The sequence below is a fragment of the Aquarana catesbeiana genome, linkage group LG11 (assembly GCF_042186555.1).
Source record: "Aquarana catesbeiana isolate 2022-GZ linkage group LG11, ASM4218655v1, whole genome shotgun sequence".
Classification (NCBI taxonomy): Eukaryota; Metazoa; Chordata; class Amphibia; order Anura; family Ranidae; genus Aquarana; species Aquarana catesbeiana.
In genome coordinates this window covers 108,855,720-108,927,808 of record NC_133334.1, presented here as the reverse complement: position 1 = coordinate 108,927,808, position 72,089 = coordinate 108,855,720, and the positions used below count along the sequence as shown (strand labels likewise).

The 72,089-nt window shown below is 42.2% G+C and overlaps 3 protein-coding genes across 3 annotated transcripts in view; 2 read left to right on the top strand and 1 right to left on the bottom strand.

The window, feature by feature from the left end:
- LOC141112238 (toll-like receptor 5) overlaps positions 1-1,828 on the top strand; it is a 5,579-nt gene extending 3,751 nt beyond the window's left edge. Inside the window, exon 2 of the mRNA XM_073604866.1 lies at positions 1-1,828. This exon is cut by the window's left edge and continues 176 nt beyond it. Within this exon, the coding sequence (XP_073460967.1) occupies positions 1-1,773 (1,773 nt within the window). The 3' untranslated portion in view covers positions 1,774-1,828.
- Positions 1,829-42,039: 40,211 nt separating this feature from the next.
- TM7SF2 (transmembrane 7 superfamily member 2) lies at positions 42,040-55,742 on the top strand. Its single transcript, XM_073604865.1, has 11 exons — positions 42,040-42,171; positions 43,221-43,315; positions 43,396-43,592; positions 46,160-46,214; positions 49,053-49,247; positions 49,501-49,604; positions 49,779-49,898; positions 51,048-51,216; positions 53,332-53,412; positions 54,426-54,548; positions 54,814-55,742. Exons 2-11 carry the CDS (start codon positions 43,258-43,260, stop codon positions 54,972-54,974), a joined length of 1,263 nt encoding a protein of 420 aa, XP_073460966.1. The 5' UTR covers positions 42,040-42,171; positions 43,221-43,257; the 3' UTR covers positions 54,975-55,742.
- Positions 55,743-69,555: 13,813 nt separating this feature from the next.
- Positions 69,556-71,329, bottom strand: ZNHIT2 (zinc finger HIT-type containing 2). The gene has a single exon (XM_073604863.1). It carries the CDS (start codon positions 71,215-71,217, stop codon positions 69,916-69,918), a length of 1,302 nt encoding a protein of 433 aa, XP_073460964.1. The 5' UTR covers positions 71,218-71,329; the 3' UTR covers positions 69,556-69,915.
- Positions 71,330-72,089: the final 760 nt, after the last annotated feature.

The window sequence follows — 72,089 nt, the reverse complement described above, 5'->3', positions numbered from 1 at the left end:
CTTAATTTTAACCATATCTCATCCATTTCAAATGACTCTTTCCCGACCCTCCCAAAGCTACAAGGCCTATTGTTGGGTGGCCAGAGCATAAAAGGGCCTTTTCACATAGGAAAGGGTGCTTTCTACAACCTGCCTAACCTTACATTCCTTGACCTTGGAGACAACCGCAACCTCAACCTGCACCCAGAGGCCTTCAAGGGTCTTTTTAAACTTGAAGTTCTTATTCTAGACTCTAATGGACTTGATGAATCTGTTTTGGAATCCAGTTTGTTTGGTGAACTGTTCTCTCTGAGGAAGCTTGATCTTTCTTATAACAACATACACAGGCTACAACCTGATCCTAGTTTTCTAAGGCTGAAGTCATTTTCTACCATTAGTTTAAAATCCAACAAAATCAGCCACTTGTGTGAAAATGATCTTAAATACTGGAGAGGAAGAAGGCTGGAGCTCCTTGATCTCTCAATGAATCCACTACAAGTGTCTAATACATCCCGGTGTGCTAATCCTTTTGTGAACATAACCTTGGGCACCCTAGATATATCATTCATGGCCTGGAATGCAGACACATTTGGAAAATATTTCAGGACGATTTCAGGTACCCAGGTGAAGCATATTAAGATGAGTCATAGTCCAGTGTTGGGAAGTGGATTTGGATTCAGTAATCTGAAAAACCCAGACGAAAATACTTTTGCAGGTCTCAGCTCAAGTAATGTTTCTATTCTTGATTTGTCCCATAGTTTTGTTTCACAACTTACCCCTGGTGTCTTTTCTGCTTTTACCAAGCTATTGTCCCTTGATCTGTCTTCCAGCAAAATCAGTAACATTAACAAAGGAGTATTTGCAGGTCTAACAGAAATGGTGAGCCTAAATATTTCTGGAAATCTCCTTGGAGATATTACATTTAAAAGTTTTGAAAGCCTGTGGGCTTCCCCCCTTAAAACCTTGGATCTTAGTGTAAATAATATTGGAGCCATCCAGTTTGGAGCAATGGATGGTCTTGTTCTGCTGTCATCACTGAACTTAAGGGACAATGCTCTGAAGCATATACCTCAAGTTAAACTCCCAGCTTTAACTCTGGTACTGTTAAAACAAAACCGCATCTCAGACACTTATGGCTTAGCGTCTTTCTGCCCTAACTGCACTTTCCTGGATCTTTCAAGCAACCGACTAACTGACCTGAGGTCCTTGTGGGATATTCTGCAGCTGAAATCTCTGAAAAAACTGCTATTGAGCAGTAATAAACTCTCCCGTTGTTACTCTGCTAGCAAACCCATAATCAAGTCTGAATTGCATTATTTGGATCTGTCTGATAACGATTTGGGACAGATTTGGAACTCTGGACAATGTTCAGACATCTTTACGAATCTGGAATTACTTGAAATTCTTAACCTTTCAAAGAATTACATCTACTCCTTCCCCGAAGATTTATTCAGTGATTTAAAGAGCCTTCGTTTTTTAGATCTGTCAAGAAATAACCTTAGACTCATCCCAGAACAACTCTTCACTGGCCTTAAAGCACTGAAAACCCTAAACATAGGGAGCAATAATCTTATTACCCTCTCATCTTCCAGTTTTAAATCTCTGGCTTCCTTGCAGACCCTTGATCTGTCACCAATGACACTTGCATGTAACTGTGGTCTCATTGACTTTTCAAACTGGATGGAGTCAACTAATGTCACAGTGAATGTCAGCCAAAGTGGAGAGGTAACATGTTTTAGGTTATCCTCACCTAGCCAGGAGATGCCATTGGTGGCCTATTTTAATGAATGTTAGTAATATGTATTTACTGTATATAACTCTGTAAATAAAAAAACATATTCAAACTGTACCCCCCTCTCTCTTCTGAAGCTGAATAAGAATATAGTTTGTTTAGAGGATGATGTAATTCACAGGAATAAAATTACCTAATTTAAAGGTTATATTTTGTATTACAGGTAATTATATAGCTCCTTGAGTCCATGTCCTCAGAGCTTACAATCTAAGGTCCCTACCTCACATGCATACCTACACGAATTAGGGCCAATTTAGATAGGAGACAGTTACATTTATGTTCCAACAGTGTTCTTCCCTGAAGATTCAGATTGCGACAACCAGACCACTGAAAACCAATCTGACCAACGCTGCCAGCGGACTGTGGCGTAAGATAAGTATCCCTCTATATTAGATCATTCACTAAAAGGAGGGAGGAGCCTGGTAATGGCTCTGCGCACGGCGTGAGGATCCTGAGAACCCTCTCCCTGCAGCTGAGAGGAATGATCGGCCTGATGAGAAGGTGTAGGTAGCTTCCCTCCCCGCCCCCCCTGCTCATCACTCACTGAGCTGTCTTGTGGTGTAAGCCAGAGGAAGTTTGTACCTGCGTCTGACTGCATCCCCCCCCCCACCCCTCCGGAGTCGGATGGGCTAGAAGGCTCATCGAGGACGGGGGGTTAGGAGAACTGGAAAACCGCGGAGATCGGAGCGCTTCGGAAGCGACGGCAGCAGGGAAAACGGTGCGCTGCTGGGGGCTGTTTCAAGTCCCCAGCGGTGTTGCCGGCCGCGGAGAGCGGAGGAACCAGCTGAAGTGCACCGGGGAATTTCGGAGGAGAGAGCCAGGAAGGTGGGTGAGTGGAGCAAGGAGCAGCGGCAGCGGACACTGAAGAGCTGAGAGCAGAGAACAGCTGAGACTTCAGCGGGTCAGACAGACCTGGGCAGATTGATAACATCAGAGACAGCACCTGAACGTTCGCAGCATCAGAGAGCAGCAACAAGCAGTAGTGAGCGTCCCTTTTTGTCCCAACTTCAACAACAACTAAAAGATAAGTACCGTATTTTTTTTTTTTTTTTTTCCCTCTTTTGGCTGTTTTCTATTGCAATTGTCTTGAAGTGAACAGGCAAAGGAAAAGTAATAGAACAAAAGAAAGGGAAAGGGAAAGAACACATTGAAATAAAATGAAATAAAATGGAATGAAAAGCGAAAGTAAATGAAAGTAAATGAAGGCGAAAGAGCTGAAAAAGTAGAATCAAGTGAGCTAAGAAAAACAATAAAAACAGGGGGGGGAACAAGGTGAAAGAGAGACAAGCCAGCGGAAGAGTTGTCTCCCAGCCCCCACCTGCTTGCTGCTGCTGCTGCTGCTGCTGCAGTATCTCCCTTTCTTGTGATTTTTTTTTTTTTTGTTTTTGTTTTTTGCAAATGGTATTAACTATAGGCTCGATAGTACAAACTATAGAATAAGAAGAAATTTCATAGTAACAAAATGTGGAACATATAAGCTCATACTGGAACTATACTACTGAATATATAAATCATCTTGCTGAATACTTGAATTAGATTGCATTATATCGCTAAAACATTTGAATTATTTTGCTGAGCACCTGGGCCCTCATGCACATGGGCTGTTGGGAGAACGTTGTGAAAACGCCAGTGTCTTTGCAGTGACTTTTTTTTTTTTAACTTTTTTCAGCGTTTTTGCAATAGCGTTTTTTAACGTTTTTGAGCGTTTTTTTTTTTTTTTTTTGCTCTTTTCTATTGCAATTGTCTTGAAGTGAACAAGCAAAGGAAAAGTAATAGAACAAAAGAAAGGGAAAGGGAAAGATCACATTGAAATAAAATGAAATAAATGGAATGAAAAGTGAAAGTAAATGAAGGCGAAAGAGCTGAAAAAGTAGAATCAAGTGAGCTAAGAAAAACAATAAAAACAGGGGGGGGGGGGGGAACAGGGGAGAAGAGAAGGAGAAGGTGAAAGAAAGACAAGCCAATGGAAGAGTTGTCTCCCAGCCCCCACCTGCTTGCTGCTGCTGCTGCTGCAGTATCTCCCTTTCTTGTGAATTTTTTTTGTTTTTTTTTTGTTTTTGTTTTTGTTTTTTGCAAATGGTACTAACTATAGGCTTGATAGTACAAACTATAGAATAAGAAGAAATTTCATAGTAACAAAAATGTGGAACATATAAGCTCATACTGGAACTATACTGCTGAATATATAAATCATCTTGCTGAATACTTGAATTAGATTGCATTATATCGCTAAAACATTTGAATTATTTTGCTGAGCACCTGGGCCCTCATGCACACGGGCGGTTAGAAAAGCGCTGTGAAGACGCCGGTGTCTTTGCAGTGACTTTTTTTAACTTTTTTCAGCTTTTTTCAGCATTTTTGCAATAGCGTTTTTGAGCGTTTTTTTTCTTGCAGCTTAGGAACGCCTATGCCACTTGCGGCTCAGAGACGCCTAGGTGGGCGTGAGGCCATGGACTAACATAGACAGGCCTTTTTGAGCTGCAGAAAGGGCTCAGAAAGGCAGCTGTGGAGACGTCCGTGTGCATGGGGACTTAATACTATGGTTTAAACAATTGAACAGCACCAAGGAATGCTTAATGTACTTAAGGTAGTAACATAACCTCTGGAAAACGGGGACTACTTATATCTCATTAATTATTTCTATTATTGGATTGTGGGGAGGATGCCGGGTATGAGAACGGAACAAAAGAAATATTAGTAAAAATAAGTCAATTTAAGAAGGCTGGGAGATTTTTTCATCATTAAGAGACCCCAATCAAGGGGTATTCTGGAAGGCAGCTTCGAAGATCTTATAAATCCAGCCATAGAAACAAACATGAAGGGGAAAACAACAAGAAGTGCGGGAGCAATACCGAAATCACCTAGGACCAGCCTAGGCCCAAGTCCAGGCCCTATGAACAGGTATATACAGCAAGGAATCGGAGAAGGAGAGAAACAAGTGGGTTCAAAGGGCAGACAAATAGATACAAAAGAGAAGGACAACAAGGATAAAAAAGGCCAGTATAAAGTACAAACAGAAACCAGCCACCTCTCAGAACCCAGAATGGAGCCAGAAATGGGAGAGGAAGACAGAGGAAAGGAGGAAGGACAACAAGGGCCACAGTTGCCAACAAAACAGGATATGGAAAAAATGTTCGCGGCACTAGAGAATTCCCTAAAAGCAGAGATGTCAACACTCCATAAAGATATGGGATATATGTTAAACAGAGTGGAAGAAGTAGAGATCAAAGTAGACCTACATCAAAAAAACATAAAGGAACTGGAAGACGAAATAAAGAAATTAAAACGGGAACAACAGGAACAATCATATAAAATAGAAGAGCAAGAAAATAGAGATAAAAAGAAAAACTTGAGAATACGTGGGTTACCGGAAACAGAACAAGCAGAAAATCTAATAGAAAAAATGAACAATCTCTTCAACCAAATCTTGGGAAAGGAAACAACTAACACAATAGGAATAGAAAGTGTCTTTCGAGTAAAAAAACCTCAAAGGTTCGCAAGGGAAACATCTAGAGATGTAATCGTACGCTTTGAAAAATGGGAAGAAAAAAAACAGATCTGGATAAACCTAAAGAGGAAAACACAAATAGAGTTTGCGGGAGGTAAATTACAAATATTTCAAGATTTATCTCAAGAAACGTTGAAAAGACGACGGATACTAAAGCCATTATTAGAAATCCTCCGGGAGCAAGAAATTCAATACAACTGGGGTTTTCCAGCATGTCTAATAGCAAGGAAAAACGGAATAAGTGCGAGGCTAAGACATGTGGAGGAGATTCCGGACTTTTGCAACAAACTAGAAATCCCCTCCCCAGAACTGGAAAAATACGCAAATAGTCAGGAGCGAATAACGGCAGGAGATGACCTGCAGTGGTAAGTAAATTCAAGGATCAGATATCAAGATGTGGACTCTCGAGGAAATTAATATCTGAGAAAATACCACACAACGGTGCAAGGGGCCTTAGAGTGGAAAGGGGGGGGGGGGGGCTGGGGTTGATGGGATGGGAAAAAAGGAAAGTGAAAGGATTGGTAAAACACAACAAAAATGCAGGGAGAGGGAAACAGGGACTCACGGAGTGGACAGGGGGTTGCCCTATTAGTGCTTAGGCAGGGGGGGAATAGGGTGTCTTACAGAGCTCCGCCTCACAATAAATAGAGCAGAGGGGGCAGAGCGTGCCCCACAAAACAAAGTAAAACGCTCTCAGCTCTAGAGAATATGGGGGTAAAAAACCCATATCAGAAAAAAGGGAGGGGGAGGGTGGGAGGAGGGAAAAGGGAGGGAAGGAGGGTGGGGAGGGAAAGGTCTGAGTCACATGAGTGGTTACATAGGCGCACCTATTTTGAGACAAGACATGAGGAGACCCCGTGCGTCCGCTGGGTGTCCCCTCCATCCGGTCACCTGGGGGGACCGCGTGGGGGGGAGGGCCGGAGGACGGGCGGGGAAGAAAAGGCATAAGAATGGAAAACGTAAACAGCTTAAAAATAATCTCTTACAATGTCCGAGGACTAAATTCCCCAGGGAAGAGAAACATCATTCTCCGAGAACTAGAAAAAAGTAAAGCAGAAATAATTTTCCTACAGGAGACGCATATAACCCAAAACTCAAAAGCCAAAATTTATTCAAGAAACATACCAACATGGTATAAAGGAGACTCGCCAATAAGAAGGGCCAAAGGAGTAGCCATCGGTATAGGGAAAAATGTACGTTTTCTAATAGATCAAAGGAAAATAGACCCGGAGGGTCGATATCTTTTTATTACAGGAACTATACACGGGGTAAAATATACATTGGCCAATGTCTACTGTCCTAATAAGAACCCTAAAAAATATTTGATAGATATAATTAAAATACTAATGGAATTCAAGCAAGGAAAATTAATACTAGCTGGAGACTTCAACTTCAGCATGGATAATAAAATGGACAGTACCTCAAGAGTAAGGGACAAAGAGGTAAATCAACTAAAGAAATTAAAAAGAACATTATATGAACAGCAACTAATAGACCCTTGGAGAATTCAGCACCCCAGCACAAAGGACTACACATTCTACTCAACAGTACACAAAATTTACTCTAGATTGGATTACATCATGGTCGAACATAGAAACTTGGAAGAAATAGAAGAAACAAAAATAGGCATAATAACCGCCTCAGATCACAGCCCAGTAACCTTGAGAATGAAAATAAAAAGAGAAGTCCTTGAAAGGGGTCCATGGAGAATCAACGAAACTTTATTAGAAGACAGTGAGACCGAAAAAAGCATCATAGAAGAAATTAAAAGATATTTTTAGGAAAACGATACACCAGAGGTATCGAAAGCAACAATATGGGAGGCGCATAAATCTGTTATTAGGGGCAAGTTAATAGCCATAGGGGCAAGAAAAAAACAGGAAAGGAAAACAAACATGCAACAAATAATTAAAGAAATTTATGAATTGGAACGAAAACATAAAAATCAAGTAAACAACAAAATCTTCGGCCTACTATCTCAAAAGAGAGAGCAATTAAAAGACTGGATGGAACAAGAAGAAAGGAAGAACTACAACGGAGTAGTACAAGAAAAATATAAATGGGGTAATAAACCAGGAAAATACCTAGCAAATCTGGTAAAAAAAAAGAAGTCTTTGAATTACATTGAGAAGATCAAAAATGAAAAAGGAGAAGTGGTAAATAAAACTACAGATATAGCGATAACATTTCAAAAATACTTCAGCTTCCTTTATGCAATAAAAGGACAGGAAAGTTGGAAAGAAGCGAATACAAGAACAAAGAAGATACAAGAATATTTAAAAAAAGCAAACTTACCAAAACTAAAAATAGACCAACTAGAAGAATTGGAAAAAAATATTACGCATGAAGAGGTAAAACTGGCATTAAAGGAAACTCCCGTAGGAAAAAGCCCAGGACCAGACGGGTTTACGGTCAAATACTATAAAAAATTTGAAGAACAGCTGACTCCAAAACTATTAGAATATATGAATTCCTTAGGGGAAGATGAAGAAATAAGAAGTGAATCGTTATTAGCTCATATTACAATACTACCAAAAGAAGGGAAAGACAAAGTTAACTGCTCAAGCTACAGGCCAATAGCCCTATTGAACGCCGATACGAAGCTGTACTCCAAGATCCTGGCCACTAGGATAAAAAAACTAATCCCACTGTGGATCAACCCGGACCAAACTGGTTTTGTCCCGGGGAGAGACGGGCGGGACAACAGCCTAAAATCATTATTGATGTTGCACAAGAAGGTGCAGAATGAGACCCCAGTTCTATTCCTGTCATTGGATGCAGAAAAAGCATTTGACAGGGTAGACTGGGGTTTCATGATGGATACATTGCGGCATTTGGGTATCGGGACAAAAATGATGAAGTGGATAACAAATTTGTATAATGGCCCGACAGCAGTCGTAAAAGTAAACGGTAGACTCTCTCTAAAAATTAAGATGCAGAATGGAACACGGCAAGGCTGTCCACTGTCTCCACTATTATATGTATTGGCTTTAGAACCACTATTAGCAACACTCCGCAATAACAAAGAGGTAGAAGGAGCGAAACTAGGAGGAAAAGAGCATAAGATCGCTGCTTACGCGGACGACATCTTGATGTACGTATCCAACCCAAGAGTGTCACTCCCAAACATACTGAAAGAAATTAAAAAATACGGAGAACTGTCAAACTTCAAAATTAATCCAATAAAAACGGAAATATTAAACATAGGTCTAGAGAAAAAGGAAGTTCAGTTTTTACAAAAAGAATTCCCATTCACTTGGGTAAAAGAACTAAATTACCTTGGAATTAAAATAACTCCTAGAGTCAAAAAAATTTATCAGGCAAACTTTATTCCACTGATCAATGAGGTCAAAGAAGAAATGAAAAAGTTAAGAATACAGCCACTTTCATGGATTGGAAGAATAAATATGTTTAAGATGACGATATTACCTAAAATAAACTACAGATTACAGATGTTACCAGTAAAAATCCCGCAGAGCTTTTTTAAAATAATTAAAACAATCCTGCTAAAATACATATGGCTTAATAAAAAAACAAGAATTAATTACACGCTGATCACAAGGAAAAAGGAGCATGGAGGTCTTGCCGCTCCAGATATAAGTAGGTACTATAAAGCCATAGTTTTAACACGAATGTTAGAGTGGACAAATGAGAAAAATGAAAAAAAATGGGTGGAAATGGAAAACACAATAAGTGGAGCCACACTACATAAGAATATTTGGATTCCACGGAAATATAGAATATTGGACACCGACACGCACGAAATAACAAAAAATGTATTTAAAATTTGGGACACCATCCACTTAAAGAATGAATGGAAATATAATTCACCACTATTAGCACTCACAGGATCGAATCTCTTCACCCCTGGGAGGGAAATATTTGAAATCCAAGGAATAGGTAACCCACAACTGAAAGATATCACTAGAAATGGTAAAATAAGAACACGAGTAGAAATAGAGGAAAGGAATGGATGGAAGATGAATGAATGGAAGTATACTCAACTAAGGCACCTAGTAAGCACAATACCACACCCACTGAGAGATGAAACAAAATTAACTGCACTGGAAAAGCTATGTAGCAATGAAACACCATTAAAAAACGGAACATCAAAAATTTATAGTATACTGACAGATTTGGAAGCACAAGAAAGACCAGAATATATAAATCAATGGGAAAAAGAAATGAATTTAAAAATAGATAACCAAAAAGTGGAAAAAATGATAGAAATAGGATATAATAAGGCTTGGGACATGAAGACCATAGAAATGAATTATAAACTAGTATCAAGATGGTATATGACCCCAGTAAGAATACACAGATTCCATCAAGATAGAACCTCCTTGTGTTGGAGAAAATGTGGCCAAATAGCAACGATCACACACATATGGTGGGAATGCCCAATAATAATGGAGTACTGGAAGGAAGTGTTAAATAACATAAAAGAAATAACTGGAGAAGAAATAGAACAAAATATTTGGACTTGCCTCTTCCATATCTACAATAAACCTAAGAAACAATATAGAAAATCAATAATACCTAACCTCCTGAATGCGGCCAAGGCCTTAATTCCCAAGAATTGGCTAAAAAGTGGAAAACCAGACATTAGAAACTGGCTAAAGGAAATAGATTATCACTACAAAATGGAAGGAGGAGAGAAAGGGGATAATAGTAGATGGGAAAGTTGGAAAAACTACAAAGTCTCGGATATTTATTTAGATAGGATAAAAGAAAGAATAGGTGCAGAGCCAAGTGGATAAATAAACAACATAAAGGAACGGACCAGACACAGGGGAGGGGGGGCGGGGGGAAATAAGAGGGACTGAGAGAGATTAAGATAATAATAGGGTTTATAATTATAGAAGGCGTTTTGTCGTCGGTTTTTAAAATTATTTAAGAATATCCTAGAAGGGAAAAATAATAAAGATGTGACGGAAACAATCCACAATGATGTGAAAAAGGAGAAGAGATAAAGTTTGACACATAAAGTTGAAATAATGTCTCTCGGAAAACTTTCGCTGAAGTGGATAAAAAGAAAAAAAAAAAAAAAAAAAAAAAAAGATCATTCACTAAAAGAATGAACACTATAATCTTCATCAGCTGGGGGGAGCAACAATGTTACTTTTTAGCATTAAAGGAAATTTGTGCAGATAAAAGGATGACAACTGTCTGCAACTACTGACTTCCTTCTAAAAAATACTGCAGGTTGGTTGACTGTCCCTGGTTTCAGAACCTTAAAGGGGTTGTAAAGGTAAAAATTTTTTCACCTTAATGCATTCTATGCATTAAGGTGAAAAAACTTTTGACAGTACCGCCGCCCCCAGCCCCCCCGTTTTACTTACCTGACGCCTCGAATCTTCGCTGCTCGTCCTCGTCATCTTCATTGCAGCTCAGCCTGGTCGCTGATTGGCTGCAGTGGATGGATTGAAAGCAGCGCAGCCATTGGCTCGCGCTGCTGTCAATCACATCCGATGACGGGGCGCGCCGGGGGGCGGGGCCGAGTGATACAGCGAGCGGCTATAGCCGCCGGCTGTATCACGGGAGCGCGCCCGCAAGCACTCACCACCATGCGAGGGAGCTCGCATTAAGGTGGTAAATGCTTGCGGGGAGGAGCTGAAACAGCCGCCGAGGGACCCCAGAAGACCAGGTTCGGGGCCACTCTGTGCAGAACGAGCTGCACAGTGAAGGTAAGTATAACATGTTTGTTATTTAAAAAAAAAAAAAAAAAATACCTTTACAACCCCTTTAAGTCACAAACCTAGATAAGCATATCAGAGTGAAATGAGAACTATGCATTATACACTTGTTCTTGTTTTCTGATTCAGAGTATTGAAGCCATTGGACCACCATAACAGCCATGCAACTAGCAAAAATTAAGAAGAGGTCAGCAATGGCAGCCTCCATATTTCTTTATTTATTTCAGCACAGGTTTTCTTTAGGAAGTCCAGGTGTATATGTTTTATCATTTTGTTGTGTCTGCAAGAATAAAATATAAACTGTATGTAACAATTTGTCATTTATTAGAACAATCACGTATAGAAACCACATGCGGTTCTCCATGTCAGTGTTATGCTCAAGTTTTTGTTTTAGTTTTGGGAAGTGTGGGAAAGAGTTGGAGTCGTATCTCATGATTTTATGGTATCCAGTACACTCATACGTTCTATTTATATCATGTCACAGGTTCAGAAGGTTCAAGGGTTGTCTGCTCTGGAGAAAAGGTTGGAGATGATGGCTACTTATTTAGGTAGTCTTGGCTGTTCTTGAAGTTGGTAACTTGGAGCTGTCTTTTGGTAAGATAGTAGCAGTAAGGCCCCTTTTCACACGGGCTTTTCGATCAGGTCCGCCTGTCAGTTTTTCAGGCGGACCTGATCGAAGTCTGTCGGGCGGAATGCCGTGTGAAATAGCCCTATGAGTTCAGAAGTTTTGGGTAGCAGTTAAAAAGGCTGTACAGCCAGAGTAGTGCAGAGCTAGTCAGAGCATGTCTGCTATCTTGGCCATACACATGTGCCCTTTATTCATAATACCTTAAAATAAATAATGAACTAAGTGCCAGCAAGTAAAAACTATACTGAAATATACACCAAATAGAATTTTACGTTGAAAAAAAAATGGTGTACATAACAATATGTAGGTTCCAGCTTGAAAGTATAACCAGAAGGGTTATAGTGATTTGACAATAAAGAATTTTAAATTTCTCCATTGAACCATTGTGAAGCAAAGAGGATATACACTATATTGTCAAAAGTATTGTGACACCTGCCTTTACACGCAAATGAACTTGCTAATGGCATCCCAGTCTTAGTCCATAGGGTTCAATAATGAGTTGCCCACCCTTTGCAGCTATAACAGCTTCAAATCTTCTGAGAAGGCTGTCCACAAGGTCTAGGAGTGTGTCTATGGGAATGTTTGACCATTCTTCCAGAAGCGCATTTGTGAGGTCAGGCACTGATGTGGACGAGAAGGCCTGGCTCACAGTCTACACTCTAATTCATCCCAAAGGTGATCTATAGCTTGAGGTCAGGACTCTGTGCAGGCCAGTCAAGTTCCTCCAATCCAAACTCACTCATCCATGTCTTTATGGACTTTGCTGTGTGCACTGGTGCGCAATCATTTGGTGGAGGGGGGATTATGGTGTGGGTTTGTTTTTCAGGGGTTGGGCTTGGCCCCTTAGTTCCAGTGAAGGGAAATCTTAAGGCATCAGTGTATCCAGAACCATTTATTTCAAACTGTGGTCAGCTGTTCCGGGCTTGTTTGGTGATCGTCAGTGCAATGTATGGTTTCTATGGAGCAGGGTTTGGGAATGAATCTGAAATTTTCCCCAAACAGATTATGGTTAGGTGTACTTAAATGGACCAAACAGACCTTCACTAAAACAGTGCGAAGCACGGTATATCCTTCTTTATAAGAAGGTACAGTATCTGCATTGAGCTAGGTTTTAACTACACAGTGGCTGAGTGGTTGGCACTCCTGCCTTGCAGCACTAGGGTTCTTTTTCAAATCCTAACCAGGGCACTACCCGTGTGGAATTTGTATGTCCTCCTATGCTTGTGTGGCTTTCCTCCAGGTAATCTGGTTTCCTCCCACATTCCAAAGAAATGCTTGTAGGGTAACTGGCTCCTGACTTAACTAACCCTTGTATGCATATGAATGGATGTGGAGTAGAGGCCTTCAATTTTAAGTTCCTTGAGAGAAGGGACTGATGTGAATGATCAATATGCAAAGTGATGCCTAAACTGTCAGCTCTATATGTAGTAGAGCTGCGCGATTAATGGTTAAGAATCGTTATCGCAATTTTTTTCACCCTTACGATCTTGAGAAAGTATTTCCCGATTCTTTCTATGTAGAGAATTCTCTCTGCTCTGCTGAAGCCACAGCTGTCAAAAGAGAGGGAAAAAAAAAATGGGCAGTCTGCCAAGAATCACAACATTGTAACAATTTGTCCTTTAGATCAAAGGAATACACTTTGGTGTGTAAATGAGGGAAGTTTAACCACCTAAACACTAAACCTTTTTCTGACATTTGTTGGTTTCAAGTTAAAATCATTTTTTTTCCCTAGAAAATTACTTAGAACCTCCAAACACACACACACATATATATAGATATACATATATCTATCTATCTATATATATATATATATATATATATATATATATATATATATATATATTAGCAACCCTAGCGAATAAAATGGTGGTTGTTGCAATATTTTATGTCACACTGTATTTGCGCAGCAGTCGTTAAAATGCAATTTTTTGGGAAAAAATTACACTTTAATGAATTTTTAAAAAAAAGGAACCAGTAAAGTTAGCCAAATTTTTTTTGTATACTGTGAAAGATTTTACGCCGCGAGAATCGTGAGAGAATTGTGATCTTTTTATCCTAAGCAAAAAAATTGTCATTCTCATTTTGCCCAGAATCGTGCAGCTCTAATATACAGTAAATACTGTAAGTATAGGAGTGTAGCTTGTTTCAGAATACAATGCATCCACTAGGGGGCAGAATCTAACTGAGATAAACCTCCAGCACCCAGCAATGTCTGTGTTGTTACCTTTGTTACAAACATATCATTAAAGAGACACATATTACAAATACAGGGAAAAATATTTACATTCCACAACCCAAAATGCATTATATTGATTTATTTCTTTTACATTCTTAACTTGTGTATTTGCCATATGTACAAATCAAAAGAACAGTGGTGTCACCTATTTTATACCAAAAAATGACTACTGAATAAAGCACAATCATTTCAGCTGTTACAGCACACTGTATTATTATCTATACACATTCCAGTTTTTAAAGAGACGGGTGAAAGAAAGATGTATGAACAATAAGTCTGCCCAGAGTTTTGTATCATGTACCTGCAGCTTGCTCCTGCGTAGATCGCTGAAGCCCAGCACCTCCTTAAGGTGACCACATGTTACAATCTGATTGTACAATCCTCTTTAGATCTACCAACAATTGGGTATCACACAGGCCTAGATATATAGAAATTGAATACATACTTTAGTAAACCCTTATATCGTAGTAAAGCTCATAGTGGCCATAAAAACCTCTATTTTATTATATGATCCATGTGCAACTTGATCAAAATTATTAAATCTGCAAACAATCGAATAGCCATAACCTTCCTTTGATCAGTTTAGCCTCCATTTTGATTGAATTTTAGCTAGAATGAAATATTATTGATCTTTTTGCATCAGTCGGCAGCACTGAGATACTTTGTTCATGTATACAATCAAATTTCGATGCGATTATGAGATTACATGGTGGAAATAGTTGTATCTATACCTCCCATGTGTGTGGAAAAAAGCACAAATCTGCTGCTCTAAGTATAAAGCAAATTACACAATAGCTAAAAGTTAAGCTGCTAGCACAGTATTGCTGAACTACAACATAAATATAAAAGACAATGATAGTGCAGCGCTATATTAAAGTTATCTAAAAATTATTAGAAAAAGTCCATATCAACAAGAGTCCATATAAAGTATCCAGAGGAGATAATGATACTATGGTGCAACTAAGTGTCATAAGCGTGAAGATATCATCACCAACACCCGATCACACTGCCTCTTACCCTCCAGCATAGACCTTCACAACAAAGGTCAAATGCGCAGGGGTCAGCAATCCAGTGACAGCTCCAGCAGTATTAATCCACCCCTAGGACTCTCAGACATCCACCAAGGCTTCATGAATCCCATACAGAGACAAAAGAAACACTCCTCATGGTGTAGAAAGCCCAAACAAATGTATTAGGTAAAAAGAATAACACTCACATTCTTATGCCTCGTACACACGATCGGACTTTCCGACAGCAAATCGGTGGAATTTTGTCCGAAGGATGTTGGCTCAAACTTGCATACACATGGTCACACAAATGTTGGCCAACAATTACGAACGTAGTGATGTACTAGACGTACTACGTGTTATTTATTATTGGGGTTATTGCTTTGACATTATTTTTTTGGTATATTTCCTATATTTCCTATATTTTCTATATTTTCTACATCTTTGGATGCATAGAATGCACTTTTTGGTTAAGTTCTATTGGCAGATAGCATGTCTAATTTTATTTGTTTTATTTTTTTAATGCGCAATAAAAAAGTTGTGGAGAATAATACTTGGCATCCTCTCCTTTCTCATATTTCCCAGTCACCTCCCTTATTCCCTTCACTGCACTATCACTCCCCCCCCCCTTTCCTTTTTTTCCCCCCTTTCCCATTTTTTCTTTTTTCCCCCCTCCCCCCCCTTCCATCCGATCCAGTTTGTCTGGTCCTCTTCACCTCACATTTTGGTCCCTTCACTGGTGCACTTTCAGTGCTCTTTTCTCCAACATTTCCATCGTTGCATGGTTTCTATGGGCGGCAGGGCCCTTGTTGTTTGTCTGTTCCTGTTAGTCATTCTTTTCCCTCCTGGGGTTTTCACTGTCCATTCGGTGTTAGGTCTTTTCTATTCCCTCCCCCCCCCTTTCCCCTCTTCCTCCTTCCCACACTTGCTCCCCCCCCCCCCTTTTTTTTGTTTTCCTCCTTCTCCCCCTTCTCCCTCTCACCCTGTCCCTTCCCCCCCTTTTTCCTTGTGTTTCATTGCACTTTTTTGTTCCCTGCTCAACCATGAATCCACGCGCTATTATAATTAAATTGCTTTTAAAAAGTCCCTTTGGGAATTAACTGATCCCTCGTTCTTAATTTTGTTTTCAGCATTACCGTTACCCCATTTTGGGTGTAGTGCATACCGTTCGCTGCCTGTGTGTTTTTTCCCCCTTCCCCCCACCCGAGGGGGGTAATATATGCGTGCTTCCTTGCAAGGCATACCTGGTCGATTGCCCGCTCTCCGGGGAGCTGGTCTGTCATTGGGGAGACGGACGGCATAGGAGGGATTGCATCACTGGGAACATTCTGAAACATTGGGAACTCTGTGACGGGCAACTATATAAATCATGCATATATGCTGTGCTGTATGTACATGAGTTTGCCACTGTTGATTATTTATGCCATGCCTGACACATGCTTCCACCCCAACAGCTGACATTTATCCTCTGAAGATGACCCAGTGAGGGTCGAAACGCGTCAGTTTCCATTTTCCATGATCTTGCTGTGTCTAATATACTGTACTGTACATTGTTCCCAATTACGGGCATTGTCCGCTGTGATTTTTATATTGTACTCCAGTTCGTGTCCTGACTCAAAGGTCAGAACTCATCTGTTTTATACCATTTTCTGTATTAATAAAATTAACTTTTTGACTATCTATAGTCTTTTTCATTGGCTGCTTTAAAGCCCCGTTGGGGGGTTTCTCATAGTATTTTTTATGCATCTATTGAGGTGCGCAGCCTAGTTGTCTGTACTCATCTGAGTGTCTCTGGTTGGTCATTACTTGGCTATGTGTTTTACTTCAAATGACAGTTTGGTAGTAGGCAGTTACATTTTAAAAAATACAATGTAAAATTGACAAGGGACACCAACATTTGTATAAGTGTTTCTGCGTGTCGAGCATAGGGCATCCCATGCTGTAAAAGAAAGGAGCAGCCTGTGCTGTAAATTGCCTCCAGCATTGCTCCTGTTTCTTCTTGCCCACTTGCCATTTTGCTAAAACCCAGAGGTCCTGAGCAGCAGTAAATCTTTAGACCGTCAGCAGATCTTTGGCAGGGGCCAAAAAATCAAGAGTAACTGAGCATGTGCAGATTTTAAACTGTATAGGCACTTACGTTTTTAATACATGTTGGCAGGGGACAAGGGCCTCTTCCCAACAACCCTGGACTTGTCGTCTGCAGGCAGGGGGCTTATCGGAATCTGGAAGCCCCCTTTAACAAGGGAGCCCCTAGATCCCGCCCCCTCATGTGAATCGGTATTGGGTGCATTGTACCCCTACCCATTAGCCAAAAAAAGTATCAAAAAGTAAAAACCACAATAGACATATTTTGACAATTCCTTTATTAAAAAAGAAAAAAAAAAGTGTCCCGTGATGTCCATCCATCATCACTCATGCCGCTCGACGGACTCAAAAAAATAGAAAAAAAAAAAAAAAGCTCTGCCTCGATGGGAGGCCTCCCGGCGACTGCTGTCTCTTGGCTTTGACATCTGTTATATAAGCAAGGGTGGAGCCACCTGGTGACGTAATCGAGTGACCCCGCCCCTTCTGACATCATGTGACCTCAGAGTGGGACAGGGTCATCCGTTACGTCAGCAGTTGGCCCTGCCCTTGCCTATATAAGAGCTGTCAAAGGGAAAAGACAGCAGTCAGGGGGAGTCCTCCCATGGAGGCAGAGTTTTTTTGTTTTTTTTTCTATTTTATGGGCACGGGCAGCGTGATTGATGATAGATGTACATCGTGGGATACTTTTTTTTTCCTTTTTTAATTAAGGAATTGTCAAAAACTGTCTATTGTGGTTTTTACTTTTTTGACACTTTTTTTGGTGAATGGGTAGGGGTACAATGTACCCGATACCCATTCACATAGGGAGGGTGGGATCTGGGAGCCCCCTTGTTAAAGGGGGCTTCCAGATTCTGATAATCCCCCCACCCGCAGACCCTGACAAGCAATGGCCAGGGTTGTCGGGAAGAGGCCCTTATCCCAATCAACATGGGGACAAGATGCTTTGGGGGGACCCCAAAGCACCCTCCCCATGTTGATGGCAAGCGGCCTGGTATATTTCAGGAGGGGGGGCGCTCGCTTGTCTCGCTTGGATAAGGGTCTGGTATGGATTTTGGGGGGGCCCCATGCCATTTTTTTTTTTTACATTTTGGCATGGAGTTCCCCTTAAAATCTATGCCAGACCCAAAGGGCCTGGTATAGATTTTGAGGGGGGACCGCATGCTGTTTTTTAAAAAAAATTGACGTGGAGTTCCCCTTAAAATCCATACCAGACCCATAGGGCCTGGTATGGACTGGGGGGGACCCACGCAGATTTTTTTCATTTTGCTGCAGCACTATGCAATACACATTGCACAGATGCGCCACTTTACAGGCAGACTAAGGGGACCCCCAGGCACAATATTTAAAGGAATATTTCATTTTTATTGTTTTACTTTAAGCATTATTAAAATCACTGCTCCTGAAAAAATGGTAGTTTTAAAAACTTTTTTTTTTTTTGCATTGATACATGTCCCCTAGGGCAGGTCCCAGGTCTCCATACACTTTGTATGGCAATAACTTGCATATAAACCTTTAAAATTAGCACTTTTGAATCTTCATGTTTGTGTCCCATAGACTTTAACAGGGTTCGCATGTTCTCTCAAAGTTTTTGCCTGTTCGCATGTTCTGGTGAAAACCGAACTGAGGGGTGTTCGGTTCATCCCTAGTGGGGATGCTTTTCTTCAGCAGGGACAGGGAAGCTCGTCAGAGTTGATGGGAATATGGATGGAGCCAAATACAGGGCAGTCTTGTCTTGCAAGTCTGCAAAAGATTTGAGATTGGTCTCGGAGGTTTACCTTCCAGCAGGACAATGACTCTAAACATAGCTACAATGGAATGGTTTAGATCAAAGCATATTCACGTGTTAGAATGGCCCAGTCAAAGTCCAGACCTAAATCCAATTGAAAATCTGTGGCAAGACTTGAAAATTGCTGTTCACAGACACTCTCAATCTAATTTGACAGAGCTTGAACTATTTTGCAAAGAAGAATGGGTAAAAATGTCACTCTCTAGATGTGCAAAGCTGGTAGAGACATCTCCAAAATGTAATTGCAGTGAAAGGTGGTTCTACAAAGTATTGAAAACCATTTATCATTTTCCTTCAACTTCACAATTATGTGCCACTTTGTGTTGATCCCAATAAAATTCATTTACATTTTTGGTTTTAACGTGACAAAATGTGGAAAATTTCAAGGGCTATGAATACTTTTTCAAGGCATTGTAACTGAAAACTAGCAGAAGGATACAAAAGTCTAGACTGTTATGGTTCAGAAGGAAGTGGGTGCTTGCTCGTCTTCCCTTTTATTTAATTTTGACGTGGAGTTCCTCTAAAATCCATACCAGACCCCAAGGGCCGAATTTCAATCCATGTATGAGCAGGCTGGTTGTACTGAAGTTGATCACTCAATCGACTTCAGTATACCCAGCCTGTCAGTTTTTTTTTTTTGTTCAACCACTGCCGACATCTTTGTATTCTGATGGCTGGGAAACCTCCCGCTGTCAGAATACAAAAGCTCTGCAGGATGGATTCCCACATCAACACTGAAGGTGTTGATACGGGAATCTAGCAATTTTCTTTCCTGCAACCAGTGGCTGCAGGAAAGAAAATTGCCTAATGTATGTACTGCTTAAGTATGCATATGTGGCCACTCATTAAAATTAGAAGAAAAGAGGTTTAACCTTAAACTACGTAGAGGGTTCCTTACTGTAAGAGCGGCAAGGTTGTGGAATTCCCTTCCACAGGCGGTGGTCTCAGTGGGGGGCATCAATAGTTTCAAGAAACTATTAGATAAGCACCTGAACGACCACAATTGCTGTGATTTTCTGTGTTCTGTACAGAGTGGCTACACCACTGCACACTGACCACAGGGGGTTGCTTGCCTGGCACCACTGCCATTAACAGAATACCTTATATATTTTTAATGAATGCAAAGAATTTCCCGATTGGACGAGGTGGAGATTGTGATAGCAACACCCTTCCTCATCCAATGAGATAATGCCTTGTATTCATGAGAAAAAAAATAAAATATGTTCTGTATATGGTTTTATGGTTTCAAGACCAAGCAAGCTACAGTAGTAGCTGTGTGCAGTGGGGCAGCCACTTGGCCCAGGACTAGGAAGATCACAGCGATCACTATAGTAGTCCTGATTACTACAAGACAGTCAGCTTCCACAGAGGTCCCTCAGGTGTGAGATAAGCAATCCCAAAATGGAGCCTCCAGAAATTTTCACATTTTCCGCCAGAGATGTAAGGGTAGCATTTCTCAACGGCCGGGTTTTAGGCATCTTGATTGGCAAGCAGAGGAAACTGACATCATCACACACATGTGCATTGGAGTCAGTAACTCCGGTACAGCCAGAGTGTTCCGGGAATTGTGCATGTGCAGCTCAGTGTGCACTCAATATAAGACTGCAAGCTGGCTGTTGCATGTTAGCCACTTGCCGACTGTAAAACATTCATATACAGTGGCTCTCCTGCACCAGATCACGTACTAGGTACGTGATACATCACTTCTGAGTAGGGGGGTGTGCTCACTGCCGGCGACCCGGCTGTGCTGTGATTAAAGACAGCATATGTTGATCAACGGGTGCTGGACAATGGATTACCGCTGACACCTGCCGATCATTGGGAATTTACACAGGACAGAGCCCTGCCTATCAGAAGGGAAGTAATGGATTTAAAATCATCACATCCTTTAGTAAAAGCACCTAACACAGTACACCAAAACACTGGTTAGGCACACATTCAACCCTTTGATCGCCCCAGATGTTTAACCCCTTCCCAGCCAGTGTCATTAGTACAGTAACAGTGCAATATTTTTAGCACTGATCACTGTATTATTGTCACTGATTCCCACAAAGTGTCCGATTGTTTGTTGCACTATCACAGTCCCGCTATAAGTTGCTGATCGCTGCCATTACTAGTAAAAAAAAAATACATAAAAATTCCAATATATATACCATAATTTGTAGACGCTATAACTTTTGCGCAAACCAATTAATATACACTTAGGCCCCTTTCACACAAGCGGACCGTTCAGGTCCACCTGTTTTTTTTTTCTTTTCAGGCGGACGCTCGATGCACCTCTATAGAGCGATGGATGTCAGCGGTGACATGTCCGCTGACATCTGATCCGATCTGCTCTGCTAAATCCAGACGGATGGGAACCCTATTTTCCATCCCTCTGGCGGATCGGATGAAAACAGACAGGCGGTCCATTTTCATCCCATCTCCCCATAAAGGAGAGCGGAGATCTGACAGGTCCATCTCTGACAGTGAGCGGAGTCAGACCTGTCATCCGCCGGCTCAACAGGGATCAACGGATTGATCCCTGCTGAGCAAGCGAAGTCCGTCCAAACGGATGCGCATGTGTGAAAGGGGCATTATTGAGATTTTTTACTGAAAATATGTAGCAGAATACATAGGGGGTCATTTACTATAGTGCTGCAGCGCTAATTACCGCTAATTACTGCTAATTAGTGCTAAACAGTATTCACTATAGCACTGGTAAAAAAAAATACTCCCAAAATCGAATTTACTATAGTTCCCTGAAACCAAATAGCGCCCAAACCCTTACTATGCTAAAACCTGGAGTAGTGCACATGGAAATAATGTTTAGAGCATAATATAATTGCCTAAATAGTACTGAAATATGCGGTATATTATTTAAAGATCATCTGTTTTTAAACTGTGTGAAAAAGTGATTTCTACACTGAAATATCTTTAAAAGTCTGAGAAGAGATAAATTCCCCGTTTTTGTACAACTAGGTGCCAACACAACTGAGCATGCTCAGACCTGCAAATAGCTCTCATTTTAGCTCCAGTGTCTTTTTACAGGGCGCTATAGTAAATACCAGAATGGGCGCTATGTTAAAGAGCAATTTTTGGGAGTGAAAAGTCCAAAAAAATAATCCAATGCAAGTTTTAGCCATTGATTCTAATGGTACAATTGTAAATTCCCCAAATAAACCTTTTTAATGTTGAGATGAAATATATATTTCTCTGAAATAAATTTTCCTTTGCAACATTGTTGCTTCTACTTAATCTATTTTGTTTTTAAGAATGCTAGAATGTGAAATGTTTTGATAAAATATATTTTTCTCTGTCACTTTCACTTGTTACTCTCCATCTCACAACAATATTTACCCAAACTGACACAGATGTCTTTACAAACCGTAAACAATACCATTGCTGATGCAAATTTAAAATGAGTCATTATTTTTTGTGCTTTTTATTATTTTCCAATAATCATAATTTTAGCCCAAAAAATGTGATATGTTTACCAACATCAGAAATCAAAATGTAATTCCCAAAAGTTTGAGGGTAATATCACTATTCTACACTCACCCACAAAGAACCAGCAAATATCACAGAATAAATCAAGAAGAATAACTCTTTTTTTTTGTTTAATATATTTTTATTAATGACAGGAAAGTCCCATGTACATAAAGAGATACCCATCACATGCTTGGACAAATTAAACATACATAAAATGGTACATATTCCAGATTATACTGAGGTACAATAGAGAGATATGTGTGCAGGCCATGGGTAGCCAAAAATATAAAAACTTACAATATATCATTTGGAACAGGACCTTATCCTGACAAATTTTCTCTTGTATAAACTTCTAAAATGTTAAAAGTAAGAAAGAGAAATAGTATAGAGAAGGGAAGAAGATGAAGCAAGATGGGAAGGGGGGGGGGGGTAGGAAGGGTGTCCACCTCAGTCAGAGCATTGCATTTTAATGTACGAACATATTACTTGTCTAAAGTCATAATTTCCGCGTACGCCGCAGAGTACTTGAAGGCGAACCACCGGGACCACACTTTCTTCCCCAAGTCTGATTTATTTCTGAGGGAAAAGGTTAAATCCTCCATATAGTATGTGTGGTCTACCTCGCATACCCATTGGCGCAAGGAAGGTATTTTGGAAGTTTTCCAGTATCTAGGGATGAGGGCTTTAGCAGCGTTTAACAAATGCGGTGTGATGGATTTTTTATATGGTCCCGCTGGTTCGTCTGTACAATGCAATAATACCTGCCAGGGGTCGTTAGGAATCTCCGAACCCTGAATTTCTTTTATCCAATGGAGGATAGTGAGCCAGAAGGGCCTAATAAGAGGGCAGGACCACCAGATATGAGCATGCGTCCCTCTCTCTCCACAACCCCTCCAGCAGAGGGGTGAATCCTGAGGGAATAGCTTGTGTAGCACAGCAGGGGTGTAGTGCCACCTGGTTAAGAGTTTATAATTAACTTCAGCTGTTTTCGAGGATATAGATGATGTATGAGAGAGTAGGAGGATAGATGACTTCTGCGCTTCCGTTAGGGTCTTGAGGAGATCTTTCTCCCAGTTGCGAAGGAAGCTAGGGTATCCTTTTATGCTCAGTGATCTTAGCGATTTATAAAAGTAGGAAAGGGGTTTCTCCATTGGGCGGTCATCTACAAAGGCTGCCTCAATCCCCGTCAGGCTAGATACATCTCGCAATGGTTTAGGGAGGGATTTAACGAAGTCAGATAATTGTAAGTATCTCCATTGATCCATAAGCGGTGGGTTCGGAACCGGTGAGAGCGTGGATAGAGGTAAGACGACAGAGTCTTTTGTGACTTGGTGTAGTAAAACCGGGTTTCCCAGATTCCAGGAGTGTAATCTAGGGTCAATGTTCCCCGGAGGAAAATACATGTGGCCAGTAAGTGGCATGAGGGGGGAGTTGCATTGCCAAGCATGCTTTTTACATAGTAAGTCCCAGATCCTTAAGGTATAGCACGTGAGAGGAGATGTTTCTACTGATAAATGCCTGGTTTTCTTCGGTATCCAAATTAAAGGGTAAAGGTCAGAGCCCCCCAATGCAACCTCAAGTGACACCCAGAGTTTTGAGTCCTTATGATATTTCCAATCCGAAATTCTGGATAAAGTAACTGCCAAAAAGTATTGTTTGATGTCTGGAAGGGCCAGCCCTCCCTCCGCCTTTGGTCTAGTAAGAAGCGATCTGGACAGTCTGGGACTACGTCTACCCCAGACATATCTGCAAATCATAGTTGTTATACGTTTAAAGTACTCAGCAGGTATTTGAAACGGTATCATTTGGAACAAGAAGAGCAGCCTGGGCAGTATGTTCATTTCTACCACTCCAATCTTCCCTAGCCACGAGTGCGCAATTTGAGACCATTTTTGGAGATCAGATTTGATCGAGTTTAAAAGAGGCATATAGTTGGTTTGGAATAAAGAGGACAGTGAGGGAGTAAGGAATATACCTAGATATTTCATGGTTTTTTTTTGCCAACTAAAAGGGAAAGATTCTTGTAGGTGGGTCACGGTTTCTTTGGGGACTGAGATGTTCAAGATTTCGGATTTTGTCATGTTAATTTTAAAGTTTGAAATTTGGTTAAAGGTCGAAAAGGCTTGCATTAAATTAGGAAGGGTAATTCTGGGCTGTTGAACGTAAAACAAAATATCGTCCGCATATGCGGCATACTTATGCTCAAAAGAGCCCACAGTAATGCCGTGTATGTTTGGGTTGTGTCTTATGGTTGATAAAAAGGGTTCTAACGAAAGGGCAAATAGAATCGGTGAGAGGGGGCAACCCTGACGTGTACCGTTATGTAGTACGAAAGGGTCGCTAAGAGTGCCATTAATTCTGAGTTGGGCTGTAGGGAAATTATATAGGGCTGTTATTTGGTTCAGAAGAGAGGAGCTCAGTCCCAGATGAGCCAGGGTCGCCATTAGGAACTCCCAGTCCACCCGGTCAAACGCCTTCTCGGCATCTGTTGACAACAGCAGGGTGGACTGGGAGGACCCACGCACATGGGCAATCAGGGAGAGGGTACGCAGAGAATTATCGCGCGCTTCTCTTCCGGGAATGAAGCCCGTTTGTTCGTTCGAAACCCATTTTGGGAGTAAGGGGAGAAGCCTATTAGCTATTAGTTTTGCGTATAATTTAGCATCGATATTCAACAGGGAGATGGGGCGATAACTACCACAGCAACTAGGGTCTTTTCCTGCTTTGGGGATAATAGTGATGTGTGCATGTAGAGTTTCTGGTCTAATGGGGTCTCCGGAGGAAATTGAGTTGGCATAGTTAGCTAATCTTGGTAGCAAGATGTCTGCAAACGAGCGATAGTATGAAACCGTAAGCCCATCCGGGCCCGGAGCCTTGCCCGATTTCATGGCCTTAAGAGCTCTACGTAACTCTTCCGAAGTGAATTCCCCGTCTAGGTTTGATAATAAATCATCTGCCAATTTTGGGAGTTTGGCATTTACAAGGTAATCATGAATAGCCTGTTTGCGAGTAGTCTGATCAGGTATATTGTGTTGAACATGATATAGTTGTTGATAAAACATTCTGAATTCAGCTGCTATTGCAGGGGTGTGGTATACTAACTCGTCGGTTCTAGTTTTAACTTTAGCAATGAAAGCTGCAGCTTTTTTTTGTTGCAGAGAGCGAGCCAGCAAACTACCAGGTTTATTGCCCCATTCATATGCGCGTTGGGCTGTAATGCGAAATTGGTGTATTTGTTCAGTGTGAAAGAGATTTTTCAGATCTTCTCTCTTTTTGGTCAGCGCCTCAAGCACCTGTTTTGCAAGGCCCGCTTTGTGTTGTCGTTCAAGGGTGCCTATATCTCTGAGCAGTTCTGTTTGCTGTATCGCTCTCTCTTTTTTTTCCTGGCCCCTAGTTCAATCAGTTTTCCACGTATGAAGGCCTTATGGGCCTCCCAAAGTACACCCGGGGAAGTCTCCGGGCAGGCATTTTCCCTGAAGTATTGTACCAGTTCCCCAGAAATAGCTGCAGTGTCTATGTCATCTGTGAGTAGATTCTCATTCAATTTCCAGTTAGTAGTCCTAATTGGGATAGATGGGATTTTTATCTGAAGGATGACTGGTGAGTGATCTGATAGTGTGGAGGTTTCTATTTTTGCGTCAATGACAAGGGGGAGATGAAAATGATCAATAAGGAGGTAATCGATGCGTGAGTAGGAGTGATGTAAGTGTGAAAAATGAGTATAATCTCGCACCTTGGGATTGAGGATTCTCCAGACGTCCATTAGCTGGGCGTCGTGCAGACGTTTACGAATGAGTGTTAATCGTCTGTGTGAGATACAGGATGTGCCTGTGGACGTGTCAATAGGGGGCTCCAAGGGAGCATTAAAGTCCCCCGAAAGTAGGACACATCCCTGGGCAAACCCCGCCAACTTAGTAAGGGTGGCAGCCAAGAAGCCAGTTTGGTCTCGGTTGGGAGCGTATAGTGTGGCTATGGTGCATAACATACTGCCCAGTTTGCCCCTGATGAATAAAAATCTCCCCGAGGGGTCACTCACCATAGTTTCGAACGAGAACGAGGTACCCCTGCGAAAGCCAATGGCCACACCTTTGGATTTATGAATATCAGAGAGGCTGTAGTACCACGTGGGGTACATTGAGGAAAAAAGTTTCACTGTCGTTGTGTGTGTCAAATGGGTCTCCTGCAGGCAGACAATGTCGGCCCGCAGGCGATCCAGCTCTCTAAATAAATTGTGTCGTTTACCTGGAGCGTGTAGACCACGGACGTTGAGTGAGAGTATGTTGAGCTTAGCCATTGACTCCGTCAGGGGCACTCCGCTCCAGCAGATCTGAGGTAGACACAAAAAAAGGGTTAGGGAAGGGAAAGGGTGGGTCAGAGGTATACCAGGAGAGGAGAGAGAAGGGAAACGAGAGAAAGAAAAAGGAAAAGAAAGAAAGAGGTAGATTACTAAATTGCATCGTCACAGTCGCCACCCCTGGTGTATCAGGGCGGCAATCAGCACGCATATCACTGCAGTGCTTGATTGGGGTAAATCGCGAGTCCCGCACACCCGAAGCCTCCGTCCCCAAAAGGACGTTCTCACGAGAGCACGGGACCCCCCGACACCCCCGAGGGGGCGGGTCCGCCGCCCGGAACGACAAACAGAGAGCGCCCATTGTGGCGCATCTGTCCGTCCCAGAGCTCCGGAGCCGGCACAATCAAGATGTTTTAACATAAGAGGCATTTTCCATACATCTCAAAGTTTAAATTTAACCTTGTAAAACGTTAATCCTAGTAACTCATGTAGGATTACTGTCCCGGCAGCCTTTAATTATGGGTCCCTAAACGAGGGGGCCAAAAAAGCAAAGGAAAAAGGAAATTGTGCACAAAAGATCGAAAAAGAAAAAACAAAAGATTAATCTTCTAGTAGGAAAAACACCAGAAAAAACCTCTCTTCTTTGTACGGAGCAGTAGAGATAACAACAAATGCAAGTAAGATCTTTTATATCAGATCAAATTTCTTAATACTTGCGGCCACCATCGAGGACAAGTTGTTGCAGGCCCAAGACAGGATCCAAATGCTTCACCCATCTTGTGGAGGAGATGATCCGGAGGAGCCTGATTTGCGCCTGTGGTCTACTTTCTGCCATCGAGGTTCTGCAGAGGGGGTAGGGGACGGAATGAGATCCTGCCATCCCGGAAGCTCCGGTGTGGGTATGTTAAGATCCGTGCAGAACTTTTCCAGGTCCTCCGGGAAGCGAAGGGTCACCGTCTTGCCCTCCTTGCGTGCAATAAGTGATGCAGGGAATCCCCAGCGATAGATAATCGATGCTGCGCGGAGCTGTTCAGTGAGGGGACGCAGAGCCCTGCGTCGGTCCAGCGTTTCCCTGGCTAGGTCTGGGAAGAATGAGAGGGAGGCCCCATCAAAGTCCAGCTGTGTTTTTTCCCTGGCCTTCTTCATGATTATTTCTTTCTCCTCAAAATAATGCAGCCTACATATCACGTCTCGTGGGACTTCCGACGACAAGTTGCGGGGGCGGAGGGCCCTGTGAGCACGGTCTATTTTCAGAGGGAAGTCCGCGGCCTGGCCGAGCAGGCCGTTAAATATACCTCGCAGTGAGGGGAGGAGGTCGTCCTCACCCGTGGCCTCCGGCAACCCTCTTATCCTAATGTTATTCCGCCTGTTGCGGTTCTCCTGGTCCTCGATTTTGTAGAGGGCCATTCTGTGCGCAATGGAGAGGGTGCGGGCGGTGTTCTGCAAGGCCCTAATGGCGGTCGCGTGTCGATCCAGACGTTGTTCGGTCTCCTCCACCCGCTCTAACACGTGCGAAAGATCCAATCTCACCGCAGAGATCTCCTTTTTAATCGAACACTCCAGTCCTGCAAACAAGGAGGCCAACTCTGTCTTGGTGGGGAGATCGCTCACGAGTGCCGCAACGCCAGGATACTTAGCTGCGCCTTCCTCTCCCTCAGAGCAGGCCGAAGTTGCTGGAGAGTGTCTCCCTGGTTCAGATCTGTGGCGGGAGGCGGAGCACGCGCCTCGAGGAGAGCGGCCTAGTCCGTCCAGATCAAGGGAATCCTCTGGATCGGTGGCCAGGTAACGTTTTATGGATCCCAAAGGGGTTCCTTTTTTAGGCAGGGACTTGCCTGATCTCTTCCGCATGATGTGGGGAATTGTGCCGGGTAAAGCTCTTGGTTTAAGCCGATGAAAAGTGGTGCCAGCGCCGGAGCTCAAGGAAGACACGTCTTTACCGCTGCATGTCGAAACCACGCCCCCAAGAAGAATAACTCTTGAGTAATATAATTCCATCACCTGTATGTCCAAAGAAATGTGTAGGAGGTTTTCACACGTGGTGGCTTAGAGATTAGAACTTCTGCTGAGCGTCTGGGTTCGAATCCCAAACATGCTGCTTTATGTAGAGAAATTGTCTCATCTCCCAGGTTCTAAAACAATGTCTAAATGTAGTATTTATGTGTAGGAGGGTTCCACCACCATTGTAGAAAGCCCGCCCCCTTTTTTCCAAAAATAAAGGGGGCAGACTCTCCGTGTGATGTCAACGGATGGTCACGTCCCATGGCTGTGTAAGAGATGCCGGACAGTGGGGGACAACACAATGGCGGCGAGGAAGAACACAGCAGCGGGAGAAGTAGGCGGTGGAGACAGAAGATGGAGACAGAAGACGGCGACAGAAGATGACGGCGGGAGAGACAGCACCAGGAGAAGATGACTGCAAGAGACACGGCCCAGGGGAGAAGATGTCACATTTCGCTGCTTTTTTTGGTGAATGGGTAGGGGTACAATTTTGAGGGCATGTGGCCTGGTATGGTTCAGGGCGGGGATTTGCTCTCTCGTCCCCCTCTTTTCCTGTGGCCTGCCAGGTTGAGTGCTCGCATAAGGGTCTGGTATGAATTTTAGGGGGGACCCCCACGCCATTTTTTTCAAATTTTGGAGCAGGGTTCCCCTTAATATTCATACCGGACCTGAAGGGCCTGGTATGAATTTTGGGGGGACCCCCACGCAATTTTTTTTTTGATGCGGGGTTCCCCAAAGGGCCTGGTAATGGACAGGGGGGAACTCACGCCGTTTTTTCTCAATGAATTTTATCTATATTGCTAGGATCCGACAATACATTACAGCCACAAGCAGATTTAAAAGACATTTTTTCCTTTAGAAATGTCATTTTGCTGCGGTACTGTTCTAAACATGGGAAAGATGCGCTACTTTACAGGCATACTAAGGACACCCCCCAGGCACAATATTTAAAGGAATATTTCATTTTTATTGTTTCACTTTAAACATTATTAAAATCACTGCTCCTGAAAAAACTTTTTTTTGCATTGATACATGTCCCCTGGGGCAGGACCCGGGTCCCCATACAGTTTTTATGGCAATACTTGCATATAAGCATTTAAAATGAGCACTTTTGATTTTTCATGTTCGTGTCCCAGAGACTTTAACGGTGTTCACACAAATTTTCAGCCTGTTCACAAGTTCTGGTGTGAACCGAACCGGGGGTGTTCGGCTCATCCCTACTTAATAGCACATGAGCATGGTTGGTATCATAATATTAATGCCTCAAATGCAAAACATTATTGTATAGAATGAAAAGAATTAAACATTAGTAATAGTATTTTCTATGTATGATTGTGCTCAGCTCCATAGCGTAGTGGGATGCCCTGCTACCTTCAAAGGTTCAAGCCATGGGTTTAGATCCCACCAATGGTATTACCTCCTGAAAACATACGTTGTACTCAGCAGCATAATTAGCGAATGCACATCATTTTGGTTTATTCCATCATTTTAACTCTTCAAATGCATGCAATGGTATTTAATTATTCAATAATATTATGGTGTGGAATTAAAACAATCCAGCTATTCAAAAATCAAGGAAAAAAACAGCGTAGCCCCCCCCAGGCCCTTCAGATCTGGTATGGACTGTAAGGGGAAACCTGCGCCAAAATAAAAAAAAATTGACATGGGGTCCCCCCCAAAATCACTGACCCATCATGCCCCGGGCGGTGAAGTCACAAGGGGTGGGGTCTCGGAGTGACGTCATCCGCCCCATCGCAGCATCAGAGGAAGTCTGTTTTTTGAATGTTCAGTGGGAGCGGCGGAGGAGAAAGACAGGAGGACAGACCAGGGGAAGAAGAAGCTGGAGGAAGATGGAGAAGACCAGAGGAAGAAGCGGAGGAAGCTGGAGGAAGAAGCAGGGGAAGAAGAAGCTGGAGAAAGAAGGAGAAAACCAAAGGAAGACCGGAGGAAGATGGAGGAAGAAGTGGGGGAAAGAAGAAGACATTTTTAATAAAGGAATTGTCAAAAACCAGCTATTGTCTTTTGTCACATTTCACTGCTTTTTTTGGTGATTGTATAGGGGTAAAATGTACCCTATACCCATTTATATGGGGGGGCCTTGATCTGAGGGCCCCGCCAACCACAGACCCCCCACAAGGGTTGTGTGGCTGAGCCCCTTGTCCCATCAACATGGGGACAAGGTGCTTTGGGGACCCCAAAGCACCCTCCCCATGTTGAGGGCATGTGGCCTGGTATGGTTCAGGGGGGGGGGCGCTCGCCTGTCCCCTCTCTTTCCTTACCTGCCAGGCTGCTTGCTCAGATAAGGGTCTAGCATGGATTTGGGGGGGGGGGGGGGGGCCCTACGCGTGGAGTTCCCTATAATGGGGGGAACCTACGCCATTTTTTCTTTGATTTTTACTCTATATTGCCAGGAACCGACAATACATTACAGCTGCGAGCAATTTTAAATTACATTTTTTCCTTTAGAAATGTCATTTTGCTGCGGTACAGTAATAAACACGGGAAAGGTGCGCTACTTTACAGGCATACTATAGACACTCCCCAGGCACGATATTTAAAGGAATTTTTAATTTTTATTGTTTCAATTTAAGCATTATTAAAATCACTGCTCCTGAAAAAACATTTCAAAAACATTTTTACCAATTTATACATGTTCCCTGGCGCAGGATCCAGGTCCTCATACACTTTTTATGGCAAAGAACTTGCATATAAGCCTTCAGTGAGAACTCTGGATTTTGCAGGTTCGAGCCCCATTGACTTCCACTATTCCCGCATATGTGATCTGACAGGCATGTTTGCCGGGAAAAGTGCTGCTTTCCATTAGCATTAGCTCCCGGTTTCTCAAAGTTGAATTCTTAATTGGCCTTAATTGGGCGCTATTTTCTGGGACTGCAGGATGATTTTTCGGCGCTATAGTAAATGACCCCCATATTGGCCTAAACTGATGAATTTGATTTAAAAAAAATATTGGGATATGTTTTATAGCAGAAAGTAAAAACTTGTTTGTTTTATTCAAAATTGTTGGTCTTTTTTTGTTTATAGCGCAAAAAATAAAAACCGCAGAGGTGATCAAATGCCACCAAAAAAAAGCTCTTTTGTGGGAAAAAAGGACATCAACCGCACAATTGTCAGTTAAAGCTGTAGTAAACCGCTGCAGAATTAAAAAAACAAACAAAAAAAAAAACAAAATACCTGTAAGATAATGGCGTAATGTGCTAGTATGCATAGCATACTAGCACATCATGAAATACCTTAGAACGAAGCCCTCCAGCGGTGCGCTGTCGCGCTGAGAGGGCTGACATCTTCCCTGGTCCTTCTTTCGGGTTCGTGGGCTCCGGTGCTGTGAGTGGTCGGAGCCGCGATTATGTCACTCTCACGCATGAGCCCTCAGTTCTGGCAAGAAGCTCTGAAGGTCTGGCACGGTATGCGAGGGTCCTTTAGAGCACAGGCACTGGTGACATCAGCGGCTGCATCCAGGGTGAATATCTCCTAAATGGTGCACATTTAGGAGATATTAATTTTACCTACAGGTAAGCCTTATTATAGTAAAAATCACAAAGTGGGCTTTACTACCGCTTTAACAGCTTAATGACCGCCCACTGTACATATACTGCAGTAGGGCGGCCGCTCTGCGCAAAATCACATACCTGTACGTGATTTGCGTGCTGGTGTAGAAAGCACTCCTGCGTGCCCCGGCTATGCTGCCATTGGCTGCAGCACCAACCAATCAGCAGGTGTCGGCTGCTGATTTGTTGCTGGCACCTGCTGATCGGCTCCGAACATTCCAGAATAGAACCCTGTTTACGTAAAGAAATACGGGGCTCTCTTCTGACAGCAGCAATGTGCTGTTATTTTCTTCCTGCAAAGCACATCACTTAGTAGAAACAGCACACAGTAACATGTTAGGCACACTTTTAACCCTTTGATCGCCCTTGATGTTAACCCCTTCTCATCCAGTGTCATTGTACAGTAACAGTGCACATTTTTAGCACTGATCACTGTATTGGTGTCCCTAAAAAGTGTCAGTTAGGCCCCTTTCACACTTGTTTGACTTGTCCTACGATTTGGGACTGCAAAGTCGCGTGACAAGTCATTCCCCATGATTTCCAATGACTACTATTCATATTAGTACGACTTCAAGTTGTGCCAACTTTAAAGTAGTCCCTGCACTACTTTGGTCCGTCTTTGGTCCTACTTTAGCCCATTGAATATCACTGAAGTCGGATCAAGGTCAGATCGATGTCTTGACTGACTCGACTTTGGCCTGCAACTTGTGCTCTGATGATCTTGAAGGAGAGCTCCACGCCAAATAAAAAAAAAAAAAAAACACATGGGTTCCCCCTCCAAGAGCATACCAGGCCCTTTCGGTCTTGTATGGATTTTAAGGAGAACCCCCACGCCGAAAAAACTGTGTGGGGGTCCCCTCCAAAATCCATACCAGACCGTAGGGCCTGGTATGCTCTTGGAGGGGGAACCCATGTCGGTTTTATTTTTTTACACTTGTGCGTGGAGTTCCCCCTGAAGATTCATACACGACAGTGCCTGGTATTGTCGGGGATCAAAGTCAGATCCTTTTTATTGAAGTTGGATGCATGTCGGACTTCAAGTCGCAGGGCAAAGTAGGGTCCACAGTCATATGAGTGTCGTGTCACACCAATGTGAAAGGGGCCTAAGTGTCCTGATTTGTACTGTAGCCGCAATATCACGGTCCCGCTATACATTTCTGATCACCACCTTTACTAGTAAAAAAATAAATAAAAATTCTATAGATCTATCACTATTTTGTAGATGCTATAACGTTTGAGCAAACCAATCAATATATGTTTATTTGTATATTTTTTTTACCAAAAATATGTAGCAGAATACATATTGGCCTAAATTGATGAAGAAATTAGATTATTTTTTCAAAAATGTTATTGGATATGTATTATAGCATAATTTAAAAAAATATACAGTATCTCACAAAAGTAAGTACACCCCCCACATTTTTGTAAATATTTTATTATATGTTTTCATGTGACAACACTGAAGAAATGACACTTTGCTACAATGTAAAGTAGTGAGTGCACAGCTTGTATAACAGTGTAAATTTGCTGTCCCCTCAAAATAACTCAACACACAGCCATTAATGTCTAAACCGCTGGCAACAAAAGTGAGTACACCCCTAAGTGAAAATGTCCAAATTGGGCCAATTAGCCATTTTTCCTCCCCGGTGTCATGTAACTCATTAGTGTTACAAGGTCTCAGGTGTGAATGGGGAGCAGGTGTGTTAAATTTGGTGTTTATCACTCTCACTCTCTCATACTGGTCACTGGAAGTTGAACATGGCACCTCATGGCAAAGAACTCTCTGAGGATCTGAAAAAAATAATTGTTGCTCTACATAAAGATGGCCTAGGCTATAAGAAGATTGCCAAGACCCTGAAACTGAGCTGCAGCAAGGTGGCCAAGACCATACAGCAGTTAAACAGGACAGGTTCCACTCAGAACAGGCCTTGCCATGGTCGACCAAAGAAGTTGAGTGCACGTGCTCAGCGTCATATCCAGAGGTTGTCTTTGGGAAATAGATGTATGAGTGCTGCCAGCATTGCTGCAGAGGTTGAAGGGGTGAGGGGTCAGCCTGTCAGTTATTAGACCACACGCCACACACTGCATTAAATTGGTCTGCATTGCTGTCTTCCCAGAAGGAAGCCTCTTCTAAAGATGATGCACAAGAAAGCCCGCAAACAGTTTGCTGAAGCCAAGCAGACTAAGGACATGGATTACTGGAACCATGTCCTGTGGTCTGATGAGACCAAGATAAACTTATTTGGTTCAGATGGTGCCAAGCATGTGTGGCGGCAACCAGGTGAGGAGTACAAAGAAAAGTGTGTCTTGCCTACAGTCAAGCATGGTGGTGGGAGTGTCATGGTCTGGGGCTGCATGAGTGCTGCCGGCGCTGGGGAGCTACAGTTCATTGAGGGAACCATGAATGCCAACATGTACTGTGACATACTGAAGTAAAGCATGATCGGCATGATCCCTTCAGAGACTGGGCCGCAGGGCAGTATTCCAACATGATAATGACCCCAAACACACCTCCAAGAGGACCACTGCCTTGCTAAAGAAGCTGAGGGTAAAGGTGAAGGGCTGGCCAAGCATGTCTCCAGACCTAAACCCTATTGAGCATCTGTGGGGCATCCTCAAATGGAAAGTGGAGGAGTGCAAGGTCTCTAACATCCACCAGCTCCATGATGTTATCATGGAGGAGTGGAAGAGGACTCCAGTGACAACCTGTGAAGCTCTGGTGAACTCCATGCCCAAGAGGGTTAAGGCAGTGCTGGAAAATAATGGTGGCCACAGAAAATATTGACACTTTGGGCCCAATTTGGACATTTTCACTTATGGGTGTACTCACTTTTGTTGCTAGCGGTTTAGACATTAATGGCTGTGTGTTGAGTTATTTTGGGGGGACAGCAAATTTACACTGTTATACAAGCTGTACACTCAATACTTACCAAAAGAAAGCTCTATATAAAAAAGAAGATCAATTTTATTTGGGTACAGCGCCGCACAACAGTGCAATTGTCAGTTAATATAAACTCAGTGTTGTATCGCTAAAAATGTCCTGGTCATTAACCACTTCAGCCCCGGAAGGTTTTACCCCCTTCCTGACCAGAGCACTTTTTACAATTCGGCACTGCGTCGCTTTAACTGCTAATTGCGCGGTCATGCAATGCTGTACCCAAACGAAATTTGCGTCCTTTTCTTCCCACAAATAGAGCTTTCTTTTGATGGTATTTGATCACCTCTGCCGTTTTTATTTTTTGCGCTATACACGGAAAAAGACCGAAAATTTTGAAAAAAAATGATATTTTCTACTTTTTGTTCTAAAAAAAATCCAATAAACTCAATTTTAGTCACACATTTAGGCCAAAATGTATTCGGCCACATGTCTTTGGTAAAAAAAATGTCATTAAGTGTATATTTATTGGTTTGCGCAAAAGTTATAGCGCCTACAAACTAGGGTACATTTTCTGGAATTTACACAGCCTTTAATTTATGACTGCCTATGTCGTTTCTTGAGGTGCTAAAATGGCAGGGCAGTACAAAACCCCCACAAATGACCCCATTTTGGAAAGTAGACACCCCAAGGAAATTGCTGAGAGGCATGTTGAGCCCATTGAATATTCATTTTTTTTGTCCCAAGTGATTGAATAATGACAAAAAAAAAAATTACAAAAAGTTGTCACTAAATGATATATTGCTCACACAGGACATGGGCATATGTGGAATTGCACCCCAAAATACATTTAGCTGCTTCTCCTGAGTATGGGGATACCACATGTGTGGGACTTTTTGGGAGCTTAGCCGCGTACGGGGCCCCGAAAACCAATCACTGCCTTCAGGATTTCTAAGGGCGTACATTTTTGATTTTACTCCTCACTACCTATCACAGTTTTGAAGGCCATAAAATGCCCAGATGGCATAAACCCCCCCCCCAAATGACCCCATTTTGGAAAGTAGACACCCCAAGCTATTTGCTTTGAGGCATGTTGAGTCCATGGAATGTTTTATATTTTGACACAAGTTGCGGGAAAGTGACAAATTTTTTTTTTTTTTTGCACAAAGTTGTCACTAAATCATATATTGCTCACACAGGCCATGGGCATATGTGGAATTGCACCCCAAAATACATTTAGCTACTTCTCCTGAGTATGGGGATACCACATGTGTGGGACTTTTTGGGAGCCTAGCCGCGTACGGGGCCTCGAAAACCAATCACCGCCTTCAGGATTTCTAAGGGTGTAAATTTTTGATTTCACTCTTCACTGCCTATCACAGTTTCGGAGGCCATGGAATGCCCAGGTGGCACAAACCCCCCCCCAAATGACCCCATTTTGGAAAGTAAACACCCCAAGCTATTTGCTGAGAGGCATGGTGAGTATTTTGCAGCTCTCATTTGTTTTTGAAAATAAAGAAAGACGAGAAAAAACATTTTTTTTTTTCTTTTTTCAATTTTCAAAACTTTGTGACAAAAAGTGAGGTCTGCAAAATACTCACTATACCTCTCATCAAATAGCTTGGGGTGTCTACTTTCCAAAATGGGGTCATTTGGGGGGGGGTTTAGCCACCTGGGCATTCCATGGCCTCCGAAACTGTGATAGGCAGTGAAGAGTGAAATCAAAAATTTACGGCCTTAGAAAGCCTGAAGGCGGTGCTTGGTTTTTGGGGTCCCGTACGCGGCTAGGCTCCCAAAAAGTCTCACACATGTGGTATCCCCGTACTCAGGAGAAGCAACAGAATGCATTTTGGGGTGTAATTTCACATATTCCCATGGCATGTTTGAGCAATATATCATTTAGTGACAACTTTGCGCAAAAAAAAATAAAAAAAATAAAAAATTGTCTCTTTCCCACAACTTGTGTCACAATATAAAATATTCCATGGACTCGACATGCCTCTCAGCAAATAGCTTGGGGTGTCTACTTTCCAAAATGGGGTCATTTGGGGGGGTTTTGAACTGTCCTGGCATTTTATGCACAACATTTAGAAGCTTATGTCACACATCACCCACTCTTCTAACCACTTGAAGACAAAGCCCTTTCTGACACTTTTTGATTACATAAAAAAATAATTTTTTTTTGCAAGAAAATTACTTTGAACCCCCAAACATTATATATTTTTTTAAAGCAAATGCCCTACAGATTAAAATGGTGGGTGTTTCATTTTTTTTTTTCACACAGTATTTGCGCAGCGATTTTTCAAACGCATTTTTGGGGGAAAAAACACACTTTTTAAAATTTTAATGCACTAAAACACACTATATTGCCCAAATGTTTGATGAAATAAAAAAGATGATCTTAGGCTGAGTACATGGATACCAAACATGACATGCTTTAAAATTGCGCACAAACGTGCAGTGGCGACAAACTAAATACATTTTTAAAAGCCTTTAAAAGCCTTTACAGGTTACCACTTTAGATTTACAGAGGAGGTCTACTGCTAAAATTACTGCCCTCGATCTGACCGTCGCGGTGATACCTCACATGCATGGTGCAATTGCTGTTTACATTTGACGCCAGACCGACGCTTGCGTTCACCTTAGCGCGAGAGCAGGGGGGACAGGGGTGCTTTTTTTTTTTTTTCTTTATTATTATTATTTTTTTTATCTTATTTTAAAACTGTTCCTTTCAATTTTTTTTTTAAATCATTTTTATTGTTATCTCAGGGAATGTAAATATCCCCTATCATAGCAATAGGTAGTGACAGGTACTCTTTTTTGAAAAAATTGGGGTCTATTAGACCCTAGATTTCTCCTCTGCCCTCAAAGCATCTGACCACACCAATCGGTGTGATAAAATGCTTTCCCAATTTCCCAATGGCGCTGTTTACATCCGGTGAAATCTAAGTCATAAAATGCTCGTAGCTTCCGGTTTCTTAGGCCATAGAGATGATTGGAGCCACTCTGGTCTCTAATCAGCTCTATGGTCAGCTGGCTGAATCACCGGCTGCATTCTCAGGTTCCCTGTTGAGACAGGAGAGCCAGAGAAAAACACGGAAGATGTTGGGGGGGGGCATTCCCTCCCACTGCTTGTAAAAGCAGTCTAGAGGCTAATTAGCCGCTAGGATTGCTTTTACATGAAAGCCGACTGCTGGCTGAAAAGAATGATACCAAGATGATACCTAAACCTGCAGGCATCATTCTGGTATAACCACTCAAAGTCGTGAATGGCGTACCTGAAGACAAAAAAATGGTTAACAATAAAGCACAGTAAACGGTAAAGTATAAAAAATTGCATACCTGAAAAGCAAACATGATAAAACATAATAACAATAAAACATTGCAGAATAGAATACAGTAAAAAAGAGCAGAACAATAGAGAGAGAATAGAGAGAGAAAGAACAATAAAACGACAACTATTATTTTTTATTTTATATTTTTGTTTGTGTTTTTTTTTTACACTTTTTTTTGTAACTAACTTTTATAACTGTAACCGGTTCCAGGTTCGGGTCTCTCAAAATGCGATGGCATCTTGCGAGACCCTGTGAAAGTGTGTCTAGTCTGTGCAATGCTGTACCCTACGCTAATACTCAACTAGTGAATGGTAGCGTTCAAAACATTCACCAATGCAAAGACCAGGATTGTCAGGACAGGAGAGACAATAATAGCGGGTGTCACGCCTATATCCGCGCTTGCTGCAGACACGACATCTTTTTTGGGGGGGTTCGTTGGGTAGGGGTACTCGGGAGGACATAAAGAAAATGCCTCTCATGCAGCCGACTGCATTTGGTTGGGGATGTGAATGGGGGAAGTACGGGCGCTGCAGAAGCGGTGGGTTCCCAATTAGGATTGGCGAATGCAGCAGGAAGGGCATTATGGGCACGACGGGCCTGTGTTTGTCTTTTTGGTGGCAGCGGGACACTACTTGTGCTTGCCACCTCACCAGCTTGAATTGCACTTATGGGACTCGCCACATCACCAAGTGTTACTGCAGTGCTGGTTTGACTACGACCGGGGTGTACTAGGCCGCTGGCGCTTGCCAGTTCACCAAAACGCTACAAAAAAAAACTGTTAGCGATCGCAGGGATCAGGCCTGACTCTGCGAACGCTGCAGTTATGCATTTAGTGTTTTGTAAGTGACAGTGATCGATCGATACTGCACTTGGGTGGGCTGGGCTGGGCCGGGCGGAGGGGCAAAACGCAGGTGATCGGATCAGATATTGATCCGTTCTGATACTATACCACTAAGGGAGGTGTACGGTGCGTGCTTGGGTGTTAGCGGTACTGGCGCTAACCTGACGCTGCCTGGGGCTGGTGCTTGCCAGTTCACCAAAACGCTACCAAGAAAACTGTTAGCGATCGCAGGGATCAGGCCTGACTCTGCGAACGCTGCAGTTATTTGTTTAGTGTTTTGTAAGTGACAGTGATCGATCGATACTGCACTTGGGTGGGCTGGACTGGGCCGGGTGGAGGGGAAAAACGCAGGTGCTAGTGGGTATCTGGTCTGATCCCGCTAACACTGCGTTTTTGGGAACCCTAAACTGCTGGGGACGCTAGTATAGATCTGATCGGATCAGATATTGATCCGTACAGATACTATACCACTAAGGGAGGCGTATGCTGCGTGCGTGGGTGTTAGCGGTACTGGCGCTAATCTGACGCTGCCTGGGGCGACGCATATCACCGCCGGGCGATCAGGGGGCTAAACCTTTATTCGGTAATAAACGGCGGGTGCCCTGACACTATAAAAAATAAACCAACTAACCAGCGTCACCCGTAACACTTATACGGTGATCAGTGGTGAAAGGGTTAACTAGGGGGGCAATCAAGGGGTTAAAACATTTATTAGATAGTATATGGGGGTCCCTGACGCTATAAAACGCTGACGGCGAACCTAAATATTTACCTCCCTAACTAGCGTCACCAGTGACACTAATACAGTGATCAGAAAAATGATCGCTTAGTGACACTGGTGACAGGGGGTGATCAAGGGGTTAAAACTTTATTAGGGGGGGTTAGGGGGGTACCCTAGACCTAAAGGGGGCTAACACTCACTGCCCTAACACTGTAACTGTCACAAACTGACACCAATACAGTAATCAGAAAAAAAAAAAAAAATACTGCTTGGTGTCAGTTTGTGACGGGGGGTGATTGGGGGGGGATCGGGGGGCGATCGGGGGGGGATCGGGGGTGTAAAGTATGCCTGGCATGTTCTACTGTGTTGTGTGTGTGTTGGTGCACTTACATGTCTTCTCTCCTCAGCGCTGGAACGGAAACTGCCAAGCCGAGGAGAGATGACATCACATCCTCTGCCTGTGTGAAACTACACACAGGCAGGGGAGGATTCCGATTGGCTGGGAGCGATCGCGAGGGGGGGGCCACGATCGGATGGTCTCCCCCTCGCCTCCCAACGCTCCCAGTCAAATGCCGACCGCCGCTGGCACCGGGGGGGGGGTCCGATCGGACCCCCCGCCCGCGGGAGGCAGATCACGTACAGGTACGTGATTCTGCCTGCCCGTGCCATTCTGCCGATGTATATCTACGTTAGGCGGTCGGCAAGTGGTTAAGGGGGTAAACCTTCCGGGGCTGAAGTGGTTAATACAGAGCACACCTAGCATGTCTCTTCTGCAATATACAGCTGCCTGATTGCACTCTTCTTATGCTGGCCATACACTATATGAAAAATCGTCCGAAATGTGGTCATTTAGACAGTTCGTTCGTTTTTCAACCAGTTAATGGGCACAAAATCGATAATCTGGATGTTTTTGAGCCGAAAAAACGAAGGACAAGTTTGGAAACTTTCTGCCAAACAATAAATTGAAAGGTTAATGTGCTTCCCGTTGGAACTGTTTGCACAAGGTATATGTAAAAAAAAAAAAAAAAATGGATTTATTTATGTTTACTGAACTATTTATCTTTCATTACATGATGGCACGATCGTTTGCTCTCATGGCCAAATGTCCGTTTTTTTCAAAATGGGTTCGGCCAATTTTTCGTATACTAGTGTATGGCCAGCATTAGGTTTAGTTCGCCTTTAACCACTTGCCTCCCGCCCACCATCAAATGACGGCTGGGCCGTGTGGCTCTCGTTCTGGGTGGACGTCACATGAACGACCGCTCTTGCGCGCCCCCAGGGGCATGCAGCACCGCAATTGCGGCTGCTCCATGTTGCTAGGACCCAGCACGACCCAGATCTGTGTTAAGAGCCACGGCACTTTAACCATGTGATCGGCTATGTCCAATCACAGCCGGTCACATGTAAACACAGAGATGCGGTAATTGGCACTCCTCGTCTCACACTGGCAGAGTGTAAGGAGAGGAAAGCCGATCAGCGGCATCTCCTCACAGAGGACATCTAGGGATATAATCAGGGCACTGATTACAATTAAATGCCCACCAGTGCCCACAATTGCCACCAATCTGTGCCCACAAGTGAAAGCAATCAGTGGCGATTAGTGATGCCAGACAGTGCTGCCCATCAATGCCGCCCACCAGTGCCGCCTATCTGTGCCCAGTGCCACTCATTAGTGCTGCCTATCAGTGCTCATTAGTGCCACCTATCAGTGCCCATAAGTGCCACTTCATCAGTGCCCATCACTGCAGCCTATCAGTGCTGCCCCATCAGCGCCCATCAGTGAAGGAGAAAAATTACTTATTTACAAAATTTACTGACAGAAACTAAGAAAAACTTTTTTTCAAAATTTTTGGTCTTTTTTTTTAGGAAAAAAAAATAAAAAACTAAAAAACCCAGGAGTGATCAAATACCACCAAAAGAAAGCTCTATTTGTGGGAACAAAATGATAAAAATTTAGTTTGGGTACAGTGCAACCATACAATTGTCATTCAAAGTGTGAGAGCGCTGAAAGCTGAAAAATGTTCTGGGCTTCGGCTGTCATCCCTGACACACTGACTGGAAGCGGAACCGCCCCCTCGCATGTGCATCTTATTGATTTGTCAGTACAATGTTTAACACGACGGAATCCAATAGGCGGAAGCTGTGGTTGCTATAGCTACCACTACAGCCAATCCTCCTCTGAGCCCACGCATGGCCCGAGAGTCATCAGCTTCCTATTGGCTGGATGGGGGCGTGGCCTTACAATCTGTCCCGTGATTGGCTGCATCTACTACTCGCACTATAGGAAGAGTTGATATGAGCAGATCTAGATTTAAAGAGACAGAGACGTGACAGTGCAGACGCCCCCATCCAGGTATGTGTAGAGGGAGCTGTGACTGTATATTGTATTGTCCTGTGTGATATATGGGGGGGGTTTCAGGAAGTGTCCCCCTGATATGACAGATGACCTCCCTGTACTATAGGTATGAGTAGAGGACACCTCATAATAACACTGAGGGGGAGTATCCTGGAGGGACATACTAAAAGGAATGACAGAAAAGAATGCCCATTTGTTCCATTATTCTCTATGGGCGTTCCATCTCCCTGTTAAAGTCTATGGGCATTCCTTTCTGTCATTCCTCTTAGTATGTCCCATCCTATACAAAGGTGCCATGTGAATGTAGTACAGGTGGGTGATGGTGAATATCCAGGCTTCTGTAGGGTGACAGTGAAGTGTAGAAGACAAGTAAAGTGAACCTGTCAGGCTTGCTTCTGATAATGCTCATTGCCTTTAATCACTAGTTTACCCTCTGAAGAGTGATCCACTATGGATCACTTTTCTGCAGTCATTTGACAAGTGGTAAGGAGGCATTATGTCACCTCTTCACTGCCTTTTTTTAACCCCTAAAAGCTCACACCACCATGATGCTGCACAGGGATGTGGTGCTGCCCAATTTACTTGAAAAAATGATCCCTGTCCAGTGTCCGGGGGTTGGGGGTGAGGCTGCTGTCAAGCCAGGTTCCTGGTTCACTAAGGTTCTCTAAAAAACCTCTGAGGGCTTCACAGAACAGCTGCATTTATACTGAGATTAAATGACACACAGGTGGACTCTATTCACTAATTAGGTGACTTATGAAGACAATTGGTTCTACTAGATTTTAGTTAGTTAGTCAGGGGGCTGAATGCAAATGCAGTTATTTATTTGTAAAAAAAATATTGAAAACCATTGATCATTTTCCTTCCACTTCACAATTATGTGCAACTTTGTGTTGGTCTATCACATAAAATCCCAATAAAATACATTTACATTTCTGGTTGTAACATGATAAATTATGGAAAATGTCAAGGGGTATGAATACTTTTTCAAGGCACTGTATTAACAATTGATGATAATATATATGAATGTTTTTCCTAAACTCCAGATTGTCTATCATTGGAAATCTAGTGACATAGATAAACATGGCAGACAAGATTAAAACTCCAAGGACGAAAGAAATGGAATTTGGAGGATTTCTCGGTAAGATTTGTCTTTAGGGCTACAAAGAGGTATGGGGAGGATTCTCCAGTTTTCATTCTCACAGTTCTTTCTATGTCTAGGTTCCTCAGCACTTCTTTTTCTGTTGCCTGGAACTGTGCTGTACCTTCTGTTGACGTGTAACACCGGTGATGCCAGCGTGTTGCGTTTGCCCGGGCCTCTGCCTTCCCTGGAATCATTATGGAATCCATTTGCTCTGATGGTTTTACTGGGCTGGGTGGCTCTACAAGCCCTACTGTACATGCTGCCTATGGGAAAGGTACTTCAACTATTTATCACCATTCTCACCACTAACAAAATGTCTTAAAGTTTTACTAAACCCACAATAGTAAAATCAGTCTGTATATGCAGTAAAACATGCTTGTTATACTCACTGTGGAACCTAAGGGGTTAATCCTCTGTATTGTGTCTTCTCTGGTCCTCCCCTTTTTCCACTGTCCCCAATATATTTCCCTTATATTTACAGAGCCAGGGGACAGGCTGCACATGCTTAGGTTGGTGTGTATTGCTAGAGAGTTTTTTTTTTTATTGGGAGAGTACATGTGATCAGCACAGAGCCAATTAGCACTGTCCAGACAGAGGGTCCTGCATTCTCATATGACAATTGTGGGAGAATGAAAACTCCTCCTACAAGCTTTAACCAGACACTCATAGAAGTCACAAGACTGCTATATACTGCTGATGAGTAAAGGTATTTAGCAGTTTATATTTACTAAAATTATTTAATTTCCATGTTCTGTGGGGGGCCAGATATAGTGAATGCAGGGTCCTAACACTTTAGTTTAGTAACACTTTTTTGGGTTTAGTAACACTTTAAATGAAATAAAAAAACATTTTTAAACATACATATTATATAAATCAGCTTCAGTGAGCAGAAGAAATTTGCAAAACTACCATTTTACAAAACTCAAAGGTACATGAAATTATGAGATATCTAAATAGGGCAGTTATAGATCTCTAATGTCTGTAGAACAGTGGTTCCCAACCTCAGTCCTCAAGTACCCCAAACAGGTCATGTTTTCAGGATTTCCTTCATCTTCCACAGGTGCAATAAAAGAGAAGTATGGGTTTCTGGGAGGTCTTTTCAATTCATACTTACCTAGGTAGATGCAGCATCCGTCTCCCGACACCTCTGCACTGAGAACTGAGCCCTAGAACACCGATGGTTTGGTCCTCACAGCTCCCCAAGTATAGAGCTTCAGACTGTCAGTCACCGCTCTCTGCTCTTCTCCCTCCTTGCTCACTGAAGTGCTGGGCTGTGGAGGGGTGGAGTGTCGTCTCAGGCTCTCAGCGGCTCAGTGAGAGGCTGAGCCGGGTGCCAGTCCAGGGATCTGGAGGATATGGTCATGATGACGCCCAAGCCTGGACCGCCGGCTCTCTGCTGAAAACGGGTTACAGGAGTGTAAAATGAACTGCACTTGTGTGATTCATAGAAGTACAGCCAAACAAGCTTTGGCTATACTTCTCCTTTAAATCAATGTCAAGCCTTTTGGCTGAGAGAGCTGAGTGGGAGCCGATCGGCAGACCTTTTTTTTGGTCATACTCCTTTGGCAGAAGCCAGCCGAACAGCTGGCTTCTATCGGACCGACTCCAGTACAGGAAAATTCCTAAAACATGGCAAAAAAATCCAGTACACTTGTACAGTGAATATATAGAGCTGACCCGTGGTGCGCCGAAATGAAAATTCCAGTGCCGAAAACCGAAAATTCAGGATGCACTTGGCAGAAAACCATAATGGACAGTTAAAAAAAATTTTCAATTTGAAAATACTGTGCTGCTGGGGTTTTTGCACTGAAATCAATGGGACGTGATTTTGCTACGGCAATTTTTTTTTTTTTTTAATCGGCAAAGCTCGGATAACCCTATTTTCAGAGGATAATTTTCATCGGCCGGTATATTGGTGCATCCCTAGAGCTGACTTCTACTTTCTATATTTGCAATAGTAAACAGTGGCTTGGACAGTGCACAATGATTTTTCTTACTGTATGTCCTAGTCTCTCCTTCATCTCCCCTCACTTTTCATTATTAGATGTGTAATGGATGTCATGGGCAAGAGACACACAACCCACTAATCATACCTCCTACATCAGGGGTTGGCAACCTACGGGCCGCACTCGGGCCAGCTGCCGCTACATGTCCGGCCTGTCAGTCTATGTGATGTAATTACGTGCACCCGGCCCACGGACAATTTAAGTAAGAGCGGAGTGGAGCAGGGAGCAGGAAGCTGAATGAGAACACGGAAGACACAGCATTGCTGATAAAACAATGGGAGCTTCCAGAGTTAACTTTCCAGGTGATTGGTTGCTAGGTGGTTCTAGCAACCAATCACCAGCTTGTTAAGATGAAAAATTAACTCTGGAAGCTCCCGCTGTCTTATCAGCGCTGCTGTGTGTCTCTCCTGTGTTCTCATTCAGCTTTCTGCTCCCTGCTAAGACATGCTGGAGCTGCATGAGAGCAATGGAGAGGGTGAGTATAAGTTGAACAAACTAATCGCTGTAGGGAAAGGGGTGGGTGGGAGACCCTGCAGAGCCTCGAGGGAGTGGACCTGCATGCTCCCTCAGGGTGAACTGGCTTTGTATTAGTGAAGCACCTTAAAGTGAGATAAACCTGTACTGTTATTATTATCTTCATTTATTAACAGGTGAATGCGGACCTCCATGCATTCACGTACATTGAATCCGACCCTAAGTGGAAAACGGTTGCTGGCCCCTGTCCTACATAATATTTATTATAATTTTTTGTCTATTGAGAAGGTGTTCTTTTACTATTGTCACGTGTAAATTGCCTTATATTTAAAGTGTGTTCATTTTATTGCTTTTTAAACAGATTGCTGAGGGAATTACTTTGAGGGACAACACACGCTTAAAATACAAAATTAATGGTAAGTTAACCCCTTAACCCCTTAAAGCAACCAAAAAAAAAATGGATCCTGTTTCTTTAACCATTTCACGCCAAATCATGTACCTGCATGTCATTTTGTTGAAGTGGCTGTAATGAGCTAATGCCAGAGGCATCACCCTGATACTTTTTTTAGAGCTGGTGGTCGGCTTTCAAGTGATAACAGATGCGGCTAATGAGCCGCTTGGCTGTTATTACACACCGCCGCCGTCCTACCAGGAGACCCAAGCCACCAGCCGGCACGTCCGCTGGCTGGCCGGAGTCCCAAACAAAGCCGAAATCTGCTTTGATCGGGTCTCCGATGTAGTAATCTGGAAGCAACATCACAATGTCACTTCCGGTTTACTTGGCTGCAAACAGCGCCAATTTATGACATTTTGAATACTTTGAAGTGCAAAGGAGGGATTTGGGGTCCTGTCCAGTACCTGTCACTGCCTATTACTGACACAAGGGATGTTTACATTCCCTGTGACAGAAATAAAAGTGATTTTTTTTTTTTAAAGGGATAATGATAAATAAAATAAAATAAATTAAAAAAAAAAAATGTTTCAAAGCGTGCTCACACACCAAAGAAAACGCATACGTAAGTCGCACCTGCAAATGTAGACAGTGCTCAAATCACACATGTGAGGTTTCACCGCAATCATTAGAGTGAGAGCAATAAGAAGACCTCCTCTGTAACTCTAAACTGGTAACCGTTAAAAAACTGTAAACTGCTGAGTCTCTGATACCGTGGTCCATTTTTGTACCTCCGTCATCTGCCGTCTCTCCTCCGTCCTCTCCCCCCGCCTGCTGCTAAAATAACTTGGTTATTTTAAAACAATCCCCAGTGATAAAGCGGTGTTCCGGCCGAAATTATACTTTTTAAATAAAAATACCCCTATAATGCACAAGCTTAATGTATTCTAGTAAAGTTAGTCTGTAAACTAAGGTCTGTTTTGTTAGTTTATAGCAATAGTTTGTTATTTTATAAACTTACAGCAGGCCGTGGCCATCTTAAGTCTGGGCATCTGAAGCCAGACTGTATTTCTTCCTGGATCTCATCCTTGCAGATCTCGCACATGCTCAGTGCAGCACAAGCAGTGTAATAAGTTTCAGGTCAGGTTTCCATAGCAACGGCAATGTCAGAGGAAGTTGCCGCCCCTTCCCAGAAGGCATTGCAACCAGGAAATGATGTGATGGGCCGCGGCCAGGGAGGAGGAAGTGAAAAATGAATACAGCAGATATACAGTAAGTGCTGAGAGAAAAAAATTTAAAATATCCAATTCGTTTACAGTGCACAGTTTAGTGAGGGATGCTGAAGAGTTGTAAAAGTGGGTGGAACTCCACTTTAAATAACATTATGTGCTTTATTAAAAAAAAAAAAAATGCTGTTTTATACCTCACGTGACCACCCGCTGCTCTCTCTAACTGGAAAGAGTTAGAAACTCTGTCTGGTTTTATTGCTGCAGTTCAATCCATCCAGCACCAAGCCCTCTACTGCTTTCAAAAGAAGTATACTGCAAACCATGATACTGTATTATAGCTCATTCAAAAGTGGCCAATGCACCAAAAATGAATCTCAAAATTAAAAAGGTTTATTGAGGTTCACATGGATTTTTGAGGTTCATTTTTGGTGTGCTGCCCATTTCTTCAGGGTATATACTCTTTACAGTGGTTTGGTTACAGTTATAAAATTTTTAGATTCCCCTCACTTTCTGCCAAATAGTGATGGCTGATCCTCCTAACAGTATCACAGAATGCAATAAAAACCTGATTGATGAACTCTTCACTCTATCCAAAAGTGAAAAAAATAAAAATGAAAACATTTATTTTGCGGGGGTTTTCCTTTAAACAAAGGGGATTTGTAGGAAATGTATTGTGGGCCTTGTGCCTAACTGAAACCTGTTTATGACTGAAAGGAAGCCACTACCTATTTTCTTAGACTGTATGGACATAGGGTGTCTTACCAGAATAACTACCATCCATGGGGATGTCTGTGCTTCACCTTTTAAACCTTTTACCAAGCTGACATCTGCTTAAAGGATAAGTTCACCTTTGGGAACATGTTCCCAGTGCTGCAGCCCCCCCACCCATGGCAGCAGCATGGGGAGAAGTTCCCTGTACTAGCTGTCACTGTTTGAAAATCGTGCAGCCGCACATGGGGCTCCGCCCACACAGCCGCATCATTCAGACACACAGCTCTGTGTGTCTGAATAAACTACAAGCCCTGACATCCTTAGTGCCTCTCTGCTTGTAGTTCCCAATGAACTACCACGGGGCTGTGGGTAAGCTGATACTCCCTGACAGGAAGATTCAATGAACTACCACAGTGCTCCACAGTCCTGTGGTAGTTCATTGAGAACTACAAGCCGACAGAAGCTAAGGATATCGGGATTTGTAGTTCATTCAGACTCGCAGAGCTGTGTGTATGAATGATGGGATGTAGGAACAAGCAGATACACTGACAGTGTGGAGGAGACCTGCATGGCATCAGCAATCTGCTGATCACTGGTGCAATGCAAAAAATGTGCATTTATTTTATTTTTTTAAAAGTGAACTTATCCTTTTAAGCGCTGCTAATACTATAGCAGTACTCTGCAAAAAGGTAACACCAAAACTGTGTCATGTAACAGGGGTTATATTTTATATTTTGTGTGGGTTTTTTTCTTTTTTCCTGGTTCAGACATGCGTCTCACAGGTATTCTTAGAAAAAGTAGTAATATTTGGTTCCTTATTGTTATATGAGTAGTTTAGATGCAAATAGTGCCCTGCAGAGTTCCTTCTATTGGTATAATGTGTACCACTTTTTGATTGTGAAATGTTCCTTTGCTGTCTACAGCATTTCAGGCCTTCTTAGTGACCGCCATAATGGCAGGAGTAGCGGTGGTGCTCCAGTTTCCTCTCTCTTATGTGTATGATCACTTCCTTCAGTTTGCTGTGGCCTCAGCACTGTTGTCTCTGGCTCTAAGCATTTTCCTCTACATGAAATCATTGACCGCACCCGAATCTGCACTGGCACCAGGTGGAAACTCAGGTACAACACAGCTTTCATGTACTGTATAGTTACCATGTCTGTTAATCAGAGTAGTAGTATTTTTTATGGCAGTAGTATAATTGTCAGGATGCATGTATAGATTGTGTTTGCTGCTTCTAGCATCCAGCTGTCAATTTCCAGAGCAAATTAAGAAAAAAAGAACAACTAACTAACTAGCATTTTTTTTTACTTGGGATACACTTGCACTTGTTTTATCTACGAATATTCCCATTTTTTTTGCCCTTTGATTAAGGTAATCCTGTATATGACTTTTTCATTGGACATGAGTTGAACCCTCGTATTGGCTCCTTTGATCTGAAGTATTTCTGTGAACTTCGTCCCGGACTCATTGGCTGGGTGAGCATTACAGATTTTTTTTTTTTTGGTAGCCAAGCTTAAATTTTATTCTTCAAGATTTAAATAGAATGAGGCACTGAACATGATTGATTCAAGGACAGCGCTAATGATTGTGGAAAGCTTTGCTTCTATTCTCTGTGCACACTTTCTGACATGTGCAATGTTACTCTCCAGTGTTTGATCAACCTGTGCTTCCTGATGAAAGAGATTGAGCTCCGAGGCTCCCCTTCCCTTTCTATGATCTTGGTGTGTGGATTTCAAGCACTTTATGTAACGGATGCCCTTTGGCATGAGGTTAGTCTGTATTTTGTATTCCCTTTTTTTTTTTTAATCAGATTATAACAAGATATGACCTTTTCTTCTTTTTTTTTTCCCACTATATATATTATATAGCTGATTAGAGCAACAACTGTATTGTCTAAGTTCTTAGCTTATCCAACTATTTAATTACATTTGTATTTGTGTTTATAAAGCCTCCTCCCTATACACTTAAAATGTAAAATAAAAAAAACATACACACTTCTGTGTGCTCTGACATCATGGCTCCTTCCTCTTCTCCTGCACGGAGCTGTCCTTGCTTCTGCATAGAACAGTGCTTATGTTATTACATTTTGTGCACCATTCAGTACATCAACCTCCTGAGCCCAGGCTGGGTAATAATGATGCCCCAGGGAGCGGGTCCATGATAGCCTGAGCTCAGAGGACATGGATCGAATGATAATGATTATCATTCAGTCTGGAATATTGAGAACATCAAGTGATAGATACGAATTATTGAGGACAGCCCTCAATTCAAGGTGGGTCTTGATTTTTTATTTTATATTTTTTAAGGGATATTTTATTTTAGCTGGAGTTCTGATTTAACATATGTGCAAAGTAATTTCTGACTGGAAATGTGGATACAGGTAAAAAAAAGCATCTGAAAAAAATGATAGGTTGGGGCAATGTTGACTCCTTCCAAACATTTCTATATACAAGTAAAGCTGATCCAGTCAGTGTTTGTTTGGAATGGGGAATTCTGTGTCTTTCAGACAAAAAAATTGTAGCACCAATGCCCAGCCAATCATGGTGCTCTATCCCTGACCATAACAGAACCAGTGGACCATGTGCTGTCTGATTGGATCTTTATAAGATTTGGTCAAATACTCTTCTTGCACAGGGAAACAGAAATGGTTCACTAACTACGTACAGTATGTGATGAGCACGTATATCAGTGTCTCTGGACTGTACATCCCAACCATTAGACATCTAATTATTGTTGATTAGCTATCCATTCTTTCTGAATCATAAGTTCTAATAGCCTAACCTCCTATCTTCATCTCTCTGTTCATTTTTAACTTGGATAACCTTATACAATTTCTTTAGAGAGTGCTGCCAAGTTTTTTGGTCATTCGCAACAGTTTTTACCATGTAGCCTCACACATTTTCATTTTTCCTCTGCAGGAAGCGATCCTTACTACAATGGATATCGTGCATGATGGATTTGGTTTCATGTTGGCTTTTGGTGATTTGTGCTGGGTTCCATTTACCTATTCCCTGCAGGCGTATTTCCTTGTCAGTCACCCACAGGAGATAAGCACTGTAGTCGCAGTGGTTATAATCCTCATAGATGGTATGATTATCTAATCAACCTTCTCAGATTTGGGTAATTTATAGGCTACGTATTTTAAGATTGAAAGTGATGTGATAATATAAATATTGTAATTGCCATTGCAGACTTGCTCTGCAGGCTCTGGGTTGTCAAGCTGATCTTGGTTTCTCTACTCAACAAGTCACTGATCAGGAACAAATATGCATCCAGTGAGGTTTGAAATAAAAGAAAACCATGACGGTCTAGATAAAATAATACAGCAGTGACATCTCCCATATTTCTAGCATTGTGGTTTCTTTTAAAAACACTCAGTTGCACTTTTGTGTTTACTGTAGACAAAGTAAGTTAAAAAAGTATTGTAAGCATTGAGAACTTCATGTGCTATGATTAATTTGGTCAGATATACTATACATGCCCTGCACTACGCCTTGTATATTTGTGTGCATAAATGTACCAACAGTGCCTCTAGTAAACAGAAGTCCTTCAGGGACCTCTGTTTATTAGGCTCTTTTTGCACAGTGACAGCACACACCCATCACTATGTCACTTTGCAGGGAGCGATGCAGCTTGCTATCGCTTCTTCATTTTTCTTCTCTTTGATTAGAAAGTGGTCACTGAGGGGAGAGAGAAGTGCAAAGTCACAGGATTTGATTGACAGCAGCAGGATGGCTGTCTCTGTCCTGTGAGGAGAGAGAGAGAGCAGGAAGAGATGCAGCTCTTGGGCACAGCATTGGATCAAGTTTGGGCTCAGGTAAGTATGGAGGGGGGTCCTAATAACATAAGCTTTTCTTAATCTTAACCACTTACGGACTGCCCACCATCGTTATACATTGGTATTTTGAAGAGGAACATCGTTATGGCAGCAGCTAGCTGCCATAACCCCGGTATCTTCTTCTTCAGTGGGCGGTCCATTTTCAGATAAAAGTGGTCTCTGCAGCGGATTCGCCACAAGATCACTTTTAATCGGCGTCAGGAGAGGGCCCCCTCCCGCCACGCTCTGGTGCCCTCCGCTCTGGAGCCGTCGGCAGCGGCGGAGGCGATCGGATGTTTTCCCTAGCCTGACATGGAGATGAGTGAGGGTAAGATGGCCCCCACCCATCACTTCCACCCATAGCTCTTAAAGAGCCATTTTTGTTTTTTTTAAATGACAATTTTTTTTACATTTTTTTTTTTTTTAATTGCATTTTAGTGTAAAAGTGAGATCTGAGGTCTTTTTGACCCCAGATCTCATATTTAAGAGGTTCTGTCATGCTTTTTTTTTCTATTACAACGGATGTTTACATTCCTTGTAACAGGAATAAAAGTGACACATTTTTATTTTTTTTTTAAACAGTGTAAAAATAAAAGGTAAAATAAATAAGAAAAAAAAAAAATATATATATAATTTTTAAACGCTCCCCGTCCCGACGAGCTTGTGTGAAGAAGCTAATGCATACATGAGTAGCGCCCGCATATGAAAACTGTGTTCAAACCACACATGTGAGGTATCGCCACGATCGGTAGAGCGAGAGCAATAATTTTAGCCTATTCTAGGGTACTTGTGTCCCTTTTCAAGGTTCCTTATACAAATAATTCTAGCCCTAGACCTCCTCTGTAACTCAAAACATGCAACCTGTTGAATGTTTTAAACGTCGCCTGTGGAGATTTTTAAGGGTAAAAGTTTGTAGTTTTAAAGCGTGACATGTTGGGTATCAATTTACTCATCGTAACATTATCTTTCACAAAAAATTGGGCTAACTTTACTGTTGTCTTACTTTTTAATTCAAAAAGTGTATTTTTTCCAAAAAAAGTGCACTTGTAAGACTGAGCTTTTGTTGCGCAAAATGTGCCAATAATGGCCAACAAAAAAATTCATATTCATTTAAATTCATGGTATTAAAAAGTCAAATATAATACAATTATATATAAAAATATATATCTTATTTTAAAAACTGTAATTTTCGGCCAAGTGCATTCTGCATTTTCAGAACCAAAATTTCCATTCGGTGCACCTCTGCTTCCCTATGCTATCCAAAACAAAAGAAAAAAAAAATATGTTTTTTTTTTTGGCTTGTAGTCACTTGATATTGTATAATTGGACTAATGAATATATACATACATTCCTAAGATTTTTTTTTTTTTTTTAATTTCTACCAGCTTTAGGATACATTATTTTCAGAGGCTCAAATTCACAGAAAAATGCTTTCCGAAGAAATCCTTCAGACCCAAGTGTAGCTGGTAAGAAATAGAAGTCTTTTGATGGCTGTACTTTCCTACAGTATGTATTCCTAGGTCCATTAAAGAGTAATTGTCATGTGGTCTGAAGTAGTGAGTTGGGGCACTCATGTCAATAGAGAAATTATTTAAAGTGAATGCTGGTGTTAGTGCATATAATGCTAAGCTGTTGCTAAACAGTGCCCTAACATGCTGGATCCAGGTGACATGACACCCAGGTCATAGGGCTGTTGGACCCAATGTTCACCACTGACATGTATGTTTAAGCTGCCTTTGGTCTTGTTCACATGGGATTCAGCTTATATAAGAGCAATGTGTACAGCAAGCTTTTACAAAACATTTGCAGAGCTTTTGGCAAGCCATTTAGATTCAGCTCAGGTTTTCAGGTTTTGGGCCGCTCTGTGCAAATCCACTGCACAGGGCAGGTAAGTATGACATGTTTATTATTTTTAAACGGAAAAAAAAAACCAAGACTTTAATATCGCTTTAAGCTTTGAAAATAAAACCTAAAACCTGATAACTGTGCACTGCAGCACCAGATTCTGTGTGCACCAGTTTTAGGAAATCTCCCCCATCTGTCAAAAGATGACAGATATTCACCACATGCTTGATGACAGGTTGCAAAATATTTGAGTGGTTAACTGTAAGAGTAGGTAACCTTGGCACTCCAGCTGTGATTAAACTTTAAATCATATTATGCCTCTGCCTCTAGGACGTCGTGTCTGTGGCTGTCATTCTTGCAATGACTCATGCGACTTGTAGTTCCACAACAGCTGGAATGCCAAGCTTGCCTACCCTGGTTTACCTACCAAAATGAAATAAAGTTATGCCACTATTCTTTCCTCTTTGGGTATGAAAAACCTACAGTATATAGGGTTCTTCCATCCTTAGTTTTGAAACGAGTGGAGTAGTATTAAAACCCCAGTCAGTTTTGTATTGCTGTTGGCACAGTATACAGTAATTGATGTTGATATGCCTGTTTTACATCTACTGGTATATTTGTTTCCTTAATTTAGGGCTTGAAACCATCCCAACAGCGACTGGAAAACGGCTGCTGGTATCTGGTTGGTGGGGTCTTGTTCGCCATCCCAATTACTTAGGAGACTTAATTATGGCTCTAGCCTGGTCCTTGCCTTGTGGTGAGTATCTGTAATGATGTGTAGTCAAAGGAAGTGTCTGCTTTTGATGGCGTCTGGGATTTTTTGCTTTGTGAATTACAAAATGGGTGGGCTTAATTTTCTCAAATATACCTGCTGAGGTAGCATGCTTGTTTAGAGCTCCAAGTCCAGATATATGGAAATGTATATTCTTCAAGGACAAGACCCAGTAATGAAGATACCACATTTGATGAAAACATTAATATATGTTTGTAATTATTTAACATTGTAACATTTGTTGTCTCAGGTGTCTCTCACATCCTACCGTACTTCTATGTAATTTACTTCACTGGCCTTTTGATTCACCGTGAAGCAAGGGATGAACACCAGTGCTTGAAGAAATATGGACTGGCCTGGCAGGAATATTGCAGAAGAGTCCCCTACAGGATATTTCCATATATTTATTAATTTGGAGTTAACCATAAAGTATTCCAAAAATAAACTGCCTTCCATTAGGAAGCTGTAATAAGCCGATGTATGATAATTTTTTTTTTTTTTTTAGATGGGGGGGGGGGGGGGGGGGACCCTATAAAAACTGTAATTATTGAATTGCTAGAGAAGCTCATCAAAAATTGTTCTTACGAGGTTGGAAAAAGTGCTTTCATTTGGTAGTGTAATACAAGCTGTATATTTTGGTGTGTAACTAATTACAAACAGGTAATTTTATTTTGTTCCTGAAGTGTTTTTATCCGTTTTTTAAATTTTAATGCTCATTAAACCTGAACAGATCAGTGCCTGACATGTTGTATAGACGCTTGCAATTTACACATACGAACAAGGGCTGCAGTTCTGACATTTTAACATTTTTATGGAACATTTGCAACCTTCTCCTAAAATGGTGACATTTCAGTTGTGAATTGCAGAATAGACCCACCTCTCTACCCGTTTGAAAATTTGCTGCCTCTCCATAAATGTCAGCATAGATCTAGAACTCTGTGTGAGGCTAAAATGTCACTACACCTGAAACTGCTTTTACAACATCTGTACATAACTTTCTGTTTTTTTATAACATGGCAACACATAAAATAGGCAATGTATATGCTGGCATTAATGTGTGTGATTTCATGGATACCTCAAAATTTAAATTTTTGTTTAAACATTTTACTGACTTGATTTGTATAATACCAGTGTATATACACACACACTGCAATAAATCTTTTTTTAACAAACAGAAAATGTTTTATTTTTGTGTGACGATGAAACGTGGGAGGTTCTTAACACCCAAAGCAGTTCTTGATCCTTACAGCAGGCACCTCCAGTTGAATTCTACCATTAAATGCTTTACACTGTGTCCTGAAATCCCAAAAGACACAAACAATTCCCACAGCTTTCTATCATAAATTGGGATGCCTCTTCATACCCTCTGATTATGAAAAACAGAAAGAAGTGGGGCCTTAAATCAAGGGTAGTACTCCCAATATTGCACTCACCTATTCGCCTATAGCCTAACTATGCATACAGAAAAAAATGGTCCCTGTATCTAGTGACAGGGAAGAAAAGAGGCTATACCCGTGACAAAGAATTGAAAACATTGGGTACAAAAACGAATATATTTAAAAAAAGTGTATAACGAGGCTTCGAGCTCCCCTGACTGGGAAATACACAGTACCACTTGGAAATTGCATGTCTCACTTGCTTACATGAACACAACAAAAAGGTAGAACATAAAACAAAAATGCACAAACATCCGGGCACAAAATGTTCTGACACACAGGGTGCTACCACAGCTAAGCACAGTGAGGATTGCCAACAAAATCTGTTAAAGGTAGTGCTCCTGTGTGTGAACCTCTTTGGAGCTGGAGCTGGAGGGAAGGGTGGTGTCACTGACTACACTTGATGCATGTCCTTTATTGAGGATCTCCTTTTGAATACTTTTCCTGCTGGCTCATGAGCTGTACAGCCAGCATAGAGGGACAACCAAGTCCACATGCACTGCATGGCTGTAAGGATTGCCAAGTGGCCACAATCACCGGGTTAGGTGTGAGTTACTGAAAAATCCTGTCAACCTGCAGAGCTATAGTGTACGGCCCCCCATTTTCACATATCCCCAATACTACCAGCAACAGATGATTTATCTGGATACCTGAGACCCAGCATTGGGGGACCCGGCCGACAGGGCCCTCTGCCCAATTAATAGCTGTTTACAACCACAGATACCTTCTTAACCACCTCAATACAGGGCACTTTCACCCCCTTCCTGCCCAAACCATTTTTCAGCTTTCAGCGCTGTCACACTTTGAATGACAATTGCGCGGTCGTGCAACACTGTACCCAAATGAAATTTTTATCATTTTTTCCCCACAAATAGAGCTTTCTTTTGGTGGTATTTGATCATCTCTGCGGTTTCTATTTCTTGCGCTATAAACAAAAGAAGAGACAAGTTTAAGAAAAACACAATATTTTTTTATTTTTTGCTATAATAAATATCCAAATGTATTATTTTTTTTTTTTTAATTTTTTCCTCAGTTTAGGCCGATATGTATTCTTCTACATATTTTTGGTAAAAAAAAAAAAAAAAAATTGCAATAAGCGTATATTGATTGGTTTGCGCAAAAGTTATAGCGTCTACAAAATAAGGGAAGATTTATAGCATTTTTATTATTTTTTTTTTTACTAGTAATGGTGGCGATCTGCAATTTTTATCGTGACTGCGATATTGCGGCGGACATATCAGACACTTTTGACACATTTTTGGGACCATTCACATTTATACAGCGATCCATGCTATAAATATGCATTGATTACTGTATAAATGTGAGTCCGGGAAGGGGTTAACACTAGGGGGCAATCAAGGGGTTAAATATGTTACCTAGGGAGTGATTCTAACTGTAGGGGAGGGGACTCACAAGGAGAGGAGACCGATCGGTGTTCCTCTGTAATGAGAACACACCATTGGTCTCCTCTCACCTGACAGGAAACACACAGATCCACGGTCTTGCTCTGTTACCGGGCAATCGCGGGTGCCCGACGGACATCGTGGCCACGCGCATCGAGTCCCCAGTGACGAGGCGCCCAGAACGAGAGCCGCGCTGCCTGGCTGTTATATGACAGCCGGTGGTCGTCAAGCGGTTAAAGAGGAACTGCAGTCTGGTCACATAATTTGCAATAAAAACATCTTTGCCATTCTGAAGCTTCCCTCCAACCAATTTGAATTCTATTTTATATATACTGCGATTCTGTACTTGCCAAATATGCTGCAGAAATCTCCCTCCACTGAGTCTGGCTGCAACCATTTTAACTGTGGGCAGCTGAAGCTACTGCCTGTTCACTTCCTGGATTTACACAGAGGCACACCTCCAGCTCTGCAGCTTCCATTGCCCCTCTTATGACTCATTTACCCCCATCCCTTCCTAGCAATCTCCCGCTCTCTCTCTCTTGAGAGAGAGAGCTGTGCATGATGTCATAACCCTAGGCTTTTTACCAGAAACAGGACGAGGGCTGTATAAGGTATTTACTGGCAGAAAAAAATGTTTTACTATCCAAAGTTAAAACAAGGGCAGAAGATTTAATAGATGGAAAGATTAAAAAAATTACTGAAGGTCTGCTTTAAGTATCCAGGAACTTTCCACTGCACATGATATCAGCAGCATACCTCTCCCTTCATGTTCATATTTGACTGTAGGAACCTCCAGTGAAAACCCACATTGTGCAGGGACTATCACAATCCCATCAGGTATTCAATAGGAGATCCTCAATGAAGGACATGCATCCAGTGTAGTCAGTGACACCACCCTTCCCTCCAGCTCCAGCTGCCAAGAGGTTCACACACCGGAGCACTACCTTTAACAGATCTTGTTGGCAATCCTCACGCTGGGCTTAGCTGTGGTAGTACCCTGTGTGTCAGAACACTTTGTGTCCGGACATTTGTGCATTTTTGTTTTATGTTGTACCGGTTTTGGTGTTCATGCAAGCATGCGAGACATGCAATTTCCATGTGGTACTGTGTATTTCCCGGTCAGATACGGTTTGATACTAATATGTATTAATTTGTACCCAATATGTTAAATTCTTTGTTAAAGGTATAGCCTCTTTTCTTCCCTGTCACTAGATACAGGGACCATTTTTTTCCTGTATATCCTCTGATTAGCCTCCAGACACTACAGATGGCCAATAAGAAGCTTAGGGTTTGGGAGAACAACCAGGAAGAGGTGATATTTTGTTGCTCCTGGACTTCCCACAGGTTCTCTACCTATAGGCTGATTGCAGCACAGCTTTCAAATGTATTTTAAGTAACCAATTTGGGGTCTTCTTGATACAGTGACCCAAATGGCAGTGAGCATTTGGAGGACTGCAGCAGGTATGGTGGTGTAGTATATGTAGGACAGGCAGGGAAGAGATATGACTGTGGATTAGTGCAGAGTGTATGAAGACAGGCCCTATGTGCAGGAGAGAAACACAGCAGGTGTTAAGGCAGGCAGTATGGACAGAAGAGAAATGCGGTGCATATGACCAAAGGCAGTATGCAGTAGAGAAACAGGACATGATGATGTGCAAACAGTGACATGACAAGTATGACAGCAGTCACTATGTATCTAATTTATTCCACATAGATAAGCTGGATCAGCAACGGTTTTGATCTTTATTTTGCTCCATGTTGTGAAATGTTATGCCACATCCCATGTGTGCTGTAATACATGGCCTACGGAGTTCCGTCACGCTTGGTGATATCATTACCGACGGGTTTGCGACCTGGCCTTGACCAAGTTAAACCTCCCCATGTTTCAGGACTTCACACCCCTCTGGCAAACTAAGCAACTACCAGAGCTCCTCTCCCTCCCCAATGCAGAGTTATGGGCCTCTAAAAGGTATTCATTACCTACATCAGTGGTTTTCAACCTCAGTCCTCAAGTACCCCCAACAAGCCATGTTTTGGGAATTCATTTCCCCCCCTGCTACATTCTTTCATATGGATGCAGGTGGTAAGGTTTCTCAATGACAACATGGGATGCCCATTAACTCTGCACCCCAGGCAATTCTTACTAGGGCCCTGCCCCAACCCCAATAAATTTACAAAGATATTTCTACAAGAAACCTTGTTTACTGCATGGAAGTTGATCACCTGAGGTTGGATGCAGGCCCTACCCCCCTCCTACAACTGGCTCCTGGATTCAGGACATAAATTCCAGTCTGCCACATAAAAAGTTATTTTATATTTGCAGGGGTTGTCCATCCAAATATAACAAAATATGTGATCAATGGCTGCAGCACCCAGGTACATGTGAGTGACCAGTCTTGTGTGATGCCAGTTTTTTTTAATATGAACCCCCCTAAATATGTACACTACCGTTCAAAAGTTTGGGGTCACCCAAACAATTTTGTGTTTTCCATGAAAAGTCACACTTATTCACCACCATACGTTGTGAAATGAATAGAAAATAGAGTCAAGACATTGACAAGGTTAGAAATAATGATTTGTATTTGAAATAACATTGTTTTTACATCAAACTTTGCTTTCATCAAAGAATCCTCCTTTTGCAGCAATTACAGCATTGCACACCTTTGGCATCCGTCCACAACACTTTTTTCCAGTCTTCCTCTGTCCAATGTCTGTGTTCTTTTGCCCATCTTAATCTTTTTCTTTTATTGGCCAGTCTCAGATATGGCTTTTTCTTTGCCACTCTGCCCTGAAGCCCAAAATCCCGCAGCTGCCTCTTCACTGTAGATGTTGACACTGGTGTTTTGCGGGTACTATTTAATGAAGATGCCAGTTGGGGACCTGTGAGGCGTCTGTTTCTCAAACTAGAGACTCTAATGTGCTTATCTTCTTGCTTAGTTGTGCAACGCGGCCTCCAACTTCTTTTTCTACTCTGGTTAGAGCCTGTTTGTGCTGTCCTCTGAAGGGAGTAGTACACACCGTTGTAGGAAATCTTCAATTTCTTTGCAACTTCTCGCATGGAATAGCCTTCATTTCTAAGAACAAGAATAGACTGTCGAGTTTCAGATGAAAGTTCTCTTTTTCTGGCCATTTTGAGCGTTTAATTGACCCCACAAATGTGATGCTCCAGAAACTCAATCTGCTCACAGGAAGGTCAGTTTTGTAGCTTCTGGAAGGAGCTAGACTGTTTTTAGATGTGTGAACATGATTGCACAAGGGTTTGCTAATCATCAATTAGCCTTCTGAGCCAATGAGCAAACACATTGTACCATTAGAACACTGGAGTGATAGTTGCTGGAAATGGGCCTCTATACACCTATGTAGATATTGCACCAAAAACTAGACATTTGCAGTTAGAATAGTCATTTACCACATTAGCAATGTATAGAGTATATTTGTTTAAAGTTAGGACTAGTTTAAAGTTAGCTTCATTTAAAAGTACAGTGCTTTTCCTTCAAAAATAAGGACATTTCAATGTGACCCCAAACTTTTGAACGGTAGTGTATATGGCACCACATCCCAAAGTTTGAGCAGAAGAAACAATGAGGAAACGGGATTTAAACGGTGCAAGTAATTGGAACAGAATATCAAATATAGTATAAAAAATTCTTTCATTTTGATAAACAAAATAAGAATTTATATTTTAAAACCAAAATACAGAAAAAGTAGAGATACAGTATCGGCTGGTATGATCATTTATGTGCAACAGTACAGCAATGGTGGATTCCCAACACGTTTCGCCCATGAGACGGGCTTCCTCAGGGGATGCTGGTCATGTGCAACGTACAGAGCCTTCTAACAGAAAAACACATAGTTTAGATATAATATAAGGGTATTTTAATAGAAGAACCACAATAATAATCAAGGATCAAGTAAAAAACAACACAGAACAAAAATAATAATTTTTATGTATATAAATATGTGCAGCTGCGTCTAACATGTCAGGATATCACTGCTTACCTATATCTCCTATATAACAAAGGGGAAACCAATAACTGCCGGGATGACTGACCGCTACAGGCAGCTGTGCGCTAAAGTGGCTGTAGATGATAGATAAAAACCAACTAAAAGAGGCAAAAATAAAAAACAGTAATGACCACTGTGTCATGGGAGAGATGAAAATGCCCATAGTGAAAAAGAGGCAGAGGGTTGGTTAGACATTAACTTACAGCGGAGATGTCAGTAGCTGACTAATGTCAGGGACCATTCAGCTTCACATGGTCAGAACGGTAAATCTGATAGACATTATAAGCTAGTTTAAAAAGACTGCTGTGAACTGTCAGCAGAAAGAGATATAGTATCTTCAATAAATAAAGGGGATATGGTCACTGATAAGAAGGTAAAGGGCCGCCAATTAAGAGTGTCTCAAGTTACCTGAATTTAACAGAGCAGATGTCAAAAATGTTCCCTGGTTCCCGCAGCGTCTGCATGCCGCTGACGGCGGCTTTATATACCGAATGCGGACGTACAGGCTGCGTCACGCATGCGCAGATCACGCTGCCGTGGCACGTTCGACCATAGTCCGCCGGGTCCTACTGTCGAATGGACAAGTGGATGTAGAGCTCCCTCTAGTGGTGGAAAAGGGGGAGGACTACCACCGGAGAGACAGGGGGAGAAGTACCAACGCCAGTAGAGATACAAGCATGTGGAATACAGCAAAACGGTGTCAAATAAAGATTAAGGACACCCTGGGCATCCATACGGTCACCCGAAAGCGCAGGGCAACCCAAGCAGGCAGTACATCAGTACAGGGCAGAATGGTCAATAGATAGTAAATACTTATAGGCATGGTAGGTGACAAATGGCATGGACGCAGATGCACATTACAAGATTTTTGGTGATTTTTATAATGACAGTTAGAGAAAAAAATTGAAATCATACAGTGCATGTATTTTTTAGAAAAACAATGTAATTTACCAGTAATGTATAAAATTTCTTGGGAAGAAGTGAGTTCTCATAATCAGGAGAGTAAATGTGCTCACTCAACATAAATTGTGACATTTAACAATACATTGTTTATAGCACAATAAAAATCAATTAATCAATTAACTAATTGATTAGGCTGTCTAGGGTCTAAGGCCAGGGGAGAGAGTCCTAGGGGGAGGAGGAAAGGGAGGGGGATAAGGAAAGAATACAACAACAAAGGAGTAGAATGGGACAGGATTGGAAGTTCAATATTACAAAAAAGGTTTATAGCTCAACATTTCATTTAGCCCTGGATATATTGTAGCTTTCAAAGACTGAATCCAGCGTGCCTCTAATTGTAGTAATTTTTGATCATTGCTACCACCTCTAATATCAGGCGGAATATGCTCAAGGGCTATAAATTGAATAGTATTTAGACTAAAGCCATGAAAAAGTCCCACATGTCTGCTTATTGGCGTTTCCATTATAAGTTTTTTTTATAAGGGAGACATGATCATTGATTCTCTTGTGAAAAGGTCATTTAGTTTTGCCTATATAAAAGCACTTGCATGTGCATTGCATAAGATACACCATGCCTGTAGTCTGACAAGTCACTCTATACTTGATCTTATGGATAAGACCATTAGGTAATATTTGTTCATTGTAATTGGGCAAAAAACTACATTTGTCACATTTATTACATGAAAATATACCAGGAAATGGACAGGTAGGTAGAGAAGTATTATGATGGCTTTGGGTCAAACGATCTTTTAGGGATTTGGCTCGTCTATATGTAATTTGTGGGTATTTATCTACATATTTGTTCGCTATTGGGTCAGCAAGTAAAAGTGGTCAATATTTTTCAAAAATATGTCTTACTTGTTTATGTTGTTTAGTGTACGACGTAATCATTCTGTTTGTGAGGTAGCTTTAGCTTTTTTCTGGTGTATTAGAGTCTCTCTGACGTGGGTTTTAGCTCTATTGAAAGCCTTCTTGAGGATACTGTGGGTGTATCCTCTTTCTTGCAAACGACCATATAGGAGGTTGACTTCATTCTGGAAGTCAGTATCCCTACTGCAATTGTGTTGCAGTCTTAGGTACTGACTATATGGAATACTGTTGATTAATGGCCTCGGATGAGAACTGGATGCATGTAATAATGCATTGCCTGCTGATGGCTTCCTGTATAGGCTCGTACCCAGGGAGCCATCAGATTCCACAAATATTTTTGTATCGAGAAAGTTCACTGTATTTTGGTCACAAGACATGGTAAACTTGAGGTTATATGTATTCTCATTGATAATGATCATAAATTCCATAAGTTCTTCCCTAGAGCCAGACCATATCAACAGTATATCATCCATGTAGCGATGGAAGGTCACCACACAGTTGAGATATCTCTGAATGTCATCTCTGGTGAAGAGGGGTCTCTCCCACCCCCCCAGGTACAGGTTAGCATACGATGAGGCACAACGAGTCCCCATCGCAACTCCCTGCACCAGGGGGTAGTGGGAGGAACCAAACATGAAGACATTCCTTGTCAGAATGAATTTCAACAACTCAAGAATGAACTCATTGTATAGGTTTGCTGTGTGTCCACATTCCTTTAGATGTGCAGCTATGACCCCAAGGCCCAGGTCATGTGGAATTGTGTTCAAGAGGCTCTCCACATCAATAGTGACAATCCATGCGTCTTTAGGGACTGAGATGCCTTCAATCAATCTAAGAAGATCAATTGTATCTTTAACAAAATAAGAGAGTGATTTTCCCCTTTGTTGTATAGGAGATATAGGTAAGCGATGATATCCTGACATGTTAGACGCAGCTGCACATATTTATATATATAAAAATTATTATTTTCGTTCTGTGTTGTTTTTTACTTGATCCTTGATTATTATTGTGGTTCTTCTATTAAAATACCCTTATATTATATCTAAACTATGTGTTTTTCTGTTAGAAGGCTCTGTACGTTGCACATGACCAGCATCCCCTGAGGAAGCCCGTCTCATGGGCGAAACATGTTGGGAATCCACCATTGCTCTACTGTTGCACATAAATGATCATACCAGCCGATACTGTATCTCTATTTTTTCCGAATTTTGGTTTTAAAATATAAATTCTTATTTTGTTTATCAAAATGAAAGAATTTTTTATACTATATTTGATATTCTGTTCCAATTACTTGCACCGTTAAAATTCCGTTTCCTCATTGTTTCTTCTGCTCAGTCTTGTGTGATGTCCTGGCTTCACTAGAACCTTTAATTACACTCAGCTGGACCGAATAACCGATCACTGGATCTTAACGTTATTATTGTCTGAAGCAACGTATGGAAGCACACACTTCTTATGAACAACTGTAGTTGAAAATTGTCATTGCTGCAGAAACTTTCAACTGCACATGTCTGGGATGAACACTTGTGGCTTTTGGCTGTGATTTAGTGGCAAAAAAATAAATAAAAATTAACCCCACTGGGGTTGATTTACTAAAACTGGAAAGAGTAAAATCTGGTGCAGCTGTGCATGGTAGCCAATCAGCTTCTAACTTCAGCTTGTTCAATTACCCTTTGACAAAAAAACCTGGAAGCGGATTGGTTCCTATGCAGCGATGCACCAGATTTTACACTCTAATGTTTCAGTATATTAACCCCACTGTCTGCACTCTTTTATTGCTCAAATTAGAGAGAGACTGGTGGTAGCTGTTCCTCTCACTGTCTGGGTTTTTATTTTAAAATAAGTATGTAAATTTGTACTCCTTTTTCTTTACTTACAATTCCCACACCATCGCCTCCTCCCCAGGAATTGACGGTTAATATTAACCTATTTCTAGTGATAGCTGGCTTCAGTTTTTGGAGAGTTGCTATGGGCTACCAACATTTGTATTTTTTTTTTTTTAACAAAGGTAACCAACATTTGATTTAAACTTTTTTTTTCAGAAACCTGGTTAAATGTGGATAGGTTTTACAAATTAGAAGAACAATTTTCTCATGTTAGGTAGGGGAGTAAGGAGAATTTTTCCAGGTGCATTACTTATCCAGAACCTTCACAGGGCCACAAATATTTGCCAACCCCTAAAATGTGCTCGTCTTAGCAACAGTAAAAGGAGGAAGCTGATTGGCTACATAGAAGGAATAGTTCTAAAGCAGTGGTTCTCAACTCCAGTCCTCAGGACCCACCAACAGGCCAGGTTTGCAAGATAGCTGAAATACATCACAGGTGATATCACTTGCTGCTCAGTGACTGCAGTATTCTAGTCTGCAACTCCCCAGGGTAATACTTAAAATCTGGCCTGTTGGTGGGTCCCGAGGACCGGAGTTGAGAACCACTGTTCTAAAGCCATATCAAAGGGCATTAGTTACAAACCCCAGGGAAGCTACTTGATGCAAATAAATGTATTTGTCTCAATCTGTCTGCAGAGAGTTGTACACGTTCTATTGAAATTCATGCATGAAAATATTTCTTGTTGCACAAAGCAGCTGCTCAACACTTGTATTTTAACTTGCCGATAAAATATGACAGAATTTTATTGGACAATCTGGTTGGCAACAAAAACTTTTTTTTGTAGGATACCTTCATAGACAAGGCCTATGCCTTTTAAATTACATAATCATGAACCTTTAACCTTTGTGCTCATAAGTTCACATACCCTGGCAGAATTTATGATTTCTTGGCCATTTTTCAGAGAATATGAATGATAACACAAAAACATTTCTTTCACTCATGGTTGGTGTTTGGCTGAAGCCATTTATTATCAATCAACTGTGTTTACTCTTTAAATTATAATGAGAACAGAAACTACCCAAATGACCCTGATCAAAAGTTTACATAACCTGGTGATTTTGGCTTGATAACATGGACACAAGTTTACACAAAGGGGTTTGAATGGCTATGAAAAGGTAACCATCCTCCCCTGTAATCTGTTTGCTTGTAATTAGTGTGTGTATAAACGTTTCTGGACACCTGACAGACCCTTGCATCTTTCATCCAGTGCTGCACTGACGTTTCTGGATTCTGAGTCATGTCAAAAGCAAAAGAATTGTCAAAGGATGTGCGGGAAAAGGTTGTTGAACTGTATAAAACAGGAAAGGGATATAAAAAGATATCCAAGGAATTAAGAATGTCAATCAGCAGTGTTCAAACTCTAATCAGTGGAAGTCAGAAGTGGAAAATGAGGGGTTCTGTTGAAACCAAACCACGGTCAGGTAGACCAACTAAAATATCAGCCACAACTGCCAGGAAAATTGTTCAGGATGCAAAGAAAAACCCACAAATAACTTCAGGTGAAATACAGGACTCTGAAAACATGTGGCGTGGCTGTTTCAAGATGCACAATAATGCCCCGTACACACGATCGGACATTCCGACAACAAAATCTATGGATTTTTTCCGATGGATGATGGCTCAAACTCGTCTTGCATAGCCACGGTCACGGAAATTCTGAACGTCAAGAACGTGGTGATGTACAACGAGCTGAGAAAAATTAAGTTCAATAGCCAGTGCGGCTCTTCTGCTTGATTCCAAGCATGCGTGAAACTTTGTGCGTCGGAATTGTGTACACACGATCGGAATTTGCGACGTAACAACGGATTTTGTTGTGGGAAAATTTGAGATCCAGATCTCAAATTTTGTGTGACGGAAATTCCGATGGAAAATGTTCGATGGAGCCTACACATGGTCGGAATTTCCGACAACAAGCTCCCATCTAACACATTATGTTGGAAAATCCGATCGTATGTACGGGGCATAAGAGGGCACATGAAGAAAGATGGGCTGTATGGTCGAGTCACCAGAAGAAAGCCTATACTATGCAAATGCCACAAAGTATCCCGCTTACAATATGCCAAACAGCATAGAGACAAGCCTGAAACCTTCTGGCACAAAGTCATTTGGAGTGATGAGACCAAAATGTAGCTTTTTGGCCACAACCATAAATGCTTCATTTGGAGAGGAGTCAACAAGGTCTATGATAAAAAGGTACAGAGGTGGATAGCTGATGTTTTGGGGAGGTGTGAGCTACAAAGGAACAGGAAACTTGGTCAAAATTGTTGGCAAGATGTATGCAGTATGTTATCAAAAAATACTGGAGGAACATTTACATTCATCAGCCAGGAAGCTGCGCATAGGACGTACTTGGACATTCCAACATGACAATGATCCAAAACACAAGGCCAAGTCGACCTGTCATTAGCTACAGCAGAATAAAGTGAAGGTTCTGGAGTGGCCATCTCGGTCTCCTAGCCTCAATATCATTGAGCCACTCTGGGGAGATCTCAAATGTGCAGTTCATGCAAGACAGCCCAAGAATTTACAGGAACTGGAGGCTTTTTGCCAAGAGGAATGGGCAGCTTTACCATCTGAGAAAATAAAGAGCCTCATCCAAATACCACAAAAGACTTCAAGCTGTCATTGATGTTAAACGGGGCAATACACGGTATTAAGAACTGGGGTGTGTAAACTTTTGATCAGGGTCATTTGGGTAGTTTCTGTTGTGATTATGATTTAAAAAGAGTAAACACAGTTGATTGATAATAAATGGCTTCAGCCAAACACTAACCATGAGTGAAAGAAAAGTGTTTATGTTATTCATACTCTCTGAAAAATGGCCAAGAAATCATAAATTCTGCTAGGGTATGTAAACTTATGAGCACAACTGTAATACAGGGGGTCCCCGGGTTACAAACAAGTTAGGGACTGTAGGTTTGTTCTTAAGTTGAATCTGTTTGTAAGTCAGAACAGGTAAATTTTTTAAGTGTAGCTCCAGCCAAAAAAACTATTTTTAAGCTTTTTGGATAGCATAGGGAAGGGTTATTACCCCTGCAACATTTGTTTTGCTGTGTGTGCCCCTGTTCAGAAGATTTCACCTCACTTTCTGTCCCAATGACAATTGGATTTTGAAAATTTTGGGTTGTTGTGGAAACAAGCCTTGGTGTTAAAGCATCAGTAGAGGTACCTTTTTCTGATAATAACTCTTACAAAAATGAATTTCCTCTCCTAGGTGTAGATTTCTTCTCACTTCCTGTTGTCTCCCTTCGTTTGTAAGTAGGAGTCGTTTGTAAGTCGGATGTTTGTAACTAGGGGACCCCCTGTGTATGTATGTATATATATATATATATATATATATATATATATATACACACACACACACACACACACAATTTATATTTAATTTATGTATGAAAAAAGTAAATTTTATGTATAAAAATATATTTTGGAATATATTTGGAATTGAAATAAAATCATGTTAGGGCCTGTCTTACAGCAGTTGAAGTGCTCCCAGCACTTTCATTTCAGTATTAACTGGAAAGTGACAAGATTACTGCTAGAGCAAAAAGGGAGGCTATCCCTTTTTGCAGGCACCGCCCCACTGCAAGGGAACATCATTTTTGCTGCAGTTCAGCGTTAAATGAAACTTAACAGGAGATAAATACAGGAGGTGTCATTTCTGGTCACAGACTGCAGGCTGCCTGAAATTCTCTAGCTTCAGCACTTTCAGTCAATTGCATGGCACAAGAATGCAGCAAGTGGATATCAAAGTGAAGTCAGTATACTGATCTGCTTGCTTGTTTCAGGCGAGTGACCCTGAAAGAACATAAAGTGGAACTCCGCCCAAAAGAGAAAGTTCTGCTGAACTGGCATGATTTCAAACTGGCATTTTAGTCCGACTTCGGGGGCGATTTGAGAGACATCTGTGCGGGTTCATGCACAGATGTCTATTGAAATTGCCCCTGAAGTCGCCGAAAGTAGTGCAGGATCTACTTTTGGGAATCGGTACAGCAACGCAAAGACGAGCGTCGTACCCATTTGGGCAGTGCCATTGCAGGTGTTCTGACTAGAAAGGTCCCCCTATCGGATAGTGTCCGCCCTGTACTGCGCAGGCGCAGCACGGAGGACAAAGGAGACGCCAAAAGTCTCCGAACATCCACAAGTGTTCATGAGCTGTACACGGTGCATGCGCAATTAACACTACATTGTGCCACATGCTTCCGATGCTTGTGCAACTCTGCAAGGGGCGGATGCATACAGATGATGGCCAGAGTTCATACGATGGTGTTTGATTTCTCAAAGGGGTGGGATGCCATCTTCTGTATTCATCCGCCCCTTGCAGAGTTGTACGAGCATCGGGAGTATGTGGCACAATGTAGTGTTAATTGCGCATGCGCCGTGTATAGCTCATGAACAGCTGTTCATGTTCAGAGACTTTCGGTGTCTCCCTTGTCTTCTGTATTGCGCAAGCGCTGCGCCTCCACAATACAGGGCGGATACTATCTGATGGGGGACAGTTCTTGACAGGACACCTGCAATAGGCTCCAATTTGGCATGTCAAATCAGCCTGGTGTGAATGAGGGCTTATTCTCAAAGCTTAATTGAACAAGCGAAGTTAGAAGCTGATTGGTAACTATGCACAGCTGCACTAAATTCTTTGTGCACCAGTTTTAGTAAATCCCCCCCCCCAATGAATTGAAGCAAGGATGATGGGTCCAGAGCTTGCACCTTTGTAAAACAGTCATCAATGGCAGCACAAATGGCAGTTCTATCTTGAAAAGCCGCCATTTAGATTTCATTTGTGAACGCTCAGAGCTCATCTGTTGGTGGATCAACTTCTTGTATGAGTTTCTTCTTCTCCCGTGGCCTTTTCCCACCCCAGGCTTTCTGTAGTCCTCTAGAAATTTCTGCCACCCCACTGAGTTCATCCATATACTGTCTGTACTCCGCCATGATCTCCTTAGACAACACCACCAAGCAGTCCTCATTCTCCTTCACCCATGCAGCCAGGAACAAGCATTTCTTCTTGGCATTGAAGGCACCTTTCCGAATGTCTTTATCACCAGCTACCTCTTTACGTACTCTTCCCAGCAAACGGAACAAGTGGGAGAGAGCAGCCAGAGAGTAGGTTTTGGTCTCATCACTATGCAGAATCTGAGATGTGGCCTCCATGGCATTACAGGCTAGGCTTCTATCGCCTCCTAGCTGTGGGTCAGAGGCGGCGCGGATGGCGCTCTTTAAGGCATGAGCCGTGGAGTTGTACACAGCATTGGTACTGAGAGCAGGAGAAACGGAAAACAAGGTCTCTGTGAAATGTAATAAGATGTCCGGGTCGCTCACATCGCCATTGTGCCGTAGAAGGGAAAAGGCGTAGCCGTAAATGACACTGACCACGCTGTACTTGACTAGAGGGGAGGGATTACGGCTGAGGGAACACAGGGGTGGGATGGAGCTCAGTATTGGGGGTACGGTGGAGGTCTGCTCATTGGTGCTCAGGCCCGCAGCTTCCTTGGTATTTGCAGGGATGGGCCGGGCCTTAGGAGAGTCTTCGGGGCTGTTGGTGTCAGGGGCTTTATCTGACACTTCTCTCCTGGACTTGTCCTCCTCCGGGAGCTCCAGGATCTTCTCATGTCTGATCCCCTCGGGATCCCACCAAGGCTTCCACTGAGGGACTAAGGCCCCGATGTCCCCGCTCTCTACAAGCCTGGTGAACTGAGCCTTCTCCTGGGCACTGAGAATATTCCACAGCTCAGCCTCCTCTCCATTCATCTCCCCACCAGCTGCCTCCTCCTTCTCCTCCTCCTCTCTTAGTCTCAGTAGCATCTCCTCCATCTGTTGCCTCCCCTGACCCCCAGCCTTGTCCTCCCTCAGAGTCTGCAGCACACAGTCCATGTAGAAGAGCTCGGAGCAGGCCGTGTGCCGGGGCCCCTTGTAACAGACCAGGCTGCAGTAAGGGGCATTGCAGCGCGGACACGTGTATTTCCCGGGCCCGGAGAGGCACAGTGAACACACCCCGGGGCCTCCCCCGCCTTCTTCCCGTGTTGGGGTTATCACTGGGCTGGGGGAACTGCTGCGGCACGGTATAATAATCTCAGCCTCCGGAGCTTCCATGGCGCACCAACGTTACCGTGGTTACCTGAGACCGTACGACGGAGCAAGCTGGCCAATCACAAGGCAGTAGTGACCCATTACGTTTTACGTCGCCCTTAGATGACGTATCCGCTTCAATAACTCGCAACCAATGAGGTTACCCGATGCTAAGTTTTGCGTCAACGTAACACGCAGGAATTCCCTACTTGTGTACTGGTTCCCACAAGGAGGTCTGGCTGCAGAGTGGAGCTCCACGGATGACAGGAAGCACGTGTCCTCCACTCCACTTCTTTTTTTTTGACTGAACTTTATTGTGAATCTCTGCAGCTGGAGCTCCACTGTCACATGAAACGTGTCCTCCACAACTCCACCTTTTAAAATTTTAAATGAACTTTAATGTAACAAACAACAAATAGACCATACTACAGGAAGTGAAGCCTGGGATTTGCTGAAATGCAAGATATTTTGGGAGGTTTTGTACTTTCTGTTAAAGTTCTGTCCTTAACTACCTCATTACAGGGCACTTACACCCCCTTCCTGTCCAGGCCATTTTTCAGCTTTCAGCGCTCTCACACTTTGAATGTCAATTGCGTGGTCATGCTACACTGTAACCGTGTGAAAATGTTATCATTTTCTTCACACAGATAGAGCTTTCTTTTGGTGGTATTTAATCACTGCTGGGTTTTTTATGTTTTCCTAAAAAGAAAAAAAGACCGATAATTTTGATTAAAAAAAAGTTTTTCTTAGTTTCTCTCAGTAAATTTTGTAAATAAGTAATGTTTCTCCTTCACTGATAGGCTGCACTTATAAGCACTGATGAGGCGGCACTTGTGGGCACTGATTAGGTCGCACTGATGAGGAGGCACAAATATGCAGTACTTATGGGCACTATG

What these genes read in the sequence shown, in the direction of transcription:
- TM7SF2 (XM_073604865.1), top strand. Translation starts at nt 43,258, where the DNA reads ATGGCAGACAAGATTAAAACTCCAAGGACGAAAGAAATGGAATTTGGA. An exon ending in GGTTATAATCCTCATAGATG is followed by an intron (nt 51,217 to 53,331) that starts GTATGATTATCT and finishes AATTTCTACCAG; the next exon opens with CTTTAGGATACATTATTTTC. An exon ending in TTCAGACCCAAGTGTAGCTG is followed by an intron (nt 53,413 to 54,425) that starts GTAAGAAATAGA and finishes TCCTTAATTTAG; the next exon opens with GGCTTGAAACCATCCCAACA.
- ZNHIT2 (XM_073604863.1), bottom strand. Translation starts at nt 71,217, where the DNA reads ATGGAAGCTCCGGAGGCTGAGATTATTATACCGTGCCGCAGCAGTTCC.